Below are 72089 nucleotides of genomic sequence, written 5' to 3'. Positions count from 1 at the left end.
CGTCAGGAAGTGGGCGGTCCTGCAGGTCCTCTCGAACTCCGTGCACCTGAGCTAATATCTCGGTGCAATTATGGAGCGGCGCGTCCAGGTCCAGGTTGGGCAACAGCGAGGCAGGGTTTAAGGTTGTTGGGGGCAGGAAAGTTATTCTAAGGGGATTTAATAGTAGTCCTTGGTAGTGGGTAAGCCGGGCGTTGCTTATCCATCGGTTAGGCGGCTGTTTGAGTACACCTTTGATGGCATGTGAGGTAACAACCCATAATTCTTGTCCCAAGACAAGTTTATCAGCATCTTGTACCATTAGGGCCGTGGCTGCGATCACTCAGAGGCAGGGGGGCCACCTGGCAGCCACTGGGTCTAACTTTTTTGACAGGTAGGCGACTGGCCTCCGCCAGGGGCCTAAGTTCTGAGTTAACACCGCCTTGGCGACGCCCTTACTCTCGTCCACGTATAAGTGGAAGGGCTTAGTGACGTCAGGCAGTCCCAGTGCAGGCGCAGAGAGTAGGGCGGTTTTAATCTGTTGGAAAGCCGATCGGCTTCTTCTGTCCAATTAAATGGCTGCTGTCCCCGTGTTGCCTGATATAGGGGCTTAGCCAGCTCTGCAAACCCAGGTGTCCATAGTCTACAAAATCCTGCCGACCCCAGGAATTCCCTTACTTGTCGGGTGGATTGTGGCCTGGGGATCTGCAGAACTGTCTGCTTCCGGGCGTCTGTTAACCAGCGCTGCCCTCCTTTTAGCAGGTATCCCAAATATGTTACTTCTGGTTTACAGATTTGAGCTTTCTTTGCCGAGGCTCGATAGCCTAGACTCCCTAGAGCTTGTAAGAGACTCTTGGTCCCTTGGATGCAAGCTTCTCGGGTCTCGGCAGCAATCAGGAGGTCATCAACATACTGTAGTAAGGTTATGTTAGGGTGTTTGCGTCGGTACTCACCCAGGTCTTCATGGAGGGCCTCATCGAACAGGGTAGGAGAGTTTTTGAATCCCTGCGGCAGTCTGGTCCATGTCAGTTGGCCGCTTATGCCCCTTTCAGGGTCAGTCCACTCGAAGGCAAAAAGCTTTTGACTCTGAGGGGCTAAAGGCAGACTGAAGAAGGCATCCTTCAAATCTAAAACAGTGTACCATTGGTGTTTAGGGTTTAGAGTACTCAGGAGGGTATATGGGTTAGGCACAGTTGGATGTATGTCCATAACCCTCTTATAGACTTCTCTTAAGTCTTGTACAGGTCTGTACTCCCCGCTGTTAGGTTTCTGTATCGGCAACAGGGGAGTGTTCCAGGGTGAGTGGCAGGGCCGAAGGACCCCTTGGTCGAGGAGCCGACGGATGTGGGGCGTAATTCCTTCCTTGGCCTCTAGGGGCAGTGGGTATTGACGCACCCGAACGGGGTCTGCCCCAGGCTTGAGTTCCACAAACAAGGCAGGACGGTGCTTTGCTAGTCCTAAACCTCCCGTTTCTGCCAGGCTCCTGGATATTGTTGAAGCCAGGTTGCTATGTCCTGGTCAGGGGCCGCCTGCTCCTGGTGGAGCCGGTACTCATCTTCTAAGGTTATGGTCAGGACGGGCACGGGCTGATTTTGGGAATCGGTCACGATGGGCCCCTCAGGGAGGAAATGGATCTGTGCTCCCATTTTAGTCAGCAGGTCTCTCCCCAGTAGAGGACAGGGGCTCTCAGTGATAACCAAGAAGGAGTGGGTTACATTCTTGGCTCCAAGATTTACTGTTCTTTGTGTTGTCCAGGGGTACTTTTTAATTCCTGTGGCCCCTTGTACCCACGAGGACTTGGAGGATAATTTTCCTTCAGTTTCAACTAGGACTGAGTGCTGTGCTCCCGTATCGACCAAGAACTGAACTGGGGACCCCTCCACTTGCAAAGTTACCCTGGGTTCGGGGAGGGGGACCGAACCCCGTCTTCCCTAGTCCTCATTTTGAGTGACTAGTACGGGTGTAGACCTAGGGGGTCCCCATCCTTGTTGTTTCTTTTTGGGGCAGTCTCTTGCCCAGTGGCCAGCTTTTTTACAGTAGGCACATTGGTCTTTGCTCAGGTTGTTATATCTGGGGGACCGCTTAGATTGGGTGTTCTCTGGCTGTAGATGCTCTTTTTGTACAACCGCTGCCAGGACCTTAGTCATTTTTTCATCTGGAGTATCTCTATTATTATAAACCCGCTGGGCTATCTGAAGAAAGTCCTGAAGCTGTTTTCCCTCTAAGCCCTCTAATTTCTGGAGCTTCTTTCTAATGTCTGGGGTTGCCTGATTTACAAAAGACATTACAACAGCTGCTTGGCTTCCCAGGGCCTCTGGGTCCATAGGGGTATACTGCCTAAAGGCCTCCATTAATCTTTCTAAGTAGCTAGCCAGGCTTTCTGTCTTTCCCTGCAGAAGAGAGTATACTTTAGCCAAATTGGTGGGCTTGCGAGCAGCCGCCCGGAGACCTGCCATTAGAGTCTGGCGATAAAGGTGTAGCCGTCCCCTACCTTCTGCCGTGTTGTAGTCCCACGCTGGTCTGGACAGAGGAAAAGTTGCATTTATAAGGTCGGGGTTGGCAGTCGGTTGACCGTCGTCCCCTGGGACCAGCTTTCTCGCTTCTACCTGTATTCTCTCTCGCTCCTCCGTTGTGAACAAGATTTGGAGGAGCTGCTGACAATCATCCCAAGTGGGCTGGTGGGTGAACATAATACTATCCAGTAAAGCCATTAAATCCTTGGGATTGTCTGAAAACCGAGCACTCTGAGTCTTCCAATTATATAGATCACTGGTGGAGAATGGCCAGTACTGGAGCCTAGGACTTCCCGTGTCATCTGGGGGCCCTATTTCCCGAAGGGGTAACGCCACTGTGGAGTCAGGCGGCTGGGGAGGGGGAACCCGCAAAGTACGCCCTCGCGTCCGCCCCGCCGGCCCCTCGGAGTTGCTTTCACTTTCAGCGGGTATAGGCACGCCGGCCGCTTCCCGTTCGCCTGCTCCCTCCTGCGGTTCCTCCCGGGGGGCGGGGACCCGAGGACTGGAGGGGTATGGAGGGGGTTCTGTGGACAGAAGGTCCTCGCTATCTGGTAGAACAGGATGGGGGGACAGTTGGTTGCTTGGATTTTAGCGGCCGAGCAACCAGTGCCTTACAGGGTTCAGAGGCTAATTGGAAAGGGGACAGCCAAGGGGGCGGGTTCCCGGCTATATCCTGCCATATGAGGATATATGGGATATGATCCGGGTGGTTATCACGCCCAGGCTGGAAAACCTTGGACTTTACTTTAGTGATGACAGGGAGACGGAATGTCCCTTCGGGTGGCCACCCTACGTTAAGGGCGGGCCACTCGGAGCGGCACAGAGTAATTAGCTTTCCCTTCCTGATGTCCATACCAAGATCATGGCCCCTTGCCCTAACATCCTTGAAATTACTTGTAAGGAGAGATAGGGGAGTGCTCTGGGTATTACCCATCTTGAAAAGTAGCGCCCAGAGTGGCGCCTGGAACAGGTCCTGCAAGGGAAAAGTGAGTTGCTGGAACAGGTCCTGCAAGGGAAAAGTGAGTTGCTGGAATATCAACAACAAGTTTACGTCAGTCGCAGGCGCGCACCAGAAATCTGGGTCAGAGTTCAGGCAAGAACCAGATGAGAGCCGGGGGACGTCTCCCACCGGTCTCCGCTGGCTGTCCTATAGCACGTCCGCCAGGACCTATGCCAGCTTTCAGCTTCAGACCTCGGGAGTCACAGATTGATTCAGAGCGGACTTAGAGAGCCGCGAATTCAGACAGGCTAACAGCCTCAGGCGGACTTAGAGAGCCGCGAATTCAGACAGGACACAGACAGACAAACATAGACGAGCCGGCTCACCTATTAGCAGATCGATTCTAGTAGATCCATTGACCGGGGGTCTGGTGGGCTTGGGGGAATCCTGGACGAGCCCCCAGATGTTATGCCCAGACCTTTTATTCCCCGAAGAAGACCACCAGAGACCAGAGTCAAAGCCAAGCGGCAAGGATCTTTAATGCAAGTTCAAACTTGGTCCCTCCATTTTACAACATACAAGAGGGCCCTGAACAATGCGTGCGCTTGCCTTTTATAGCCTAATGTAAACAGGACTTGTAAAGTTGCAGAGGAACGAGGGAATTCTCTAGGTTACAGCATTACAATTGGTTAACATTTTAAGTCTATACATTTAGCAGTTTTTTTATTGGTTCCCGCGCTCTCACAAACGACTGTGCTCTTATCGGGGACTTTCCAGGTGGTGTCTTTCTAAAGTTGAGATATATGGTAGTCTTTGAATTGAGAGATATATGGTGGGGAGACATGTAGTGGGATGAGCCCAGTAAGTTGAGAGATATATGGAGGGATATGTTTATACTGGGCTCAGGAAGTTTGAGAGATACATGGCAAGCACTAGTAATTTAGAACAGAAAAAGAACAAGACAGGGACTTTCACAATCCTTGTCTATACAACATCTGAAATCTATAGATAACATTATCGGTTGGGTCTGGGGTCAACTTGTTAACTAGGCTTAAGGCGCCGCCCGGGCTATCTGCCTTTAGGGTCAACTTTTAGCTAGGCTCAAGGTGCCGCCCGGGCTGTCTGCCTGTGGATTTCATTATTTCATTTGATCTCTTTCACTTTTTGAGCCAGGATGAGCCAGGAAAAGGAATTTCACAAGATAATATCATCGCTTAAGGCAAGGACTGGCCATTTTTACTTCTTTTGTGATGGAATGTCATCAGTTAAGTCGAGGCAGGGCATTTACACTTCTTTTGTGATTCTTCAGTTACTTCAGGCCATCTGGGCCTATATATACGTGCAAGTCACAGGGGATGCGATGGCTTGGCTTGGACTCAGAGGCCTGGCAGGAGGTAGACTGCAAACAACAGACCTAGTGAAGAGAGGAAAAAAAGTTATAATTTTAAATCTATATTTATTTAGTACTATTCCATCTACATTTTTTCGATTCACCAAATAAGCCAGATGCTGACAGAAAAACAGGCAGAGTACTTGTTCTCATTTTCTTTCCTTTCTGATCTCTGTCTTGTCTTTTCTTCAACATGTGTATTAGCCTATTTTCACACTGCTATAAAGAACTGCCCAAGACTGGGTAATTTACAAAGAAAAAAGATTTAATTGACTCACAGTTCTGCAAGGCCAGGGAGGCCTCAGGAAACTTACAGTCATGGTGGAAGGGGAAGCAAATGTGTCTTACATGGCAGCAGGAACAAGAGAGCATGCGAAGGAGGAACTGACAAGCCCTTATAAAACCATCAAATATCCTCATAACTCCCTCACTATTACAATAACAGCACAGGGGAAATTGCTCCTATGATCCAGCCATCTCCCACAAGTTCCTTCCCTTGACACGTGGGGATTATGGGGATTACAATTCAAAATGAGAATTGTAATCTGGTTGGGGACACAGAGAAAAACCATATCAACATGCATTCAAGAAAGAAGATAGTTGGTGGAGGAAATAACAAAGATCATTCTGGAAGTCATGTTTTATTTAAAGATGAAGAAATGTTCCGAGAAACGCGTTGTTAGGTGATTTCATCATTGTGCGAACATCATAGAGTGTACTTACATAAACTGAGATGGGATAGCCTACTACATGCCTAGGCTATATGGTATGGCCTGTTGCTCTTAGGTTACAGATCTGTACGGCACGTTACTGTTCTGAATAGTGTAAGGAAATAGTAACACAATATTAAGTATTTGTGTATCTACACACACGTAGGTATAGAAAAGATATGGTAAAAGATTTTAAAAATGGCACATCTGTATAGGACACTTAGCATAGATGGAGCTTACAGGACTGGAGGTTGTTATGAGTGAATCAGTGAGTGAGTGGTGAGTGAATGTGAAGGCCTAGGATGGACACTACTGTACACTACTGTAGACATTACAAACACTGCATATTTAGGCTACACTAAATTTATAAAAAATAGTTTTCTTCCTTCAATAATAAATTAATCTTACTATAATGTTTTTACTTTAAAACTTTTAATGTTTTTAAACTTTTTAATTCTTTCATGATAGCACTTAAAACAAATATGCGTTGTACAGCTATACAAAAATATTTTCTTCATAGATTTCTGCTAAAGGCTGTATTTTCAAAATTTTTTATTTTTCTGTTTACTTTGAAAACTGTTTTTGTTAAACACTAAGATAAAAATGCATACATTAGCGTAGGCCCACACACATTCGTGGGGTGTTCCACCTCCACGTCTTGTTGTTCTAGAATGTCTTCAGGGTCAATTACATGCATGGAGCTGTCATTTCCTATGATAATAATGCCTTCTTCTGGATACCTTCTGAAGGACTGGCCTGAGGATGTTTTACAGTTAATAATTTCTATCTAAGTAGGAGTACACTCAAAATGATGAAGTATAGTAAATACACAAACCAGTAACATAGTTGTTTATCAGCAAGTATTATGTACCATACATAATTGTATGTATGAAGACTTTTAAATGACAGTCTTAGGTTTGATTAACCAGCATTGCCACAAATATGAGAATAATATGTTGCATGGTAACTATCACAACTACAATGCCACCAGGTGATTGGAATTTTTTAGCTTCATTAAAATCTTATGAGACCATCATTGAATATGTGGTCCGTCATTGACCAAAACATCATGATGTGGCTCATGACTGTAGCTCTAACTGCCTCAGAAGATCCAGGAAAAAGTAGGTTCCTCTGAGGCCAGGAGCCCATTCAGTATCTTAGCCAATGGCATGCCTTATAGGTATGTGTCAATCACACGTCCTGTTTTGCTTTCACATTTCTTTTATCCTCCACCAGTTCCCTTTTATTTGGTTGATATGTTTTTTTCTTTTTTTCCCAGATAGATACAAATAGCGCAGCCTTTTGCCAAAGAAATGATACCTTGTTTCCTTTGCCAGGAGCTGTGTACTTGCAACAGTAATATAAATGTGCGGCCCACATTAGGTAGGTACTCAAGCAACTTGTCATTTGTTTGAAAAGCAGCCCTCTATTTGACTAGAAGAAACAGGAGCCAAATGAGCTGGATTCCCTCCTATACCAGCCAGCAATGCAATTACAAGAACGGGGACTGGGGAAGGACAATGAGATCTGTCACCCATGCACACAGGTGCAGGGGCTATGTCCTTGAAGTGGGTGGTTGTGCTTGGGACTCTGCTTTGGTCTGTTAATTACATATTGTAACATGGGATTTCATAAGTGACTGTAATTCATTGGTAATTTCTTGAGAAATTACAATTTTTGAAAGGAAAGTTTTTTTCTTTGTGTCACCTGATGGATTCTCATGGTTTGTAAAATCTTTAGAATTCATAATCCTTAGGTAATACACTTTGTAGAAACAGGAGGAGTGTGAAGATTTGCAAACCTTATTTTCTTCACTGATGAGTATTAAAATGCTGTGGTTTACTTCAACTGTCGAAAGTGGGACTTTCTTCATATTTAAGCAGTGGTGTTCTCTTTTCATGCTGAAAAGCATGAATTGTCAAAAATGGACATCTTGCCATGAATAAAGATGAAAACTGAGTAGGTGACTCACAAATGTGCTTGACAAGAGAGAAATGGTTTGAATATAGAGTGTATATATACTCTTCTGCTAAAAACTTGGGAGACCAAACAAGTCTGATTGCAATGGGTAACAAGCAAACAGGTACAGGGACATCAGTGTGTTCTCATGATACCCACATCGCCAACCAAACCTCTTCTGTGTGCTCTTGTTTGTGAGACTAAGATTCAGCTCTCTTCAGACTAGGATCACAGCTTGGGTGTGATTTGATCCTGCTTCAAGCTGGCAAAGCCTCAGAAGCCCTCTATCATCAGAATCGTGCTCAGAGGAAATAGCTGGAGACCATTCTTGAAGAACTGTTATCTTTAGTACTGGAGTTCAGTGTCCTGTTTGGGTCTCACTGACGTGCTATTCCAGGGACACTCACTGGCATCTGAAACCTCCTTCTGGGATCTGGGAATGAAACAGAATTCAGGCAGGAAGCCTTAGAAGTGCCTTATGTTCAGAAAGGCCCTGTGTCCTCTTAAGGGAGCATCGTTGGTAAACTTCCTACTTCTCAATTTCCTTATCTTTAAAAGTCGCTGAATGAATTAAATTATGTGATGCGGAATTCATAAAGAACTCAAGAGTACCTGCTATTACTGTATAATATATTGTTTCTATTTACAGCACATACAAAGTACCAGTTTTTCCATTGTTAATGTGGATGTGAATGTTGTCCTAAAATAATTTTGCCTTTTGGTTTGTTTGTTATTCTTCATCTATCCTTGCTTCTATCATTATTAAAAATTGATCTATGAATAAATTTAGAGAGGAAATTGAAGTCATTATAAAGTTGCATATCCAAGCACGGCAATGATTTGCAATTGTCCCAACAGTTAAGAGTATATCAGTACAGCCCTAGCCATACTCACTAAGGGCTTTTACACTGATTACAGAGATTGTGGGTGCTGAGTTTTCCCCATGTGTTGCCATAAATCTGCTTTTCCTTTCACTTAAGAAGGTACTTAGAATCACAAGAGTGTAAGACGGATGTTATCATAGACTAACCTTATAATCCTTTTATTTTATGGAAAAAACCATTATTTGCGAATTTCTGCCATTCTTAACAGCTGGCGATGGGTCATGAGAGCTCGCTGCCAGACGCCAAGAGCCTGGCTAAGACACACGAGAGAAGAGAACTCCTAAGCACGGTGATGGCAGAAGCGTGTGCCAATTTGAGTAATGCTTTTTCTCACATACTTTCTATTTTTCCTCTGTCTGGGAACTAGTGCAAGAAATCTAAAAGAGGAAAACCAGCCTGTTTTCTCTCACTTATTTGAATTTACTAGTGTTTGCAATAGTGTTAATTTCTGGCTTTAACTGAAGTATGTTTTTTTGCAGTTTATTCTCTCATTTTTCATTCATGTATTCATTTATCCTTTTATCAACCAATATTTCCCTTCCTTTTTTGACAGGGTTCCTGCATTACATGCTGCAGATTACCAGGACAATGCCTGTTCCCCCAGGAGTTTGCAATCTTCATGTAATTTATACAAACGTGTCCATCCACGTTAATCTAAACAAATAGTTCTCAATGGTGCTAGTGGTGGGAGTAAAGGGCTGCTCCCGGAAGACATTCTTTGGCAATGTCCGAAGACATTTGTAACGACTGAGGGACTGAGTGCTCCTGGCATGCCAAGTAGTGAAGAAATGCTGCTAGATATTCTGCAATGCACAGGAGAGCTCTGGGATAACATAAAGTATTATCCAGTCCCAAATGAGAAACGCTGTTCTAAACTTTTGCTTGAAACAGGTTTTATCCTTTACTTAGCACAATTCTTTATGTATAATAAAGGGATTTGCTACTTTGTTCATCAACTAACAGAGGTTCCGAACAGATTGTATACCATTTCATAAATATTTGTCAAAAGGATTAATAAATATTAAACTGGATTAAATTTAATAATGCAATATAAAGAATAATGATGTGGGGAGTAGAACTGGGTTTGTATTTTTACTCCATAATTTAATATTCTGTAGTTTTGATCAAGTTACTTAACATTTCAGAATCTTAGTTGTGTACTAATATAGGATATTGGTACTCACTACTGTACTTAGATTTCAATAAAATATAATGTGTGTACATAATAGTTTCTTATAGGATGCATTTCTTGTCTCTTCTGTGGCTAAATAAATTTTGAAAGGGTGAATGCATAACTTTTTAAATTAATAATCCTACATTAGATATCCCACAATGTATTATTTTGGGGTTATGTGTTCAATTTTCTTTTGAATGACATCTTTTGTGAAATCAAGGTTATTCTGGCTACTGTTTTCTTTTGATTGTTGTTGCAGCCTTACAGTAGAAGGATTGAGTTTGTATTTGGGTCTATATGCTGTTACCTGTTCTTTGTGTGCAAAAATGTAAGCACTAAATGCTCCAGATGGTACCACAGATGCAGAAAGGTTAAGAGATGTAATCAATTGTCATACCAGGGAGGATTCAATGTGATTTTGAGTTTATTGTGAGTCCCTACTGACTGAATTAGAATGTCATGTTCTGTGACAGGATCATAATAGATTAGATGCTTGCTCCTCTCTGCTCTTCGGATAAATAAAGGGGAAATGCAGTTGTGAATTGCCTCACTCAGTGGTGAGGACTTCCATGATTGTCTGAGAATGTCCACTCACACTCTCTACCTCACAGTTCAAACTATTTAAGCTCAAACTTTGACACCTCCTCTGCTGTGGAACAAATGAATCATAGTATTATCGGAATATCCCAGAAAATGCTGTGCCTACTGAAGGAATAAAGGGAGGGAGAAGACTCCAATTCTGAAGGGGCAAGCTCGATGTTTGCCTTCAGTTAGAGGAAGAAAGCAGCACCTGAGGTGGTATTGTTTGGTAATAGAGTAATAGAAGGTTGCTTGATAATAGGTTTCTTTCTTACATAAATTGGGAAACCCATAATTTGAGAAGTTATTTTCCACAGGTAAGAAAGAATAGCACGTATTACATAGGTAGGCTAATGCCCATAAATCACCTAAAGCCCTTTGACAATTATTAATTTTTGGCCGGGCGCGGTGGCTCAAGCCTGTAATCCCAGCACTTTGGGAGGCCGAGACGGGCAGATCACGAGGTCAGGAGATCGAGACCATCCTGGCTAACACGGTGAAACCCCGTCTCTACTAAAAAAAATACAAAAAACTAGCCGGGCGAGGTGGCGGCCCCTGTGGTCCCAGCTCCTTCGGAGGCTGAGGCAGGAGAATGGCGTGAACTCGAGAGGCAGAGCTTGCAGTGAGTCGAGATCGCGCCACTCACTCCAGCCTGGGTGACAGAGCGAGACTCCATCTCAAAAAATAAAATAAAATAAATAAAATAAAATAAAATAAAATAAAATAAAATAATTAATTTTTTTTAGCAAGTCTAGGTCATGTAATTTCCTTCTTGACAGCAATACTTTTCACCATGTAATATTGTAAGCCATCATAATATGGTGGCTCAGCCATTCAGTGGTATTAGAAAATGTGAAAAAAAAATAAAGTTTTGAAATAGAAGCTATGATAAGCTATTGCTCTTAAAACTATATGAGAGGTAATTTCATTTTAAAATTGGTTTGATAAAGTATCTCACTTGACATCACACTGTGGCATCTGAAAGTAAAAGTTCTGGACTAGAAAATCTTCAGTCTTCAATACAGCTCTCATGAGTTTCTATGGCAATTACACTCAGCTATGATACTCAAATGTGATGAACTCATGCAAGTTTTAAGCATAACCTAACATTAAGTGACAGTTAGTGAAAAAAATTACTATACTAATGTTTTAACGGATATTTCTCATTGATAATGGGTTAAATCTTCCAAGATGAAGTCAATAAAATATGTAAACTAGCTTGAGAAATTATAATTATCACACTAACAGGTAAGTACAAATGTTTTTTGTCACAATTCCCTTAGAATATCATTGTTAATAAAATTGTAAGAAGTTTTAGAGTGAGAAGCATGAGGACTTAGAATTGTCTTCCTTGGTTTTCTTGAGTTTATGGAATATATTTTCATCTTTTAGTCGTAGTTATGTTTTTAAATAACTCTGTTCTGCTCCATGAGAGACATTTCAGTTCTAAATGTATGCAACCAAATTATCTCTTAACCCTCATTTGCAAACTGCAGTTCAATCAGCATACTCCAGATGGCACACAATGATGATAAAATTATGCATATGTTACATTGAGGGACTGAATATGCAAACAGAAGGAGCTGGTTAACTAAGGCTTTTAAATTGCCTTCAGGACTTTACCATTCTCCGACATAATGAAAAAAACCACAGATAATGTTTTGCTTAGTTTTAGGATTTGACACTTTTTAATATAGCAAAATGAAATGCAATTGTAATCCATAATAGTCCACATGAAATTTTGCCAATGTCAATATAAAAGCAAATGTTTTCCTACAGAAGTCTGTACATAGTGATGCATTTTTACCTTAGTTTATTACCAATGATTTTCAGATTATACTTTCCTCTTGAGAAAATAAGTCAGGGGAAAACCAATCTCAATTAATATATTTCACAAATTAATAGGCATTTTTCTTTTTCTAACTACATGATTGGGGAGCCAGGTCATCCTCTTTTGTTTGCATAATCTTAGAAAAACATAATATTTGGGGGAATATATAGGGAAGAAAAGCAAACAAAAGTCATTTATCTCTAATTACCAAAGGATTATCAACTGTTCTATTATTGAATAATGTTTTCACAGATCTATGGCTCTTTAGTGTGAAAGCTACTAATCAGATCCTTACAGTCACATACAAAAATAGTTTAAAAAATCATGTATTTTTTCAATGTACTGTTACACTATTGTCTTCAGTAAATCTACTCAATTCCAAGGACAATTGTTTGTTTCAGTAAAAAGCATGTCCATATAGTTTAGATAACTGTTAGTATAGTTTTCAAAGATTAAAGAAAATCGATGGTAGCTTAGCAGTAAAGTCTTCTATATGACAACATTGGATTATACGTGTATATATGTGTATATATATATATATATATATATATATATATATATAAAATTTTCTACCTATCAACATCCAACCAAAAATTATTATTTTGAAATGTTTAGTCTTACTGCCTAAGGTGGGTTTGTGTAAATTGGTGATACTTTTTTTTTTAATAGACTTTCTTAGTTGGGAAGTCCTTTATTCATATGGGAAACTGGGTGTTTTTTTTTTTTTTGGTTTTTTTTTTTTTTTTTTTTTTTTGTATTTTTTAGTAGAGACGGGGTTTCACCATGTTAGCCAGGATGGTCTCGATCTCCTGACCTCGTGATCCGCCCGTCTCGGCCTCCCAAAGTGCTGGGATTACAGGCTTGAGCCACCGCGCCCGGCCTGTTTTTTGTTTTTTTGGTTTTTTTTTTTTCTGTAGTTTCATGCATTGATTTTGATGAACATTTCATGCTAAAGGAGTTTCTAAAGTAGAACAATTCAGAATCCATGAATAGTAATTGAGCCCTTTAGTTCTGCTCTAAACTTAAAACCATTATTCTCCATTTAAAGCAGACAAATCATGTTGCTCTACAGAACACTGCTCTGTCATTTTAGTGTTTTGTGGTGGTTGCTTCCAGTGAGCTGGGCTGGAATATTAAACTCTCTTTGCTTCCTATGCTCTCTCTTGCTGTGCTGGGCACATTTAGGGTTCTGTTTGAAATGGGCAAAAAGCAATTCTGTTGTTCATAAAGAATAACTTGTAAGCTGGTGTGGGTTCCTGTACATTATTTTGTGAAGAGAATGTGCTATTTGTCAGGCTTTGAATCTCTGGCAACCGGCTTGCTGAAACTCAGTTTAAATGTACTGTCGTGCATAAACAATCAAATGTAAAACATAATAAAAGTCTCTTCTTCTGACTGTATTTCTCACAACAAACACATTGGCTCAATACACTATTCTATGTATGGGGAGTTGTATCTGTCAGAAACTAATTTTAAGTGTCATGTAAAAACAAAAAGATAATAGAATAGTGAAATATTGCTTTTAATATTAAAAACGAACTCTAGCATTTGAGAAAAAGTAGCTATTATGGTGCTTGCAGAGTGATGTAGCCAAAAGCCTCTGTGCTGAGAGCTCATTTCATAGCAGGGCAATCATTTTCTAACATGAACTGTCCTGTTACAAAAGTTGTCCGAATACATGTTTGGATTCTCATGATCTGTTTTGTTTGCCTGATGGAGAAAAACTTCGAGTAGCTCTTAAAAAACAAACATACTTCTTTAACCAAAAAAATAAAATTTGTACTGGAAGCACTATGGTAGAATGATTTTTTAGGCCTGTCTTCATTTAAAAAAATGCATTCATCTAAATTTTGTGCACTACATTTGTGTACTCTCACATTTAAGATGCCATATATTAATATTCACTAAATATGATATGTGTTTGATGATCTTTTGATTCTTATTTAAAGATGGCTTATACATGAGTTTTCATTCTGTATCGTTGTCTTTCTTGGATACTATGTAGAAAATGCTAGTTCTGAATACTACAAATATGAAAGCTCTTTTCTCTTTTCTCCTTTCTTTCCTTCTTCCTTCTTCTCTCTCCTCTTTCCCTCTCTTTGCCTCTTTCTCCCTCTCTTTCTTTTTTCTCTTCTCTTTTTCGTTTCCTCCATCCCCTCCTCTCCCCTCCCCTCCCTCCTTTCCTTGCTTCTCTATCTTTCCTCTTTCCTTCCTTCTCTTCCGTTCCTTCCTTCCTTCCTTCCTTTCTTCCTTCCTTCCTTCTTTCCTCCCTTACTTCCTCCCCTTCCCTCCTTTCCTCCCTCTCTGCCTTGCTTCCTTCTTTCCCTCCCTCCCTCCTTCCTCCCTCCTCCCTCCCTTCCTTCCTTCCTTCCCTACTTCTTTCCTCCCATCCTTCCTGACTTTTCTTAGAAATATAAAATGAAATAAAATAATATTTCTGACAACAGATCAAATTCTATTATAAAAACTATATAAACAAACATTTTTAGGTTACCATCAGGAGTCAAAGACTAATCATGTATTTCTCATACAACACGGTGCCAATCCCAAGCCACCTGATTCATCTGGTGCTCAGTAACAACTACGTCATCAACAACATAATAGCAGCATCTTCTAATGCTGGAAGAAAAGCAACATAATGCGTTTGCTGAGAGATTTTGTGAGAGCCTACAAGATGACATCCTAATAAATATTTAAGGGTATGTTTGACCATTAAGGAATTCTATCTCAGTTGGTGAATGCAGACTCTAACTCCCTCTAGCAGTATATGGCTTTGCAGTAGAAATAGAAGGATGGCCAATGTATCTTGTTATTTACATCTAAGGCATAATCAGAAGTATAAAAAGGAGGTACAAACTACACTGGGGACTTATTCAGTCATTCTATATAAGTGAGGAGGATAATGGGCAAAAGTTTAAAAGAAATGTTTATGCAAGAGATTCTTTGGATAAAGTGGCCAGATAAAATACAGGGTACTCAGTTAAATTTAAATTTTAGCTAAACAACAAACAACTTCTATTATGTCACAAGTATTGTGTGGGACATATTTATACTAAAAATTCAGTGTTTATCTGAAATTCAAATTTACTTGGATGTCATATAGTTTCCATTGTTAAATCTGGCAGTCCTGGTGTGAAGAAAGCATTGGAAGGGTAATGGAAGCAGGAGCGGATAAACTCCAGACTGATCCTGGGCCTCCCCTGCATAACTTTTCTTCTTTTTTCCATCCTGTGAAATTAAAGAAGTGGAAGTGGGGGTCATACGTGATTGTATCTAGGAAGGACAGACTGAGGGTTCTTGTATCTAGAAGCATCAATATGTAGGACTTAGAAAAGGAGAGAGGGTCAACAAGATGCAGCATTAGCACCTCACTTATTAAATCATCAAGGCCGTTGATACAAAATGCAGGTTTCATCCTCAAAGAATTGTCCTATATCAATCAAATGTGCACCTAAATTAGGAGGTAGTATGGATTGAATTTTGAATAAAAATGGAAGAATCTAGAAGAAACAGGACCTCTAACTCAATCACCATTTTGGCGATACTTCGTATTTTCTTCTGCTGCTTACTTACAGGCATATTTTAGAGAGGGCAAAGGAGGACACTTCCATTTTGACCTGTTGTCATTTCTCTTGAAGACTACATCACAGAAAAAGTTATATTACTAGTCTTTGTGGTAAGTTACAAGGTACTCAAATCAAGCAATTTTATACTAAAACATAACTATTTTTGAGTGTCAGACATACATCCAGGTGCCTTATACATCTTCTAAACTAGGCACCTCCATTTTCCATGTACAAAAACAATACAAAACAAGAAAGATTAAAATTAAGTTCAAGGTTACAAATCCAGAAAGTGAAGAAGCTGAGATTAGAATTCAGTATAATAAGACAACCGTTATTGTTGTTTAGCTGCCTAAGAAAAAAATCAAAATTACTCCATGACAGCTTGAACTGCAGTGTTTGAAGTGTTGTTCTGGCCACTTTTCGTTACTCATTGAAGTAACCCAAACATGAGTTCTAAACCTTAAGTATAAGGTCTAGAATTTAAATGAAAACAAGAACCTGAGATAAGTTCCGGAAAGACATTCTGGTTTAGATGCTAAGTTTGAACATTATTAGCTATCATAATTCATATTCTACTTATCAGTTACTCTATTTAAACAATGCAGGTGTCAATGCTTACTACCCCGCTGTGATACTGTAGGAAGAACAATGACAACAAAAGGCATACCCAAAATAATGCAGAGCTTTTTTAGTGTGTACCAACTGTGGGGCGCTATATGAAGATAAAATGACAATAATAGCTCTCTGATAGACATAAGTATAGATGTTTCCATCCATTCACCCACTCTGCAGATAATTACCAGGAAAAAAGTGGCTTTTATCCTAAGTGAGAGGGCATATATATTCAAAACAGGCAGATGCGATTTTTTTAAAAAAGAAAATTACCAAATTCATACATTTTTTAGCAACAGAGAAGTTAGATGAAGTTACTTTAAAAATTAGTTAAAATGCAAACCTTGGCCCGCCTTACAATCAATTTTTCAAAGAGGTAAGAACGGGACTTTAGAATTGAAAGATTGTAATTTGAATGAATATTAATGCTCAAGTGTGTGGAGCACAGGGGTAACTGACCTCAGACCTCACACAGTGTACAAAGTAGCTGCTTAGCTGGGAAAACCAATTTTTCACCTTTTTTTTTTTTTGTCAGAAATAGGAGACACTCCACTATAGGCTGGATTTTGTTCCTTGTAGAGGTCAAATCAGTGGCTGCTTGAAAAATTCATGATCCAGAAAAGGTAATTTTTAATGAATATTTATGAGCGGTGTCCTTTCTTATCAGAGCTGTGCAAGTTTTCTGAAGCTTGCCACTAAGACTGGCTTCTGATTTTTAGCAAAAAACTTCTGAATCAAAACGAGGAAAATGGACTTGATATACTCTCGTCTGACTCATTTTGGCTTCTCCTGTTATGCACCATCATTGCATATAAAACAACATTGTTCGATGCTGTTCATATCACCACGGCTGCAGCATTCTTTCCATTACTTTTAGGATCCAAACGCCAACATAAAAGAACATTTAAAGGACATTATACTCTTTCTATATATTTTAACCCTAAACATACTTTGCCCATAAGGCTGCTCATGACTCAGACCAAGTGACAATGGAAATATAGAGTTTTCCTCCACGAGCAGTGGCTCTCTTAGTCCATATGTAAAAACAATAAACTCAGAAGACTAAAAAGTTTATAGCTAAATCATGATGTTTTAGATTTCCTGCACTGTCTCTTAACATCAGTATAAACCAGAAGATGATAGGGTTCTAGCAAAACATCTGTTGACATTTTCCAGTAAATACATACAAAATCCCTGAGAAAACTATTAGATATTAATTTGTACGTCTAAAATAATGTGCTATATTCATACTTTTTCAGAATATTACATACAATCAAATGTCTTTGTAAGTTATTCTAAATCTAAGGGATTGTAAAAATAAAACTGCATCACGAAAATAATTCACCCTGCCTACAAACTGGTAAACATTTTAACTTTCAGCCTCTGCCATTTGATAATATGAAATGTCTTCATGACACAAAATTACTACTTTACTACTTACAGATTTTCCCCTCAAGGTAGTGTATAATAGATACACATTATCATAGTGTTAGTCTTCATGTGGTTTCATAAAATGGTTCTCTGATGAATTAGGATGACAACCTTTATATCATTATAAACATTAGAGGAAGGCATAGTGAAATGGAATATTGTACCTTATGGAATCAAAATCTTTGTTCATAAGGATTCTGTCTTTAGCTTTTGTGAAGATCAAGGTGTTTGTTGTATATGTCTAATACCAAATTTAAATCATGTTTATTATTTTCATTGTCTATTGCTTTCTAGTATTCTGAAGGATTGGAAGTTGAAACTTACAAAATATTAAAAATATACCTACATCAAGGGACTTTGGTAAACCAAGTGCTGTTTGCCTAATTCTCTCTTGATTCCAGACCTTTTCATCAGTTGTAACGCTTCACCTGGAATGCTGTTTCCTGTGTCACCACAAACCTAGTCACACCCCGTAAATAGCCTCTTTTACTGCTACTCATTTTCCAGGTCTTTGATGAAGACCTTAGTAGTGGAATCGAACATTCATATGAGGCCAAGCATGGATGCTCCTTATGGCGGTCTTATTTTGCAGTCCCAAGCCTTAGCAGCTACCTGTAGTAGCCCCAATTATATTGTGCTTGGCTGTAGTATTACACTGTGATTACATGGTAACATGACACTCTTCCATACTGAAAACTGTTCCACAAGGACCAGAACTGAGGCTTGCTGAGCACTGTACTCTCAGATCATGACACATGCTCTCATTCATTTGGTCCATCTTTATTTACAGAAGGCCTACCAACAGCCAGGCTGTGTTTGAGGCTATGGTGACAGGAATATGTGCCAGACAGATCACATACAAGATGGATTAACAAAAAAAGGAAAAGCCTGAGCTCAGATTCTGCAATAAAAGAACTCTGTAATACAGAACGACTAGGTGAGAATGTGATGCCAAATTTACATTTCCTTGTCCAGAATATGTCTTAAATGTTTTGCTGATTGTTATCTTTCTCCTACCCCAAATAATTTGAATATCTACTGAATGTAAAATTATTTTCAAACTTATGATTCTATATTGAATAAATCCTTCAAAATGCTTGGAGTTTTGAGATGTAAACTTAAAAATCATTAATGAAACAAAGTTCCTGATATTTTGTTTATTTCTTCTTTCTTTTTGTTTGTTTTAAAATAGATTATTAGTGGAATCAAACATTTATATGAGGCCGAGCGTGGTGGTTCACGCCTATAATCCCAGCACTTTTGGGGGCTGAGGTGGGCGGATCACAAGGTCCAGTAGATCGAAACCATCCTGGCTAACACGGTGAAACCCTGTCTCCATTAAAAAATACAAAAAATTAGCCAGGTGTGGTGGCAGATGCCTGTAGTCCCAGCTACTCGGGAGGCTGAGGCAGGAGAATGGCGGGAACCCGGGAGGCGGGGCTTGCAGTGAGCCTGAGATTGCGCCACTCACTCCAGCCTGGGCGACAGAGTGAGACTCCATCTCAATAATAATAATAATAATAATAATAATAATAATGTACTAATGCAATTATGTACCAATGACATTCTAAAATTTCTAAATAATGCAAAGGTAGTGATCCTTATCTTACCTCCATGTAATTTACTAACCTATTACAAAAGAAGGACAGATCTTAAAGGGTAATTAAACTCCTGCAAATTGAAATAAGTATTTGCCCCTATTGCAGCTGTTGTCCTACATATGGTATCTTGACTAAAAAAGATTAACAAGGACTCCAGTACTTGATGTGTGTCCATTGGTCAGATAAATGTATTTTTTTCTATCACTGTCTGTAAGGAGGACCAGAAGTAGTCCACACTGCACACGTGGCAGAGAACAGGATGCCTCTGCAGTCTTGACCCAGGTAGGTGTTTACTCTCTCTCATCCTATCATAGTCTAGTTTGGGCCATCAGGATATTCCGCAGAACATCACATTGCCCTGTCATTGATTATATAATGTAATCAGACAAGATGGGCAAGAATTTCCAAATGCAATGAAGGCATTTTCAATCATATGCACTCAATAAGATGGGGAAAAACTTACCGAGATTCAGAAGCCAATTTCATTAGTGCTCTGTGACATGCTGGGGCATTTCCTATAAAACAAAGGACATGTAGCTCATCTCACACTTCCTACAACTATGAAGGAAGTACAAAACTTTGTAAGCCTCTTTGGATTTGGGATTGAAAAATTCTACACTTACAAAAGCTTCTCTAATCCATTTACTGAGTAACACGGAAAACCGCCAGGTTTGAAAGGGCTCCAGAGAAGAGCTGTGTAGTAGGTCTGAGCCATGCTGCAAATAGTACTTTTGCTTGGGCCATATCACCCAGAAGGCCCTAGAGTATCAGACATATCTGTGACAGGCAATGTTGCCGAGTAGAGCTGATGGCAAGCCCTAACAGGCGAATAACAACTTGGAGCCATAGGAGTCTGAAGCAAGGCCATGTGATCCGCAAAAGAAAATTGTACACCACTTGAAAATAGCTTCTTGCATGTTACTTAGGTCTGGCACAGACAAAGTGCCTAACCATGGGACACTGAGTAATCATGCAACTAAACGTACACATTATGAGGTGAATTCTGTCACACATAACACTGGGTGGCACTCCCTTATAAGAAGGAAAGAATATACTTAGTGTGATGGTTAATTGTATGTGTCAACTTGACTGGGCTAAGGGATGCTCTTCTAACTGGTAAAACATTATTTTAGTGTGTGTCTTTAAGTGCATTTCCAGAAGATATTAGCATTAAAATTGTTACCCACAGTAAGGAAAACACCCTCACCAAGGTAGGGGGGCATAATCCTATCCACTGAGGGTAGGAATAGAACAAAAAGACAGAGGAAGGGCGTATTAGTCTGTTCTCATGCTGCTAATAAGGACATACTCAAGACTGGGTAATTTATAAAGGAAAGAGGTTTAATGAACTCACAGTTCCACATGGCTGGGAGGTCTCACAATCATGGTGGAAGGCAAAGGAGAAGCAAAGACATGTATTACATTGTGGCAGGTAAGACAGCTGTGCAGAGGAACTCCCATCAGCTCTCATGGGACTTACTCACCACCATGAGAACAGCTTGGGGGAAACCTACCCCATGATTCATTACCTCCACCTGGCTCCACCCTTGACATGCAGGGATTATTATAATTCAAGGTGAGATTTCAGTGGGGACACAGCCAAACTATAGCAAAGGGTGCATTTGCTCTCTGTGCTTGAGCTGGCACATCTATTCTCTTCTGCCCTCAGACATTGGTTCTCCTGGTTCTTGTGTATTTGAACACAGACCAGAACTTTTGACTGAATGACACCACCGGCTTTCCTGGTTCTCCAGCTTGCAGATAGATGGTAGACTGTGAAACTTCTCAGTTTCTGTAATTGCATGAGCCAAATCCTATAATAAATCTATATCTATCTATCTATCTATCTATCTATCTATCTATCTATCTATCTATCTATCTATCTGTCTATCTCTTATTGGTTATATTTCCCTGAAGAACCCTCGGACTTAGCACCAGCAGGATCAGAGTTCATTCGTAAGCAGGTGTCACTATCACTGCTACACTTTTGTTCTTTCTTAGCTTGCACCTACATACCCATGGGGGATTCCCTGTGATCAACTGATGGAAGAGGAGAAAAGCTGAGCTTGGGTCACACATATGTGACCTCAGTGTGTATATGCAAGGTCTACTTTTGCTCTCGAACCCAAATCAGGAATGATTTTAAAGCACGACTGTGAAAGTAGATTCTCTCAATGAGCAGAGCTTCATGAAGTATACCTGATAATCCACTCTGAGTAGAAAGAGTTGTTTGAGGTAAGGCTACATACTAAATCATATTTTTGGTGAATAGCCTGGCTTATTGGTCAGGTGCACAGAAGAAAATAGATAAGGAATCTCGCGTCTGAGTAAGAGGCATGTAGGTGGACCTATGGCAATGTGTTAACATTTGCATGTGATATTAACTCTCATCCGAGGTTATCTACCATGGAAGAGCCACTAAATAACCAGCTAGACAAGAGTGATTCAGCCCATGGTTGTCAACCAGCCTCTGACATTGGCCAACCTAATTCTGGCACAATGGGTCCACCAATAGGGTAGCCATGGTGACAGGGCTGCAAGCTATGTATAGACCCAACAGCATAAGCTCCATACACCAAGGGTAATCTGGCATTGCTGAATATCCAATCTTAGCAAAAGAAACCACATTGCGCCACCAACAGTACTATCCCCTGAGATCAGTCATTTTGCAGCAAATTGATTACATTGAGCCCATTGCTCCCTGGAAAAGGTAGTGATTTTTTTTTGGCCTAGAATCAACACACACTCCATTTGTTATTTATGCCTATTATTAATGGCTAATTTTGTTGTTATTTATGCCTATATTTAATGGCTAATTTTGTTGGCATATGACCTGTGTAGCCACATGAACAAGGGACCCCACATTTTTATTTTTATGGGAACAACAAATTATGTAGCCAGTCCTACCACGGCCTGGGTCAGTCCTTTTATCTGTAGATATACAAAGTGTTTAATACATTAATATGAATCCTACACAACATCAGGACAGACCAAATCACCCACTGCACAGCAAAGGAAGCAGCATCCACTGGTTTTATCACACACCTCACCATCCAGAAGCTGCTAGCGTAATAGAACAACAGAGGGCCTGTGGTTAGCATCGTTGAGGTGCCAGCTTAGAAGGAGCACCAATTTTCAGGACAGACCTGTATTTTAAAAAGGAGATAGAGGTAAAAATGCCCCTACTTACCGTTACTCCCATTGACTGACTTGGAGAAGTTGCGTCTTCTATCTCTGCAATGTTAGACTTGTAAGCTTAGGGATCATAATGCTCAGAAGTGGAATCTTCTGCTAGGGGACATAAAAAGAGCCCCATTTCAGTTTTAAGCTTTGTTTGCCACGAGATCATTAAAGACTCCTTTCAGGAAGAGGCCAACAAGCAAGAAACGGAATCACCACGTTGGTTCAGATAATTCACCGTGACCTCAGGAGGCGTGAGAACTGTTATTATACGACAGGGAAAGGCAAGGATAGGTATGGCTCCCAGGTGATCAGTTTGGGTGTCTCTTGCTATTCCTGACCCAATTTTGACAGTAGAAGGGCAGTGCTGAAGCTATGGCTGGAGAAAGAGATGGTGGCCAGGGACTCAGAGCCCTCAGCAAGGAAGGTCTGGGCTATCCCCAAGTAAACCATTTAGGCCTACAGAGGTGCTAGTGGAGGGTAAGGGAAATCCTGGATAGTTAATAGAGGAAAGGAATTATAAATAAATATCAGCTGTTACCCTGATAGCAGCTGCAGCAATAAAACGATGCTTTTTTTCACTAATCACCTTCATATAAGTTTTACCGAGAAAAGATACGGTCCAGAATCCTAGAGGCGATGTCTCCAGATATGGTGAACATCTAAAACCAAGCCGGGGGGTGCAGCAGCACTAGAGGTGGATTATAGGGGATGCTATGGTCCACTGCTCAGATTCTTTCATGCGGAACCAAGGTATTCATTTCTCAACTACTCTTGAGGGTTGCCACCTGACAGCTCACAGCCATTCCTCAGTAGCCAGTTTCAATGATTATTAAATATGAGGGCTTAAAGCCTAATTTGCTTTAATTAGAAAAAGCTCTAATAGGTCATCCTAGTTCCAGGACTTGTCAAATTTCGGGCGTTTGCTTTAATTACAAAACAAATTCTATTTCGTCCTCTATCTAATTCTGTTTCTCTAATTTCCTCACAGGCATTGTTGGTGAGAACACTCTCGAATAAGCGTCCTGCAGACCGTTCTTTGTATCAAAGTCTTTCTTGGAGGACAACCTGACCTAAGACATTATCAGTGATTGCACCCACAGAGTATCTGTATTAAGCCCATCTAGAGCTTTGCTTAGTTCAAAGTCAAGCATTGGACTTGATACTAACACACAATTACTGCTATGAAAGTTATTGTAATCTAACCGGGAATATGAAATAACACAGATATATGGACTAGATGAACATACAATGATTCAAGATATCAATGTCAGCAAAGGAAGAGGCATCACTGTGTATAGAGAACGAGCTTCAGCAAAATGAAAAACACAGGAAAACAATGAAGAGGGTGATCAGAGACAGATGGCAGTCATTAAATGCTAGGGATTGAGTAAATCCCACAGAAGTAAGAATCTGCTTGGTTTATTTGTGTACTTCAAGTGTGTAGAACACTGCCTGGCATGTAATGGGCACCCTATAAATATTTGTTAAATGGGCCAGGCACGGTGGCTCACGCCTGTAATCCCTGCACTTTGGGAGGCCGAGGCGGGCGGACCACGAAGTCAGGAGATCAAGACCATTCTGGCTGACACAGTGAAACCTCGTCTCTACTAAAAATACAATTAGCTGGGCATGGTGGCGGGCGCCTGTAGTCCCAGCTACTCGGGAGGCTGAGACAGAAGAATGGCGTGAACCTGGGAGGTGGAGCTTGCAGTGAGCCAAGATGGAGCCCACTGCACTCCAGCCTGGGTGACAGAGCAAGACTCTGTCTCAAAAAAACTAAACAAAACAAAACAAAACCAAAAAGCTGTTAAATGTGTCCATCTTAGGATAAACTAAAGTATTCAGAAGCAGGCCAGGCGCAGTGGATCACACCTGTAATCCCAGCACTTTGGGAGGCTGAAGAGAGCAGATCACAAGGTCAGGAGTTCGAGACCAGCCTGGCCAATATGGTGAAACCCCATCTCTACTAAAAACACAAAAATTAGCCGGGCGTGGTTGGCAGGTACCTGTAGTCCCAGCTACTCAGGAGGCTGAGGCAGGAGAATCACTTGAACCCGGGAGGTGAAGGTTGCGGTGAGCTGAAATTGCGCCACTGCACTCCAGCCTGGGCACAGAGCAAGACTCCATCTGAAAAAACAAAGCAAAACAAAAAAAGAATTAAGAAGCAAATAACACAGTGAACAAATGCGTGTCACATTTAGGGAGAAACAACTTAGGCATACATTCAATCACATCATAACACTTTACTTTGCACTGACTATGTGACTGGCAATTGCTCAGTGCCAGAAAAACCAACATTGAGAGGACATGACTCCTGGCCCACAAAGGATCATGGCGAGTGAGGACTTCCTGCTAATGTCCTCTAGAGAGGCCAGTTTTCTTCACAAACATGTCCTGACTTAATGGCTTCCGCTTGATAAGGATTGTTTTGCTTCAGTGTCTGATCCCTAGTTTTGTACTTTCCAAAGCAATTTTCTGTGAACTCACTTAAAGCTGATGTTGCACAGACAGGGGCTGACACATATTTATACAATGTACGAAGATCAATGTATGAATCAGGCTTATCCCATATTAACTTATAAGAACCTTTCCAATTCCAAGAATATTTGCCTCCACCAGTCTGTGGAAGCCCTCCTCAGTATCAGGATGCTTTGGAACTGCTAAATGGATACATTTGGAATCGGAATAAAATGGAGGTGAGTATTAGAGAGGAATATCTCACTCACAGAGAGTAAAGTCTAGGGAAACATCCACAACTGTAACAGAAAATGCCTTTTAAATGATTTAAATGCTCATTCTCCCCTAGTGTAACATGTTTCTCCTATTTTATGAATGAGATAAACACAAACATCTTGCGATCCCACTTACCTGTTTTTCTAAGGTTTATGTTGACCACCAATTTCCTCAATTAGAATCACGCTCCAGCCGTGCAGTCTTTTGGCTGTTCACTGATCTGATTTTTACGAAGAACTCTTTATCACCCTGGTAAGGCTTGGATTTCTCTATATCTTCTCAGCTACACTTTTAGCAGCCTTCCTTTCAGTTATTTTTCCAAATGTGTTTTTGTTATAAATATTCTAGAACTTGTAAAAATATTATCATTATTGACTTGGAGAATAAGAGCGTGCTGTGAGGGCAAAAGGTTAGGCATCATTTAATATGTGATTTGAAAATCTAAGAATTGATATTTACATATCAACATTATGAAGAAACACTATCTCATGTAGGGCAGAGATCATGTGAGCATTCCGCATAGCGCAGGCTTGATAAATATCAAATGACTACATTCAAATTAAAATAGCATTTGCTCACATCCCGAGTCTATATAGATAGGTGTGTTTTGTTCTTGCAGATGAGGGGTTGACTCATGATTCTGAACTTTGACATCTCTCTGGCTGTTTGAAAATAAATTGTGCATGCCAAATAAGCCCTTATGTAAGTATGATTTTTGGCAGTTTCCTGTCACAGACTGGCCATGGAAGATACACACACACACACATACACACACATATATATATACACACACATATATATATTATATATATACACACATATATATACACACATATGTTGTTCATCTAGAAACTGTGGTATTATGAGTGTACTAAAAACTAGTCACTACTAAACCAACGAAGCCCCTAGAGACTTTTGCAGCTGGGGAAAGGGAAGCAATGGTATAAACAGAAAGCCCAATTCATTTTTCATTAGAAGGAAATCACCACACTGTATATGGAAATTATGGTTCCTTTATTAAGTAGTGGAAGTGGAAAAATGTTTAGATTCTATAGATAATTCAGGTATTGCCTAAGGAGATAAAGTAGAAAATGGTTAATTACCTACTTTGACTTCTGGGCAGGACATGAATAGAAAATTTTGCTTTTGGCTTAATGGAAAGATAATATTTTGCAGAAAATATTTTCAAGGAACAATAGATATATAATCAGGAAAACAACCACATTTAATATTTTCAGATGCTGTTCAAACAAACAAACAACTCAGAATGCTTCCCAGTCTACAGGAATTAATCTTGTAATCATTATGGGTTTTGATATGCAGAGTATTTGATATTCATTTTAAGTTTAGTTTTCAATTAACTCTATTAATCATTTTTTCTCTGATGAAAATTTAGCTGTGTCTAGTTACTGAAATAATGTATACCTTTATGTAATAGAATAAAGAATAAGAAAGGAGGTTATATTTCCCAGGAGTAAACAGGCTAAGAATAACTTGCTCACCCATATAATCCTTACATCATGATGAGGACTTTGAGTTTACTCACTGCTGTCCTGAAAGTGTTAATTCAGTTACCAACAGGCAAGTAGTATATAGTGAAGTTGACTTACCAAGGTCTAACAGCCCTGTCTTCAATATGACATCTATCAAGGGGGAAAAAAAAATTTCTGAGGGTTTCTTAAAGCTGCACTCTTCCAAGGTGGTAACTAGTCTGACATTAAAAAAAAAAAATTAGGGGCAAATAGCCTCAATAGAATGAGCTTTACAGGTCTTTGAGACCATTATCATTTCTTTGCTGTAACAAAACAAAACTAAAAAACTATTGAATCTGATTTTAAATGTTGAAATAAAAATAATCGATCCAAATGTCATCTTAATTATAAATAGGACACATTTGTATGTACATTCATAATATGTAAAATCCTGAAAACTTTTCAACATTTTCATAGCTTCTCAGCTCCTAAACATACTATCGTTGTTGTAAAATTGAAATTATCAGGATTCCTGAGAATATCAATACAGTGATATTGTGAAAATAGATAGTCCTATGAAAGTCAGGGAGACAGTATTCTGCATTTTGTATTAGAAAAAACAGCATATTTAAAATAGTTGGTGACCCTGAAAGGAAATATTTTTCTGAAAAATGTTTTTTAAAGTAATTGTTAGACAGTTCTGATATTTTAAATTTCCCAAAGACAATCATCTCTACTACTTAAATATTATGAAACTAACCCAGTGAACATGCCTCAAATATTTTATATTTCATTTGTAGAAAATGTAAATTACAAGTATATAGTGTATATATGTTTGTGCACATATACAAACCCACAATTTTATGTGATATGATAATAAAACTCTTTGCCACTTCAGGCAGATTTTCTACCCTTCCAAGTATTTCTTTCCATTCCCTTTTTAAAATTACACTTCATTTCCTTTTTTCACTATTTTGTCATTAAATCCAATAAAATTATAATTATTAACTAAGCCATTTGTGAAATGTTAATATTTAAGAAAAACATGGAAAATGTAAAGCAAATATTAAAACTGATGCTCTCTCTCTCTCTTTTTTCTCTCTCTTTGAGGCAGGAAGGGCTGTGAAAAATTGAGAGAGAGAGTGAAACATCAATTCCCCAAAGAGTTACTTTCTCAAAGTGTTGAAAGTCAATTCAACAAGTATTTACTGAGTTTCTACCCCTGCCCTTGGGGACACTGGTGATATAAAATCAAGAATCTTCCTCTACACTTGATTCATTGTGATTTAAAACCAGGAGCCTGGGGAGCCTACTCAAGGTTGCAGTTGCTCTTCATATATAAATATTTTTCTACAGTTTGAGCTTCTACGTATACCAATGCTTGAGTCTTAGAACTCTGTTTTTTTCCCCCCATAGATCACTGTACAAAAAAGTTTGAAAATGATAGTGATTGAAAGGTTATCTACGTTAAAATTAGTCAATTCTTTTTAATAGAGGAAGAAGAATTTTAACTTTGAGAAAAGGTAGAAACTTGTATTTTCAATATATGAATATTTGGTTATGTTTTTTCTCTTTTGTTTGTATCTTATTAACACAGTATACTTTTGCTAACTGAATGGTGCTTTTTGTTTTTATTTCTTTTATTTTGCTGTATCAATATAGCAATAATAAAGAGAATATTTAATTTGCTTAATCACTTCATAAACATCTAGAAAGCACTTACAGTTTTCCAGGCATTGAACTGAGTGCAAAATTTGGATTTCTCCTTTGATGTAAACCTGAACCTTAGCTAAATTTCTTTTGAACCAAAAGGATTCATCCACGTGGGAAGAAAAACATCTGATAAACAAAATTGGATTTTCATCATCATTTCTTGTCAAAGGAGTCCGGAAAAAGAGGAAGATTCAGAAATGTTCTCTGTTTTGTTCAAGTGAAATCAGCAAGAGAGAGTCACTAAAAAGAAATAAAGAGGATTAGGACTAATCGTGTTTGAATAAAGGCACAGATTAGAAATTGACTACGCTTATTATTAAAAACAAAAATAAAAATAAAGTACGAAAGGGAAGTGTGTTCTTTATTCAGCTTCATTAGGGACAATTGAGAAATAGCACATTTTCTGAAATGGGCTTAAAAGGAAAAGCTTCTGTTTAAGCTCCAGTTTAAAAGGAGAGCTGGAGTTGAGAGCGGAGTGTGCCTAAGAAACCTAAATCACCAAAAGTAGAAGAGGTGAAACTGGAATACAGGGATCCCACCCACACTACCAAGTGCAGATTCCATAGTTTTAACAGCAGTGAGAAATTTGTAACAGGGAAAAATAATCACTTCTAACTCTGTAAAATAGTGTGTGATATTTATGTTTACTTACATACCTCAATGGCTTTATCACAATCTCAGGGAACTTTATTCAATTCAAAGAAGGATCCCACAGATTCAGGTAGCCTGGGAAAGAAGAGCTAGGAGGACATGTGAATTATTGAAAAGTGGCTAAATGGTGTGTTTTGAAGTAGATAAATTGAGGTTTTATGACTACTGAGGCATTGCCTTATTTCAATTCACATTATTGGAAATTTTCTTAAACTCTTCAAACAGACCTTTTATTTAGAAGCCTTTATATTCATGTGTGAGTAGTATTAAAGAATACTTTGGGGTTCATAGAGGTGCAACTACAACAAGGAGTACTAGTGTTTTGGATTTAAAAATCTGGGGAAGTAAAATGATAAGTAGTAATAGCAACAATGGAAACTATTAATGTATTCAAGTACAAATATTACTTTTAAATAAACAGAATTAATGACTGGAAGGAAACAAGCTTTTGGAAAAAAATTAAGTAGACCTAAATATATGAGTTTTGATAAAAATAAGCCAGTTTATTATCAACCAATGTCTCTAATATAACAGAAAATAAAATCCTGGTTCAAACATAGTTTTGATTCACAAAAGTATACTGTGGTTTACGTACATTTAGAAGAAAAACAATTGATTTTGGGATTACCTGCAAGAAAGGATTGTGATGGTGGCAACAGGGAGCCAAGGACCTCAAGCCATTTCCTGTAACTGATATGTAAGCTAAATTGGGTATGAATATGGGACAGTGCTTTGGGACTTTCCTGCGGGACAGTGTGAACTAGAACGCTCAGAGAGGCATTAAATGCAAACATAGATGGAATAAAAAACACACAAAGGAAGGAGGCGGTTTGATTTGTCCAGTCATGCGTGTTTGAGGATTGCTGATGTACTACAGGGCTGTTAGTTTTCTTTCCGCCTATTGGTCATTGCAAGTAAATGAGTTTTAGCAGGCTCAAAGTGTTGGCCTCCTAACTTATCAATATTGGTACAATAAATGGATATTCAATTTCTGAGCTCAATTCCTTGGTAGTACTTGCAAATCGAACTAGGATCGCAATAATGTGTTGCTGTAATCAAACTGCTCTCCTTTTCTACCAATAGATAAACGTGAAAACTCCCAGGGTAGAGAGGAAATTACCAGGAAAATGGACATGCTGTTTCTAACACTTGCCAGTTTTTATAAAAAACTCATACTTCCTCCTTGGTCTTCCTTGATATCTGCCCCAAGCCCTTTGTGTGAACGTGTCTGAAGGAAGGACAGATACACCCACATACAGGAATGCCTTGCAATCCGTTTGTAATGGGAGGCAGTGATTTACTTCCATCTGGTCACAACAACAAATTTCTGCTGTTTTTCAGAGTCGATAATGAGTAATTTCATGCATTTCAAGTCCTGGTGAGGGAACAGGAACAGTTACTTTGTTACCATTTCAGAGATACCTGGGCTAAAGCTCCCGACATATAGATACTGGGATGTGGCACGATGCACGTCACCCAAGTAGAAATTCCTGGTGCATATCACCTTCCCATTCTTAGGAAGGGAATATCTGATTGGTACTGTTCAGTCAGTTTCAGCACAAGCTTGCAAAAGCGTAAGAAATCCTGCTCACTTGTTCTTGAGCCACCTACAACAATCTTACAGAATCATGAAGGAAACCCTGGGGCAGAAAGTGGGGCAGTTTGAATCTCCCACTGTTCTAAGCCTAGAAACAGATAACCAACTCCCCTTCTGATGATTTTCCTCTATCTTCCACTAAACCCGAAAAGAGCTCCCACTTGCTCTGCTGGTGGGAGTTTTACTGGGCTAATAAACATGAGGTGCACCATTCGATTTATCTAGGCCCCATTATGTTGGAAGGCAGCTAAAGTTGAAAGTGAGCCCTGTAAACTAAACAGCATTGGAGTCCCTGCAATCTGGAAGGGGAAACATTCAAAGGGCACTGTGAAGTTCAATTTACAGAAATAGACTGAAAATTGCTGCCAAGTGGCCCAGCAGACAATGCTTATGTGCAGCCCTCACAGATAAGGTTGCTCAATGTGAGAAAAAATGTTGTATAGCACCAGGCAGTGATGGCTTTTGTGCCATCATCTCTGAATACAGAGAATAGTGACCCAGGCATTAACACCTGTCTTGATTAACCTGGTGCCAATCTATGAGTTTTAAACATTTTCTCTCTCCTGATCATTTCTACATGTATCGGAAAATATCATCCTTGCTCAGCCTGGCATAATCTACCCTACTGTCAATTTAGAATTGATTCCTGTTTATAAATATCCTGGCTAGACATCCTGGAATAAAATTCCTTAGACTCTTTGCTCATACGCTATGTCAGTATTCTGCTAGAATCCTTGTCAAGCTCTTGGCTTTTGAAATAAGTTATTTTCATCTACGATACTGTGAAAGGTTACATGCCACATTACACCAACACCTTCTGGCCATGCAACTTATCTCTTTACCCCTAATAAAAATGTCTTAGTCTTACATCCCAAGGAATGGTTTCAGAGCTCTTTACGATGACCTTCAGTCAAATAAGTCAACCCTTATTTGAGATTTCACAATTAATGCTTTCCCGAGATGTCTTGTTTTGGAAATGACTTTTGCCATTCTGATAGAATTTAGCTTTGCTATTCAAGCTGATTTGCCCTCCTCCAGTTTTCTCAGCTACCAGATACTTGAACTTGTATTCACATTTTTCTGCTAAGCTTCTGCTGGCGGGCCTCTCTAGATACCATTCAGTAGGCTGACTGAAATATAACCTCACTCCAGGTCAAATGCCTTTAAGCTGAAAACCATTTCCAAGAAGGATGGAAATCTTAGATATTTCAACTTTGTCTATGTGACAGTGTTGAGATAAGAACAATGATGGTCTTGTGGTGTTGTTTTATTTTCCTTTTCTTTTTAGCTGTTCCGTAGCAGCTGGAGAGGATGAAGAGTTCAAATATATAGTAATTCTCACTGCTATAAATGCATGAAGCATAGAATGGAAAATAAGAATGGAACAAATCGAGTAGTCATTGTAATAATAGGTAAAATGTAATGATAACAGGTTGAAGGTTCAAGGCATACTTAATGTTTTATTTTAATAAAAAGAATGTAATTTGACTTCAAATTGAATCAATTTTGCAAATATAAACTCTCATTGATTTAGTAACTTTATGTATGCTATAGTTTTTAAAAATTACAGCAATGGGTAATAACAAATCAGATTAATTTATTCCCAGTGAATTTTCAGAAGACTTCCTACTACATGGTTTTCCCTTACCATATTGTCTCAAAATTTCAACAGTATAGTCTCTGTTCTGTTTAATCAGATGTAGTGATCAAAAAGTCTACCTAAAATTATACATATATATGTACACACACACACACATTTTATAGAGGAAAAGAGAAAGGAGAGGCCATCACTTTTCCCTTTCTGTCCTATTTGATCTATTTGGCTACAAAGCATAGAGACAGTTTCTTGCAAAATTATGCTGACATTTATACTATATACAGACAGGTTTTCAAAACATAAGACTCAGGCATTTTTACTACATAGAGATAATTTATTGGGCTGTAAGAGTCACTCAGGAAATTTTGCTAAGGGTAAAGAGAGAAGACGAATGGCCAGAGGGCAGGGCTGGAGTAGGATGACACATGCCCTCTTCCTGCACAGTTGAGGAAAATAACTTGGTTCAAAATCTGGGAGTCTGACAAAGCCTCTAATAGAATCCTTAGAAACTGAGTGATTGGCAACCACCAGAGGCTAGTCAGGCAATGGCTGGGCTGGTTGCCTTTGCTGCACAGATGTCGTCTTGGTGAGGGTGAGAAACAGGAAGTCTTGTCATTTATTTTAGCTTTCTCTGTCTTTACAATAGCCCTTTCTGCACTGTCAACACCCTGTTTTGCTTATTCTCTGTATTGACTTCTCAAACGATCAGTTTTTACAAACTTGAAGCGGCGGTAGCTTATTTCAACTTTAAAGTCACGGATATTTTTGGTTCACAAGAAGGAAAAAGTGGCATACACAAATCTGAGACCTAAAACATCTAGCTTAAATGGTTTAGTCATGAATTGAAACCCACAGTATTATTATATGTAGTTGAAAATCTAAGTTTAAGATACAACTATTTCATATATTAGAAGGAGTCAGGTATGACCCTCGTTTTTAAGAAATAAAAGTGTCTTAAGACATTGTATTGAATGAGTTACAATGGGGAGCCAAGTATTCTTTAAATTACTTTAAATTGGGGTCTTTTTACTTTTGATTTCATTCATACACTGCTTGCTATCTAATTTTATTAAGTAATTATTAAATAATTTGTATTTATTCTAGGTATCTTCTGGATATGACATTTATTCCCAGAGAAGAAAAGAACTAAATTTCTTTTCACTTTAAAATATTAAACATTTCACTTTATCTTTAGACTAAAGCATGCTGCCTGCCCTCAGGTTCTCTTATTCAGTAGGAAAAACAGTCTTCTCAATTCTCTTCCAAGATTTTGACTGCCTTTTCGTGCTTCATTATTTTGGAGTTTCTCTCACTCCACCAATTAAACTTCCCCTTATTCCTTCTGGTCAGCACAATAACCAGTCATAAAAACAGAGTGAATTAATGCATTTAAACATAGTTACAACATATTTTTGTGTGTGGTCTAATTCAGTTATAGGCTAAGATAGAGGGGCTAAAAATGTGGCACCTCAGACAAGTTAAAACTGTACTTTCTTCTCATCCGTCTGGTAAGTCCCAAGATTTCTTCTATTACATTATTGTGCTTCCTCTAGAGTGTTATACTTCATCAAGACTGAGGCTGGGTCACCACTGTGCTAGCAATTTAACTTCCTAGAGAAGAAAATAAAAATAAAAAGGGAAAGGAATTTCCTTTTACGAAAATGATATATGTGCAATCTCATATTCCAATGGAGAGAGCTCGGTCACTTGGCCACACCTAGCCACCAGGCAAGTTGGGAACTGTAGCCTTCTAGCTGGCTGGCTTGTGCCCCTGCTACAACCTGAAGGTGGCTTCTAACTCTAAAATGGAGAGGAGACTAGAAAGGGTCACAGCCTTAAATTTTTAGCTTGGCCATGTCTGCACTACACCTTGATGCCTTCTTTCCTTCCAATCTTTTATATCCCTTCTCCTCTGGTTGAGGCTATTTATGCATTCATTGCACCTCTTTCGGAGGACATGGAGGTCGTGCGGCACCAGAGTGTAGTTGGATATTAAATGATTTTACTTTAAACACTAAATTGAAGGTTATTTAATTTACAAAAATGTGCTTTACCCTAAATGCTTAGAGAATATAGCTATGGCCTTAGGGAAGTATGCAGTGTGTGCTTAATTAACCTCCTAATTCACCAAATGGTTACCCTATACCTACTACTTGAATAGAGCTGAGTAGTTTAGACACGCAAAGAATTGGAACACAAAGAAACTTTCCTCAAGTAATTTACTAACAACTTATTGAAACCTTAGTAAACAGGACAATGATTCCAAAGCTGACACAGGACAGAAGAAATGTGGAGACCTTTTTTGGATGTTGTTATTGTGGCCAATGAATGCACACATTTAGTGAGAACCTCTTTCACCCTACATGTTTTTAAAAGATCTCTTTCCTGAATTAGTGTTTATATTCCATGTGGTTTATGAAATATCTCATTATAAATATATAATTATATGAGGAAATGAATATTAATATAAAGCTACCTTCTATTCTGAGCTGTTCATCTAAATCATAAAACCCTTGTCGTTTGACTTCATTGACCATGAAAATGATGTAATTATAACATTTGTAATGTCATATATTCATTTCTTCTCTTCTTTAATGAACAGAAAGAGTGACTCTCAAAGTTTAATCCTCCTAATCATGTCAAGTTTATTGAAAATAAGTATTTAGATCCTTATTCGCTAGGTCTTATATAAAGGCTAGAAACTGTCATTTTTCACAAGTACCTGTATTGATTATGTGGCTACTCTTCCTCTGATTTCAAAAACATTTGGATTAAAGAACACGTTGAGAAGTTTATGTGAATAGATACCATGATTGATAAGCTTTCTTTGGATAGTATAACGTTTGGACATACATCTCTTTCTTGTGAAATTGTTTCTGCCACTGTGATTGCCTCTTTCAAGAGAAGACAATTATTCTCATTTGCCATATTAAGGAAAAAATCAGTGTATTTAAAATGCTTACCTCTGAATGAAAATAGAATCCCACACAAGAGACATGATTGTAGTGATTTCTTTACTTATTTACCTATTTTTAATCAGAAAATTTTCAATAATGAGACAAATGTTTATTGCTTAATGATATAGGTATAGCATTAATTATATTCTCTTTCCTGATTATGCATTTACCACATTGCTTTTGGATTACAGCTTATGCCTGAGGTTAAGAAAAACAGAAAGCAAGGAAGCAAGAAGTTAAAAAGAAAGAAAGAAGGGAAAGAAGTAGAGAAGATAGAGATAATGCAAGAAAGAATGACCGTGAAAAGCAATAGCATTTAATCTGGAAAACTCATGTGAAGGCAGACTCCATAGTTGAGCTAGTTTTGTAGAAATGATACATAAAACACCACTGATACTCAGCTTCCCCACCTACCCCATGACACTCTCACTGTGATCCCTGGAAAACACCAGTGTCCATTTTTCAAATTGATTATTGACTCAACTTGGAAAGCATCCGATTTTATTGAAGGTGCAATTGAAGTACTATTTCATGTTTTCTTAAGAAGTATCATTTTCCAAATGTAGAAGATCATCTTCAGAAACAGTCACTGTTCTTGCCTTTCAAAACCTGTCTCTGCATTTTGCCAAAGCCCAATCGTTCTAATTTTAACCTTTAATTTCTTCGAGTAGGTAATCATCTTACAACCACAAGCAGCAGGCTGATCTCTTGCCAACTCTTCCCATCTTTAACACCCACCATCATTGATGTTTATTGATTTGAGGCTTCTGCCTCACAGTACTTAATTAATTTCAAACACAGCAGAATATTTGGGGATTTTATATTCAGGATCCCATTGATTTCTTGTCTTGCCAGTTTTAATCAGATTTGGGAAAAGGGAAGATTATGTCAAGGCTGTCTACTCATCTACTGCTTAAAAATGATATAAGCTCAATCATTAGAAAACACTTCATTTGAATAATGTATCTAAGCCTTGAAGTGATCCATTATACACACTAGGCATTAACATAATAATATTTAGTTTAAACATCTGAACGAATGTGTTCTTTAATTAACAGATGTAGTATGTATCTCACATGACCATTTAAAAACAGAGTATTCATTTAAATATGCAATGAAATCTTTATTTCATATTTCAATATCATTCATATAGAACTACTTTTCTGTCAAACTCCCACATCAAAATGTCTAATACTAGACTGAAATCTGTGGAGCCTCGCAGGTTTGTGTGCTCAGTTTTAATGATAAACCAAATAGTCAAATACATCATTTCAAACTGTTCTCAAAAGGCAGTCTTTTGAAAGAATATACGTGCAATTGCTGTTTTGTGGTACAACAGTGACAACCAGTGGCTGCTGGATTTCACTTTAGGCTCACCATTTATTGCAGACTTTATGAAGATGAACCCGTATCTAGCTTTAATAACCAACAGTCAGAAACAACTTGCTTCTTGTTTATTTTCATCTCATTTTTCTACTAAAAAAGGTTAATATCTACCACCTGTCTATTTGAGACATCTTTGTTTTGTTGACTAAATACACGGAATGTAGATTAAAATGGTTTTACTATGAAGTCACTGCCAATGCAGGTGACAAGGATTCTTGATGGGTTCACCCTCTGTAATACATGAATCAGATAACCTATTACTGTTTCTCTTACCTTCAGAGGAAAGAAAACAAATCTGCTAGGTATATGTAAAAATAAATAAGTGAATAAATAAAACAGGTCAAGGCACTCCATGGCCAGACAGTTGGGGACTGTATAATTATTTACGACGTGAACATCCCAGGTTGGTCTTGTTTTCCTTCTTAAAAGGTTCATTATTCCATTCAAATGGAAGCCTTAATGGCGTGAGGATTTGCTAGATATAATAAGATGAATAATGTAAAGTTCAACTCTGGATTATAGACTTGTGGAGACTCCAAACAGTTAAAGGTAATGATTTGATTCTTGCATTTATTTCAAATTTCTTCAGAACAGGTCTATTTATAATTTACTGAAAGTCTCTCTGAGACACAGCAATCTGGAAATACCTTTTTTTATTCTCTCTCTGTCTCTAACATCTATGACACTCCTACTCTGTCTCAAACTGTCTTTCTTTTTTCTGTCTTTTTTTTTCTCCTGAGTGCTGCTCTAGACCTTCATTTCCTCCTCCCTGGCACTGCTCTAAGAGTGCTTATGGCAAATTTGCTTCTGTAATCATAACTTGAACCCATCTGGGGATGAGATTGGCTACAAGCTTAGTATTTCCACTTAACATATTCATGATTAGCATGCACAGAAGGAGTAGAATTAGGATGAATGTTTTTGGAACAGTACAGATAAATCCTCATAAATGTAGTACAACAGCTCTGGAAATGCACACTGTGGAAATGTAATGAAGCTGAACTCTGGAGAGTTTGGTATTCTCAGTACCATGCCTCTCCTAATGAACTCATTTAGATTAGAAAATGGATTTAATATTTTATTGGAATTAACCTGAGCCAGTAAAGAGGATTACACTTTCTTTCCATAAATATAGTGATATTACAGGGTGAGGTAGCATGTTACATGAATATTAAGCACTTTATGAACACTGTCATGAAGCCAAAAGGAGTAAGGTGATTATATTTTAATATAGTGGTACTGTTCTTATAATAATTAAATTTCAATAGCAGGAAAGGGATATTTTTCAATGATTTAAATAAAAGTTTTTGGTGCATTTTCAGACTTAAAATGCCATGTGATTAAAATTAAACTCAAGATAGAATATTTAAGTAACCAGCTCCAGCAGAAGTTATATTTTACCAAGTGGAAAATAAAAAACAAATAAACTTGGTGAAAAAAGAAAACTAAGACTCTGAGTTTGACTAAAGACAAGGATGATCTCCTCGCTAATATGAAGAAAACTGTGTATTTACTCACCTCTGACTATTCCAGTGGATAAGACTGTCAAACAATAGAATTTTGCTGCATCATTGGCTAGGTTCTTTTTCCTTTTTGTCATCTTTTTTTCAGTGCAAACTCATTCGTGTTCCTTTTGTATGATGAGTGGATGCTTTTCTCATTTTTCATAAGAAATTCATATAAGGTTAAAATGTGACCTATAAAGGAAGAAACTCATGAGTCATCATGTCATCTGATGACTCAAAGGACATGAATTATAGGCAAAGGAACTAATATCACACTTTTGTAATCTTAAAAACAATAAACTGTAGGATGAATCTGATCCATCCTTAAACAAAGGGCAAGCTCTGGCCCTGGAGTGCCATTTCTCCCCATTGTGTAGAGTCAGCTACTGTGCATATGTGCACCCGAGCATTCACTGATTTTACAGTGAGCGCTGCGTGCTGGAAACTGAGGTTAGGTCTTGGGGCTGTGCAGAGATCTGATTAAAGCTGAACATGCACTGTCAAGTTGTTCAAGCATGTACACAGAGTTGGTTTAAGGAAAGCCTTTCACTTCTCCTCCATCCCACCTATGCTGGGGAAACTTTTTTCCCCCTTTATATGGGTGAAGGCATGTAAGGGGCTCCTTCATCACTGTGTGTTTTTTAGATTTCTCTCCATTCCATATATGCAAAGAGTTCCCTGATGGACGCTCTTTTAAGTTTCTGTCACACTGGGGCTTTGAGCTAATGCTGTTAAACTGGAGCTAAAGGAAATCAGCTGCTTGCTGAGTATGGAAGCGGGGTCGGGGTGGGGGCATTAAAAAAAAAAAACGCAGGCCCTAAATAGGAGATGCCAGTATCAGTGCTGAGCAGCTGGTGAAATTGGCAAGAAGGCTATTCGCCTTAGCACAGGAAGATCTTCTAGAAGGAACTGCTGGAGTACTGATGAAGAAAAGCAAGCTGGGGAGCCCTCATGGAAACAAGAAGAAAAGAAAACAGGACAGAAATAGGGAAACAAGGCAGGTGAGGGGAAATTGCTAGAAGCTTGGAAGCTGCTGGCTTCACAAAGATACCTGATGAGGCCTTTTGCTCCACTTCATCTTCATTTCTGTGCTTTTTCTTACTAATTGTGATCTTCTGGTTGCCTTTTTCATTTTCGTGCCTCTTATTTTATTATCAAAAAGGTTAAGATATAGAGTACAAGATTTTTACCATATTTAGCCAAAATATGCATTTCTCATGCCCAGGACCTGAACAGGGTTAGGGTAAATCGGAGTGGGATGGGAAATTATTAATGTTGCTGAAATAATCAAAATGAGACACCCAGAAAATCTTCAACTTTTTATGTTTTCTACAAGGATCTGGCAGTGAGCTGTATGAGGCTTTCAATCAGGCAACTTAGACTGAAAAAGGAATTTGTAAATTTCTTTATCAACTTCTTTAATATATCAATGGTTAGTCTGGCTGACTTAATTCAGAAAGCTCATTTGAGGTTTAGAGACTATATTTTTTGTTTCTACAGCTTTTCATTTTGGAGGAAGAAAAGAAGATATGGGAAAAAGAAATGGTGTGGTGGCAATTTTCATAACACTGGGGATGGTCAATGAGAAGCAGAGAAAGGAAACGAAGAGAGTGTCCTTATTCTCTAGAAGCTAGAATAGTGTCTCTGTTTTCTCCTCTTTGGGCTAAAGTCCTAATTGGAGAGATCTGAATTATATAAGTATGTGGCCTCTATTCCCTGCCACTTTTTAGATTCTAGGATGAGATGATTTGCAGACTCTCTTCTTTCAGCCTATGAATCAGCTCCCACAAAGTAAACTTAGCAGCTCACAGTAAACAGAACACACAGCAGATGATTGTGGGGTAAGCAGCCATGAGGTAACCAAAGTGTTGACCAAGAACTAGAGGAAAGAGAGGCAGCAATGCATAAAGACCCTGCCCCCCCTCTTTTAATGCCATGTTGCTTTGCATCACTTTAAGGAGTGGGTTCTCTCTCTTGCCCTTCTGTCTTTCACCATGAGATGATCCAGCTAGAAGGCCCTCACCGGATGCCAGACCCTCAGTCTTAAACTTCCCAGCTTCCAGAACTGACAGAAGTAAATCTCTGCTATTTATAAATTACCTAGTCTCAGGTCTTCTGTTATGGAAGCATAAAGCAGTCTAAGACAAAAGATCTATTGAAACCATGATTTTGGATTTCTGGCCTATAGAACTGTAAGATAATAAATTTCTGTTGTTTTAAGGCACCAAGTTTGTGGCAATTTATTAAGGCAGTCACAGAAAACTAATACATACCCAGAGACCATTCTGGAGATGTTGGCTAGTGGGGAGTTGAGACAAAATTGGAAGACAAAAATATGAACAAGTGGATATTTTTAAAAAATTCAATGTCTAAGCATTAAGTGAAGAATTAGTAAATGACCATCTCGTAAGTGTTCACAGAGGTTAGACATTTAACATTTCCCTTGCTAATCAAACAAAGAACAGTTCAAGAAAGAAGAGCACTAGGCTTATTACCTGGGTGATGAAATAATCTTCACAGCAAACCCCATGACACAAGTTTAGCTGTGTAATAAACCTACACATGTGCCCCTGAACTTAAAATAAAAGTTAGATCAAAAACAAAAAAAAAGAAAGAAGGAAAGAAGGAACAGCTCAGCCTCATAGTAAATTAAAAAAAAAAAAAAATCATTTCCTTTGCCTATTCCTTGTGTAATAGGGTGAACCTTTTGAATAAATATATGAATTGAATGGTGAAATATGTTTTGAGATAGCAAGTGCAGAGGAGAAATTTACATAAAGTAAAAGCTCTGTGTCTGTTCCATTTCTCAGGTTTTATAAGTCATATTGTTTAAAAGTGAGAAAGAACAATGGTAAAATAACTTTGATGACTAATTCTCTAATTTATACAGTATTCCTTTGAACTTGGTTGAAGTATTGGATTCAGAATAAGAATATGTAGATAGGTGAATAATACTTTACAGTTTACAATGTGCACTATTACTATCTCAATTATTTTTCACAGTAAAATTTTGATGTAAATATTATTTCCTAATTTTACAGCTGAGAAAATAGAGGCTCAGAAAAGTTAAATGATATTCCCAAAGTCAGTTCAGAGGTGGAGTCAGGGGCCGGGCGTGGTGGTTCACGCCTGTAATCCCAGCACTTTGGGAGGTCGAGGAGGGCAGATCATGAGGTCAAGACATGGAGTCCATTCTGGCTAACACAGTGAAACCCCATCTCTACTAAAAAGACAAAAATTAGCCGGGAGTAGTGGCGAGTGCCTGTAGTCCCAGATACTCGGGAGGCTGAGGCAGGAGAATTGCTTGAACCCGGGAGGCGGAGGTTGCAGGGAGCCGAGATCCCACCACTGCACTCCAGCCTGGGCCACAGAGCGAGACTCCATCTGAAAAACAAACGAACAAAAAAACAAAGAGGTGGAGTCAGAACAAAAATCCAGAACCCATTTTCCTAGCTTGCTGCTTGTTAGGTTTTGTTTTTGTGAAAATCTTACTTAGTTACTCTCAAGATAGTCTCATTTGCTTGGAGACTGGGTTCTCATTAAAATTAATGGCTTCAGAGTGGTAAATTATTTTAGTTCAATTTTTATGAGGTAAACAGAAGTCCTTTTTATAGGCGTATTATTGTTTGTACTTAAAAACGCATTGCATGGAAACTATGAGAGCCAGGGGTGTACTTTTGTATCCAAGTAATGTTGAGAATAAATGCTGACCATCTTATTAGATTCTGGTTTATCCTGCAGTTGAATCATCAGGCTAAATGTACCCTTTCTTTTTTGTCCAAGTTGGTTCTAGTTAATTGGTGGAAACAGTCTTCTCTGTAAAGACTTTTGCCATCTAAAGGAGTTTACTAGTGACAGCTCTTGACTGATTATCGTGTGGGGGTGATCGCCTCTTTGGATGGAGGTGGGAGTGTGCTGGCCTGGAGTCAATGAGACACCGAGCTTTTGAAACTCTGTCTCATGCTCCCTCTGTGGAGCTCAGCCACACCTTTCTCTAGCACTTCACTAACACCTTGATACATGAACCTCCAACTTGATATCTCAAGGTATACCTTAGATGGGGACTACTTTGAAATCAGCCATTTATTTTAGTTTTTGAAATATTTTTATCATTTAAACCTTTTTTTAAGGAGGGGATGAGATTAGCAATTTCAAAAGTACACAGAACAATACAGAGAGAACATCCATGTTTCCACCATCTGTCACCCGGTCTCCACAAGTATCAACTCCTGACTAATCTTGTTCGACCTTAAGTGATTGCAGCATTCAGTCAATTCTTCAGTTTCCTATTTGTGTGCCTCCATACCTTCATTTCCAAGACAGAAGTGTTTGGCAATTTACTAGCCCCTGGGCAGCCCTCAGACAGTCATTGGCAGACGTAGGGTATAGCTCCTTTGCATTGAATCGATTTACTAGCCCCTGGGCAGCCCTCAAACAGTCATTGGCAGATGTAGTCATTGGCTCCTTTGCCAATATTGAATCAGGAAGTCTCAAAGATTTGTGTATACTCTTGACTTCCACTGCAGGATTTTGCTAATGCTACCTTCTGCAGGACTTTGCATAAAATCTTACTTCTTTTCACCTACTCTTGTTCTGTTCTCTGTAGCAGTGCATATACTCATGTAACAAAATGTGCCCATGAATTCTTAACTCGAGGTCTCCTTCTGGGGAACCTGAGCTAACACACTCACCTACGAAGACCATACAATGTTAGAGTTAAATAACCTTGAAAAAACATTTAATCTGGACTTCAATATATATCTCTATTAAAAATTCCTGAAAAAAATTAAAAAGCATTACCATGATCACATCTACCTAAGACAAAATTTCTTAATATACAAAATAGCAATCAGGATTCTAATTTATAATTTATCATAAATATATATATATATATATATATATATATTTTTTTTTTTTTTTTTTTTTTTTTTTTTTTTTGAGACGGAGTCTTGCTCTGCCGCCCAGGCTGGAGTGCAGTGGCCGGCTCTCAGCTCACTGCAAGCTCCGCCTCCTGGGTTCACGCCATTCTCCTGTCTCAGCCTCCCGAGTAGCTGGGACTATAGGTGCCTGCCTCGTCGCCCGGCTAGTTTTTTGTATTTTTTAGTGGAGACGGGGTTTCACCGTGTTAGCCAGGATGGTCTCGATCTCCTGACCTCGTGATCCGCCCGTCTCGGCCTCCCAAAGTGCTGGGATTACAGGCTTGAGCCACCGCGCCCGGCCCATAAATATATTTTTAATAGTTTAATTCACTAGGTATCCAAATAAAGTTTTCACAGTGCATTTGTTTTGAAATGTGCTGCCGACCTCTCTTTTGACGGACATTTTCCTTTCATCTTTCTTTGTTTTTCTTTGATGTTTGTGTGTTGGAAAAATATTATACTCTTTCCTTTAGAGTTTCCCACAGTCCAAACTTAGCCTACTGAATCTTCATAGCATCTTTTAGCATATTTGTCTTGTCAATGTATAGCCTATTCATTGGTGGTTGAATTTAGAAGCTTGATCAGATTCAGGTGTGATATTTTTGCTGAATCTCCTTCATTGGTGGTGATATATTCTTTAATTAGTAGGCACATAGTTTTATCTTTCTTTCTGTTATTTGACAGCTATTAGTAATAGATCTATTTTGATTATTTGAATTCTTTATTCATTTATAACATGCAATATTTCCAGAAATACAAAATTCCCATCATCCTCTGTTTCCCACTGGGCAAAATGCACATAGAAAAGATGAATAAATGATTGAATTTTCTCTTTTACTCAACATTTTTTAAACTAACATGTCTGTTATCTAGTATAGTTCAAGCAAATAAGATTTTTTGGTGTGTTTTAATATAATTGCAAAATCATTACTTCAAATATATTTGATATTTTCCCTACATTGCAGCAATTATCCATCTTGTCCCTTCCTTGGCCAATGGAAGCCTCTTCCAATTTACTTACACTCCCTTTGGCATGACTAAGGTGGCATTTGATGTCTCTATTACTAAGAGGTACAAACTTCTAGTCTCATCTTGTGTGTATCAGCTCCATATCTGTAATGGCCATTTTTCCAAGGAGCCTTAATTCCTGTTAGCTTATAGGCAATTTTAGGTCATTAATTTTAACTCTTTTCAGTGAGTGGAGGTAGGGTTACTTTTTAAAAAAGCTTAAATATACTGTGAGTTCAACTGATTCTTCCAATTACAGTTTAAAACCACTTGAATTTTTATTTGATCAACTCTAATTTAAATCTCCTTTCTGCCACATGGCAAATACCGGTTCACAGCAATACCAGCAATGACAGAACGAATATATCACATAATCGCTTCCATAAAAGTCCTAAGAGACAATGCCAATTTTCACCAACAATTTGATTAGTGAAATCAATTTAAGAATTTTTTAAAAACAATTTTTGCAGTTATTTTTTTTTTTCCCTCTGGCACATCTCACATCAGGGATAAACTGCTAAATGATGTATTACAGGTTCTTGAAATAACCACTTTCTGGGTAGCTATGTCACAAACAGATTACAGACTTTGCTTTATTTGTTTTATTTTCTTTTTTATTTGGGAGGGTTGCTTTTTTAAGTATATGAAAACAGGTGTATTCAAAGATGTCTGGCTCCTATCCCTGTGCCATTGATCCTACACCTTCACTCTGCCTGTAGGTAAGTTTTCAAAACAACACACTTTATTTTTTCATTCCATTGTTTGTCAAATATAGGCATATATATTCACATTCCTTCCTTTCTTAAACGGTGACAAATTACATTTATTATTTATCTTGCTTTTTTCCCCCAATAATGAAAAATCTGAATTTCACTTCATAGTAACATATAGAAGCCTCCTCATTTATTCTTACAGCAGCAGAGGGCTCTCTATTTTATGCAGCCTGCCGTTATTTCTTTTTTTTTTTTTTTTTTTTTTTTTTTTTTTTGAGACGGAGTCTCGCTCACTCGCCCAGGCTGGAGTGAGTGGCGCCATCTTGACTCACTGCAAGCTCCGCCTCCCGGGTTCCCGCCATTCTCCTGCCTCAGCCTCCCAAGCAGCTGGGACCACAGGCGCCTGCCACCTCGCCCGGCTAATTTTTTTGCATTTTTAGTAGAGACGGGGTTTCACCATGTTAGCCAGGATGGTCTCGATCTACCTGACCTTGTGATCCGCCCATCTCGGCCTCCCAAAGTGCTGGGATTACAGGCACGAGCCACCGCACCCAGCCGCGTTATTTCTTAAGTAAGTCCCATATTGATAGATATTTGGGTTGTTTCCGCTCTTTCACTTATACAAAAACCATCCTTTGATGTATAGCTTTGTGCCTATAGCTTTTTATATTTTTTCTAATGTATCTTTGGGATACATTCCTAGATATGAGATTTTCAGGGACAAAAGCCAAATGCATCTGTAACTTTACTAGATATTGTTAAATGTTTCCATTGTACCACTTTTAGGCATGCTCACCTGCAATATATTTTTCTATTTCCCTTTGTTCTAGAACAAAGCATACTTTGATACATTTTCAAATATTTTGCTATTGTGTAAGAAATAATGTCACAGTGAAATTTTAATTTGCAATGTATGTATTTGTCAATTTCTAGGCTTTTTTCCTTTTATAAATGACAATCATGCTGTTTGTGTTATTTCCATGCAAAGATTCTTTGAATTCAATGTGTTAAGACAAGTTGTTTCTATTGTATCCTAAAAAAGTTTTATAGAAAATAGACTCTACGTGTCATTCCTAGCATTTTCACCAAATTTTATGATAGTATCTGCATGTAGGTATATAGCTTATATTAATTAGAAAATTTAAATCCATATTTTTTTCTATAATATCATTGTGTTATCTCACCGCTTAGAAAACCTAATATGTAGACTTTTGGGGAAAACCAACTTTTAATGCAGGGATAAATACAATGAGTGAGATAAACGGAAACACTATTTTTAAAAAAAGTTTTAGGTTAGTATAATGATTAAAAGTGACAAAAATAAAACGTGTCTGCACAAGATAACTTCAATATTGCTGTGGGTTAAAAAAGAGACTCTTTAATGAGTATGTCTTTTGGATATTCTTGTTGATAGGATGGCCTCTCTATAGGCAGGATGACTTCATGAATGAATATGCTAACATTTTATGGAGTTTGAGGTTAGAAATGGATGAGAGTGATAAAGTAAGGATACAGAGTAATTGATAAGTGGCATTAGAACTTACCTCTACAACTGGTGACATCACTTCACTCTTGAGAGCAGAGAAAGGTGGGGAGCAGAGAGACAGAATTAGGGGGGTAATTGTGTATACATTTGTAGTTTCTAACATTTTGGTGAGATGGGAGCTCAGTTGTTTACATGACCCAATCCATAAACATTTTGCTATAGCAATAAATGAAGAAGATACTGTTTGTTTTATTTTCTATTTAATATTATTGTTACTTCACACTAGAATTAGAATCACACTGTAGCACAGAATCTTGGCCAAGATAGAAATCTTCAAAGTCATCTATGTTTCCTGAAAAAGGGGACAACTATTCGCCATGGCACTAATATCTGTGATCTTTGTGAATGTGATCTAGAAGAAAAAGCACAATTATTTAAATGTGGCCCATTTTGGTTTCTGATAGATTTAATCGTTTGACACCTTTTCTATTTTGAGGTGTAGTATGCGTCCATGTACCTTTCCAATATAAATTCAGGTCCTACCATCTAGAGTGACTCAAAGTGAAATTGGACTTCTTTTGGAAGACACAACAAACAAACAACAACAACAAAAACAATTATTCAAATATTTGAAAATATTGCTGTGAAACGCCATCATGGGTACGCAGTCTTTTTGTTGTTGTTGTTGTTGTAGTTGTTGTTGTCGTTGAGATGGATTCTTGCTCTGTTGCCCAGGCTGGAGTGCAGTGGCCAGATCTCAGCTCACTGCAAGCTCCGTCCCCCGGATTCCTGCCATTCTCCTGCCTCAGCCTCCTGTGTAGCTGGGACTACAGGCGGCCGCCACCTCACCTGGCTAGCTTTTTGTATTTTTTTTAGTAGAGATGGGGTTTCACCGTGTTAGCCAGGATGGTCTCGATCTCCTGACCTCGTGATCTGCCCGTCTCAGCCTCCCAAAGTGGGGTATGCAGTCTTTTAATCCTTGTATGGTTGGCTAAGAATGTGCTTTGGGTCTGGAACCAGTTCTTTAAAAAAGATAGACAACTTTCATAGCCTGTGCTGGGTGTATTTCTTTATTTGGGAATATTTTTCCTGTTCCAGAAGAGATGTGTATTCTTTTGTTCTCCTTAAGCATGTTCATCACATGGCATCCCCTGTTATGTCTCTCCCTGGTTGGGAGGAAATGAGGTCCTTCACCTGCTGCCCAAGATGGGTGCATGCAGGTCATCTCTGTGTCAACTGTGAGACGAGACCCACTGGTCATAAGAAACTGAACTGATACTCACTGTTGAAACTGGGCTTTCTCTGTCTCTTCCATATGATAGTTAAGCATTATTCCATCCTGTACTCGTTTGAGTCTTTCTTGGAGATCCCAACACCTGCAAACCATGCAGTGGGTTAACATTCCATGACTGCTGCTCCAGTGGTAGGCACTGCTATCCTCTTTACTATTCTCCCCTCACTGGACTCCTCCCTGGGAGATGGTAACAATTGTCACTTGCTTGACAAATATTGAATGAACGCTAATTGCTTCCCCCCTCATTCTGTCTCTGTAGGCCAAATATTGTTCCGGAAAAATTCTGTCTTTATGAAAAAACCTAAGCTTTTAAAGTATGACATCTCAAACTGGATATAATACTTAACGTGTATAATGGCAAATAAATCTACTTTAAGTTTGGATCCATTAATTAATCATTTGCTATTTTTAGCACTGCATCATATTGTTAATTACTTTTATAATTTTAGTCAACAAAAGCGTTTAAAGCTTTTAAAAAATATAAACTAATTTTTGTCAAGGTTCCTCATGCATACAGTTAGAAAATTGATTTTTTTTATTTGTCTACAAGCAAAATATTTATTTTGGTTAAGTTGAGTCGTTTTAGTGAGGGCCCTAATTATTTACCCTGCCATTTTTATTTTTGAACCTTGATACTGTCATTAATTTCTTTGATTTTTTTTTTTTTAGATGTGGGTCAGCTGAAAATTTAATCAGTATTATTTCTTTTTCTTTTCTTTTCTTTTCTTTTTTTTTTTTTTTTTTTTTTTTTTTTTTTTTTTTTTTTTTTTTTTTTTTTGAGTCAGAGTCTCACTCTCTTGTCCAGGCTCCAATGCAGTGGTGCGAACTGGGCTCGCTGCAAGATCTGCCTCCTGGGTTCCCACCATTCTCCTGACTCAGCCTCCCGAGTAGCTGGGACTACAAGCACCCGCCACCACGTTCAGGTTATTTTTTGTATTTTTAGTACAGACGGGGTTTCACCGTGTTCACCAGGATGGTCTGGATCTCCTGACCTCGTGATCCGCCTGCCTCAGCCTCCCAAAGTGCTGGAATAACAGGCGTGAGCCACCACACCTGGCCTATTATTTCTCTTTCTATAGCTAAGACTTTAATAAAAATGTTGACGGGTCTCCAGGTCAATGACAGAGTATTAAACTATGCCATTATGAGCATCTTTCTAGTTACATATCGATCCATGGCTCAATGCTTTTGTGTATTTATTCAACAAATATCTATTGAGTTTTTACTATGCATCAGGAACTAATTTAGGTCCTGAAATAGAACAGTAAGACATTTAAAATGTCTGTCTTCATAGAGTCAACAGACAGAGCTGCTGATGGCCTGTATGATGTCTTTGTGCAAATTACATAAAAGCATACCATTAAGTAAATTTGAGCTTTTTATTTTTTTATTAAAAAAATAAAACGTGCCTCTTTTGGGGGTGCAACAGGCAAGTACTAGGGTGAATAGTTTGCTAAGAAGAGCTGGCCAGACTTCAGCTTCCAAGGAGCTCTGTGGCTGTCAACTTTATTCAATGTACAACCTGTACAACTTTCTATGGTAAATGCTGCACAGTGTGATGTATCTATCTCTTTAAGGACCTGAATAATTTTTACTCAGTTTCTTGGGCTTGCTCATCTTGCTTTTGGAAAATGGCTATGTTATTCAAAGAAGAATGATTCATCTACCTTATGAGGGGGCATACAGAAAACTCAACTCAGGAATTTTCTTCCAAATAATTTAAATATCTTTCCCAGAGAATAATTACTGTTACATTGAACATTATGGAATTGACAGTTGTCTGTCTACCAAAGATTTGTTCTCCTCATGTCAGAGCATCAAACTGCAGCTCTGGAGAGACTGCCTGATAGGGCTTTTGTTTCCGAGAGCCTCCGCCCTTCTTTACCATGGGCCACATGCTCGTTCTTACCAATGGATAGCATCAGAATTGATATATTCCACTTTCATGCCAAGGAGCTTAAGATGTGGTTATATCTTCCCCACTCTCTTTCCTTTAACACAACCAGAAAAGAAAATATCTATTACCGTCTCATAGCAGCTCTCAAAATTTTTGGTCTCAAGATCCCATTACACCCTTAAAGAATACTGAAGATCTCAAGAGCTTTTTTATTTCTGGATTGTAATTCATCAGTACTTATGGTATCCAAAATGACAATTGAGAAATTTTTAAGAAAGTATTTTAACACTTTTATCATAAAACAAATACCCATTATGTAAACATAATGCATATTTATGAGGAATAACTATATTTCATAAAAATAGAAAACTGACATTGCTTTACATTTTGAAAATCGGATTACTGTCTTTCTTAATTCTTCATTCAAGTGACTATGTTATCACAGATACAGTTCTGGAGAATGTGACAGTTAACTCATTGGGGGTGAGAATAAAAAAGACAGATAACATTTCAGTATTATTACAAAAATTACCTCATGAAACCACTAAAAGAGTCTTGAAGATTTTTGGTGGTACTGGATTACTGCTGCCCTGGGGGAAGATCAGGCCACTTATTAGAAAGAGTTGTGGGGGACTGAGGGGTGGAGTCTGTGAATCACCATGTGGGAATTTGGTTCTGCAAGAACACCAATAGTGGACTGTCTCATGGGAAAGATGTGAGCTTCTATTGTGTAACCCACTAATGTTTGGGAGTTTATATATTAGACGACCTAGAATTGCCCTATCTCGAACAGAAATCTACAGAAAAACATACATTTTATATAGAAAATTTAACTTTCCAATGATACTTCTTAAGAATTAATCTTATTTTAAATTTCTAGTGAGCATGCCCAGCAAGATGCATCCGTTGAAAACTGACAAAATCCATAAGAGGCTCAAGAAATAATGGGACTTATACTGTTAGGAAAATGATTTCCACAGAAAAACTAAAGCCATTGAATGCGTTTTAGAAATGAGAAGGCCACGGGGCTATTGCTTTCTAAGTGTATGAAAGCTTAATATAGAAATTACTTCAAAATGCTGTGTATGTACGTGTGTGTGTGTGTGTGTGTGTGTGTGTGTGTGTGTGTGTTTATGCATGATGGATGGTGTTGGTAGAATGACAGAGCAGATATTTAAATTACTATGCATCGAATTTGGATTAATTAGTAGAAATTATGACATGATCATTATTGCTTTGAGATAAGAAACCAAGCTATTATGAGCTTTGAAAAATATTATTCTTCAGAAAGATGAGTAAAGCTGTGCTAATGCAGCCTTCTACAGACTAGTTAATACTTACAGAATGAGCACTGAGAATGCGTGTACATGCATATGTAATAATGATGTTAGCTGTTTAAAAATAACAATGCTGGTTAGCTGGCAATTTTCCTTATAACCCTGCCCAAGGTGAGGTTTAGAGAAGAGGGAATTGGAGCCCTAATTTATTTACCTCTGGATTTTATCAGCTATGATGAAGAACTTATGATTTGAAGTCTTTGCTAGACAATGATGTCTTGAACTCATTTGGCATAAGAACTAGATAAATGCGGCCGGGCGTGGTGGCTCAAGCCTGTAATCCCAGCACTTTGGGAGGCCGAGACGGGCGGATCACGAGGTCAGGAGATCGAGACCATCCTGGCTAACACGGTGAAACCCCGTCTCTACTAAAAATACAAAAATTAGCCAGGCGCGGTGGCGGCGCCTGTGTTCTCGGCTCCTCGGGAGGCTGAGGCAGGAGAATGGCGGGAACCCGGGGGGCGGAGCTTGCAGTGAGCCAAGATGGCGCCGCTCACTCCAGCCTGGGCGACTGAGCGAGACTCCGTCTCAAAAAAAAAAAAAAAATAATAATAAACAAAATAAAATAAAATAACTAGATAAATGCCTGCAAAATTTTGTGTAAACTTGACCACCATCTGTTGTTAAAAAAAGAAGTTCTGTTTCCAATAGCTAGATTAACAGTGTGAAAGATTTCCTTTCCTCTCACTTAATCAGTAACTGTACTTATTGAGTAACATATCAAGGTGCTGCGGTAAAAAAAAAAAAAAAAAAAGAAGAAGAAGAAAACTGTCAAAGATTACAAGTCTTGGATTAAAAAAATAAAAAGAAGAGAAATTTGAATGCAGGGTTTGACAATTCTTAGAAGGCTATATAATTTCATTTTCATCATTCATTATGTGACATGGGAATAAAACTACTGATTGATATCTTTTGAAATATTATGCATCAAGCTTGCTTGTGTCATGAATGCCCATAACTCCCATATGGTTCTCCAAGGGTAAAACCCAGAGCAGCTGCAGCAGCATCAGCTGGGAATGTGCACTTAAGCCCCATTTCAGACCTGGCCAATCAGAAACTTTGGAGGGGGGTCAGCCATCTGTGGTTTGAACTGGTGTATTCTTATTTGGTCAAGTAGTGAGGATGATGAGAACAGGTGAGCTAATTACTTACAGGGGAAGGAACTCACCTCACTACCTTATTGTGAACCCACTTCACAACCCCATTGTTGACATGCAAGTTCTCCAGCCAGTGAGCAAAGTAGAACAGGATTTGGGGTCTCCTAACCTCTACTGAAATAATCTGGAAAGAAAGCGTTATGACGAGAAAAGGTCTTAATTGGTATACTTTTTTTTATCTATTAAACAGCCAAACATCTGTTACCTTTAGGACATATGCAATAAAAAAGTGAGAGCTCTGAATATTAAAGATCTTATGTCAGAAAGATTTTGTCTGTGAAACTTACTTGTGTTCTAAAAATGAATGCTTCGGGCCGGGCACGGTGGCTCAGGCAGGTGGATCACCTGAGGTTAGGAGTTCAAGACCAGCTTGGCCAACATGACAAGACCCCATGTCTACTAAATAATACAAAAAATTAGCTGGGCATGGTGACAGGCACCTGTAATGCCAGCTACTCAGGAGGCTGAGGCAGGAGAATCATTTGAACCTGGGAGGCAGAAGTTGCAGTGAGCCGAGATCACACCACTGCACTCCAGCCTGGGTGACAGAGTGAGACTCAGTCTCAAAATTAACTAACTAGCTAGCTAACTAACTAACTAAATAAGAATGTTTCTTGCTTGAATGAATATTTCTCCCCCTATCTTCCTAGAGTGCTATTTATTATTTGTTATAATTTCAGGCATCAGAAAAGTGACTAAGTTCCTAAGTTCACATCACAACAAAATGAAGATACATGTTTAACTCCATCTCTAGGAGCTCCTATTTGAGATACATATAGAGATGTAGGTCCTACTGCTCACCTTTTCAGGAAACAAATAGAATGACAAATACAGGGTGGTCATGCAATGCTGTCACATTCTGGTTCAAAAGAATAGAGCAGAACACACAAATGGTTTAGATTAATGTTGGAATATAGTTGATTTTTTTTTGACTTTTGGATGTCAATATACTGTTTTCCACAAACACTGCTTTTAGTTAAGTTTCTTCAAAAGCCATGTTTCAGTAGCAAAACAAACACTCATGTAACCAAATACCACAAGTTCCCTAAAAACTTATGAAATAAAAAAATAAAATATGGGTAAAGTCTTTCTTTCTCTTCTTCCCTCTCTCCCTCTTTGCTGGCTCCCTCCATTCCTCACTCCCAGTTTCCCTCCTTCTCTTTCTTCCTTCCCTCCTCTAATAGGTCCTGGTAACTTCATATTTGCTATTTTGTTAATTGCATGCATCAGAGGAGAATATAGGGGATACAATGCTTGACCAATTTTTTGTTTATAGATTTCAGTACAACACTGTAGGAAATAATATGAGTAACACACATTAGTGACAAAGAACCCTTGTAGTTCTGTGTGTCCATATCTGCATCCTAGATACAGAAATGTTTACATCTTAATGTTCATTTGGTTGCATACATTATATCCATTTTGCTTTATTTCAGTGAGCGTAATCTAAAACTAAACAGTTAAAAGACAGCAACTTTAAGAACAAGAAACATTTTGTGGTTTTACATAGTTTATTAGCTCCTTGGGACAGTTAGGGTTCAGGGTCTTGGGAAGAACACTCTCCAGGAATTCTGCGACATCAGCACACATTAGCACACAGTGTAGCCGATAATCGGGCTAGAATCCTCACAATACCATTAGACAATGGGAGACTTGGGAAGGCCTTGTGGAATGTGCAGTCACGTAGAGCTGGGATTGAATCCTGGCTCAGCCATTTTCAGGCTCTACAAGCTTCTACTTGTTACCCAGCTTCTTAAATCTATTATTCCACCTCTGAAAATGAGGTAAAACCTGCCTTGTGAAGTGGTCATGGTGTTCGTATATACATATATATGGTGTGTATTCGCTATGTATGTGTGTATATATATGTACAGACAGAGAGAGAGAGAGAGAGAGAGAATTACATCATGCCCAGATCAGAGTAAGGACTTTAAGCATAGTGTTCTATATTACAGAACTGTTCTCTAGAATTTGGCTTATAGCTTTGAAAAACCATGGAAAAACAGAATTGTTTATTTAAAAAGAGGCTAAGGTTTGTCTTTCCTTGAAGCCACTCCTCTCCCTATATTCTGCACATGCACTATTATCTCTGAGAGTTAAGAAGTATACTTACATACTCCGCTGAACACAAAATTAACTACAGAGAAAAGAAAATGGCTTATTTACCCCAAGCACGTGCAGACGGAAATAGAACATGAAAATGAGAAAAGAGAGTGTATTTGATTTATTGATCCTAGTTCTTTCTTGTTATTCAGTTCCGCCAATACTTCCCCTGTTCCTCTGTCCTTTCAGCACCAAAGACTTGGGATGTATCTCTCGAATTTCTGTGTGCTCACTTTTAAGACCTGTTCATGACCCCTGCCCCTTCTCTCTCCACTGAATTCCACTTTTCTCGGTGGTTCTCAAAGCTTCAGCTAGGATACTTGGTGTGAGGTTTCACATGGAAACAAGTGAGAATAACGGAAAGAATGCGAAGGGACCCAATCATCGAATGCAATATTTGTAGTGAAACAGAGTTGACAGGCACGTAAGCGGAGGGGTCTTAATAGAGCACACAGTACTATTTAAGGAGATGTGGGACACGTCTTTAAATAATATTTAGTTCTGTCCAAACCTGTTCCCTGGTTCATAGAGAAATCTTCAAAGTACTCAAATACTTAATCTAGAGGCAGGAGGAAGGTAGACAAAGGGTCTTCCTTCTACTTCCAATTAGCCAGACTGTAGATAGCTTAGCATGAACAGCTGATAGATGTATATTCAAAATGTCTATACTAAGTAGGCCAGGTGCAATGGCTCGCTCCTGTAATCCCAGCACTTTGGGAGGCTGAGGCGGACAGACTGTCTGAGCTTAGGAGTTTGAGACTGCCCTGAGCAACATGGTGAAACCCCTTCTCTACTAAAATACAAAAAATTAGCCAGGCATGGTGGCCCATGCCTGTAGTCGTATCTACTCAGAAAGGCTGAGGCACCCGAGAACTGCTTGAACCGAGGAGGCAGAGATTGCAGTGAGCCAACATCATGCTACTGCACTCCAGCCTGGGCAACAGAGAGAAACTCTGTCTCCAAAAAACAAAAATTAAATTAAAAAGCAGAATGTATACACTAAATAGTTTCTACAAACTTTTTGTCAGTGGAAATTCCTATGAACTGGAACTAGATTGACCGGGTCTGGGTACGGTGGCTCACGCCTGTAATCCCAGCACTTTGGGAGGCCAAGGCAGGCGGATCACGAGGTTAGGAGATTGAGATCGGGGTGAAACCCCGTTTCTACTGAAAATACAAAAAAAAAAAAAAAAAAAAGAAGAATTAGCCTGGCGTGGTGGTGGCGGGCGCTTGTAGTCCCAGCTACTAGGGAGGCTGAGGCAGGAGAATAACTTGAACCCGGGAGGCGGAGCTTGCAGTGAGCCGAGATCGCGTCACCCACTTCAGCCTGGGCCACAGACCGAGACTCTGGCTCAAAAAACAAAAAGAAAAAAGGAACTAGATTGACCAAAAGTCAAAAGTTCCGGTATATGCTATTGTGTATAGCATATGTATGATATGTATGTTCTGGTATATGCTATTTTGGGTGTGCATGTTTTTATATACACTCTAGTAATAAGTTGGAGGATATTTTGGTCATGGGCTCGGTGACAGATGCCATTTTCAAAGAGAAGCTTCTCCTCAGTTTCTTTTGATCTGTTGGCATACAGGTTTGGTGCAGTCTTGTTTGCTAATGGCACTTTGATTTGGGCCTAGTAAATTTTTAAGATTGTTTCTACTATGGAAAACTTTCCAAGTAATCAGTAGTAAAAGGGATAATTGAGGATGGTTGGCATATGGCTTAAGGGACGGTTGAGGTTAATATGATGATTTGTAAACACTGTGGTTTTTCTCTTAAAGTACACATATAATTTAATATAAATAATAATCATGTTTTTTGTTGTGTACTCAGTGAAACTTCGTTTGGTTAAAAGATTGCCCAGTTCAGACACCCAAACAAGATCTGTAATTACGAGCCCAAGTCCAACAATTATTCTGAGCTTCTTTCCCAATTTTGGCAGCTCCAGGGAAAAGGAAGAAATTCAACTTTAACGACTCAAGAGGAATCCAGTACTTTTTCAATCACTGGCATTTCCTGGGGATGAATCTGAGCCTAGCTTGAAGGACCAAAAGGTTCTACACTATTCATTATTCCACTGTTCTGCTTCTGCAAATCAGATGTGCTGTTTCAGTTTTGACTGTGAAGTTTTTCCAGTGTCTGAGCTTATTACCATACATCGGTTTAAGCAGACTCTCATTTTCTTATATTCTGCTCCTTTTCCTTTCTTTCGGTTCTTCTGCATGATTTCCCTATCCACACTGTCTGCCTGCTTTGTGTTTCCTTGCTCATCTTAGAGCGAGCTGGCCTGCTTGCAGCATATCTGTTCTCCTTGGGAGGCATTCAAATGGCTTGTTGTTTGCAGCCCACTGCATTCTAGGGCTGTGAATGGAAATAAGAGGAGCGCTTGTGGACATTTTCCATTGTCCTTAAATATCTAGGGAGCTACACTGTGATGAATTAACTGCAGATTGTAAGAAACATAAAGACGAACAGATATGGTCTCCTTTTCTAATCCACGTTACACAGTTTTGTTTTGTTTTTTGTTTTTTTTTTTTTGATGGATTTTTTTTCTGTGATTCATCTAGTTCTCTTTTTGCTCAGTTTTGTGAAGCAGAGACTGAAACACATTTTATTTTCCTGCTGCGAAGCAGCTTGCCAATATCATTTGCCTTCTCTCACACCAAAATACTAGAATTACACATATATAATCATTTAGTTAAGACTTATTCAATTCTGCCCCTCTCTTATTTATTCTATTTCTAAAGGAAGGTCATAAAAGCGACTATAAATCTTAGTTCTTGTTTCTTTCTGTTTTTTTTTCTCTCTCTCTCAGGTATGTAATAGTGTATTAATTTCCATAGTACCTTGAATACTCCAAGTGCTATCAACAACATCACTTTCAATCTTAGAGACTGGTCAAATGGGACACACCTCTTATAGGACCTCATCTCGCTCCTTTTAATCCTATGAGTTAACTGATTGACGTAAGTGAGCATTTCTTAACGGCACTTCCAAGATGCGATTTCCAGCCTATCTGCCTTTGCTTGCCTAGTGCACACTGTAAAAAAATATAAAAGCCCCCTTTCTTTTCCCACTCTGGTTCACACAGTTTTTCAGATGACCGTAATCAAAATTCTGCAGCTTCCTCTCAGATGTTATGTTCTTTACATGACATCTAGAGGCCAAAATTGATGGGAACCGTAATTAATCTTTCCACGTGGCTATGCAGACCCTTGGTATATCTGGGATAAAAACCACACTGTCTGCATACTTAAACTTGCAGAACAATCTAGCACAAATCTATATTCTGTGCAGTGCACAGTTTGATCCCATTATCCCACGGCTATAAAAGATATGGGAAAAGAAAGCAGCCTTATGAGGAAGGAAAAGATTTAAGAGAACAGAACTCCTTTTGTCTGAGTTTGCATTTTATGTACCATAATGCCTGCTGTTAATTTTCACACGAATTGTGAAATAATCTAATTAGTGTTCTTGATATTTACCCACGACAATCAAAATCCTGCTGGTAATCAATAATGTAAATGTAAAGTGGCTGATTAAATTTCCTTTTCTATTCTGTCAAAAATTTTAAGGACAAAATTCATTTTACTATCCCTTATATGTTGTTGGAACCCTCTTCTAACTCCTACTTTAATCTGCAAATTCACAGAAGGCACAGAAAAGAATTTAACTCATGTGAAGGATAATTGATAATAATTGATACCGTCACCACTTGGCTATGAAGCAGTTCTCTGCATTTCTTCAATAGACCTGATAAAGTAAATTATCAGAACCACAGAATCAGTACAACTGTAATTAAGAAAATATTCCAAGCTCTCCTTCTAGATATTTGAATATCAGAAGATTTAAATCCCACCATTTTATAAATGAATCATGAGACTACCATAAATATATGTTAAATCCTTATATATTGTGATGATAACTTTATGCTTTTTATACATATGTTTTATACACACATAAACATACGCACATGTACACATATGAGCATGTGTATATACATTATATTATATCTCTCTAAATATATATATAATGTATATATAGTTGATTAAGTCTTCCATAGATATTTAAAAATATTTATTGTTAAGCATATCAGGTCTAGTGTCATTCTAACCAATTCAAACTAGGAATAAATAGTTAATTGTGTGTGTTTGTGTGTGTGTGTGCATACATACTGCATAAACATGTTATGTGTGGTGGTAATTTAAATAAACGGTAGCTTACTATAAACCTTGGTTAATTTGTCTATGTTGCCATTTGTACTTACAGCTTGCTGCATCTTACTGCTTCTGTACTGTTCATGTCCACCATATTTTACAAACCCGTTCCCTGATGATAGACAACTAGAATGCCATCATTTTTATTACCATTACAAATGCCGAAACGAGTATCTTTATAAATGTCCCACACTGATATGTACATGTATTTTCTGGAATATATATTAAGACTGGAATGTCTATGTCATAGGAAACATGCATACGTAATTTTGCTAAATACTGCCAGATGGCTTTCCAGAATGGCTGCTGCAGTATATGCTGCCAGCAGGGCATGAAAGTTGCTGTCTACCCACATCCTTGCCAATAACTGGAATTATCCCATTTTCTGATTTTCACCATTCTGATGAATTATGAAGTTCTATCTCATTGTTGTTATAATTTCAAATTATTTGACTAATATTAAGTTTAAACAACTCTTCACATGCTTGTCAGACATATGAATTTCTTTTCTATGAATTGCCTTTTAAAGTCTTTTGTTCATTTTTCTATCAAGCTTTTTGTCGTTGTCTTTGTGATTTGCAATTATTTGGATATTCTCTTTCTTAATCCTTTATCATCAACTTTAGATATTGCAAATAAACTCTTCCAATTAACCCAGTGTCTGTTAAGTGATCTCTAATTTTGATGTGGTGAAATCCACCACATTGTCTGTTTATGATTTGTATATTTTAGATATTTTAAATATTCTTTCGTATATCTGGATCACAAATATACTCTTCAATAGTTTCTTTTATTAGCTTTATATTTTGCTTCTCTATAACTGAATTTTTAATCTAAAGGAAACTTTAATCTGTTGTGTAAAGTGAAAGAAAAGGGACTCAGACTTTATACAGTCAGGCAAATTTGCGTAAAATATCATTAAAACAATTTATCTTTTCTTCATGGTTTTGAGATGTCATTGTGTATCAAGTACACATACATATATATTTATATATCATCTTTTCCATGTTATTAATATATTTATCTGTTCGTCACCAGTACTATCCCCAAGACTTGTGTGATGCTGGTTAGCTGTGTACTCTATGTGGCTAGGTGACTCACAGGTAAGTGCTTTCATGCATGAACACAGAGTATTTTCCCATATATTTAAATCTCCTTTTGTGGCTTATAATAGAATTTTAAAAACTTCTCCAGAATTTTTGTTTGTGTATGTGTTTGACAGTATTTGATTCCAAAATGCTTACTCATTTTGTTGATAATGAAAATGGTATCTTACTTTCAACTTCTAGTTTGTTGTTTGTGGTAAGAGATCTATCAGTTGATCATGATTTCAAGTTTATTGCGTATCTAGAAAACTTGCTCAACTATCTAAATAGTTCTATACTTTGCTGTTTCTGTCGAGGTTTCTTATGGTTTGTCACATCATCTGAGGCTAGATTCATGGGCTTGAGGAGATATAGTGGACATTCATCAGATGCCCCTTCAGACTCACGGTTCATCATTCACCGTCTTTAATGTGTGGGCTGTGAGCTAACTTGTATAAATAACACTCCTAGAATTGTGCAGTGCACAACCTGTATAACTGTACATGGGTGTCCTCGACTTATGGATACTTAAACTTGAAAGAGACAATAGCTCTCTGAGGTTATTACAAGGCTTATTATTATAAATTTTAAAATATAAATGTTTATCCTATATTTGTATTTGTTTTTAGTCACTTCAGCTGCAAATAACTTCACAGGCAGTTCATCTGTTTTTCAGCTGAGACATTAAATATATGTAAACATGAGTCATTTGGAGGGTAAGAGATAAGGTCTAAAAGGGGGCATGGATTTGTGACAGCTTAACTTCAGATATGGCATATATAATTCAAACTGTCCATATAAGCTTTATAAAATTAATCAGAAAAGAAGAGAAGGCAGAAACAAAAGTAAACTAAGCTTGCAGCATATTCAGTATTAATTATTAGGTCAGCTTGCTCCCTGACCTGCTTTCTCATAATCATTTGGTCTCTATTGTCCTAAAATGATGTAGACCCCGGATTACAGTTCCCTTAACTGCTCTGTACATAACAACCTGAACATTATGAAACATCAAGTTCTTCCTTTGGGATATTCCTTTAGGTCCACTGTACTGATGAAACTACTGACTCAGCTGGTCTGAAGGACCCCATGAGGTGCTGATTCACCAAATAATGTATTTTTCACATACTGAAGATTTCATTCTCCTTCCCTAGCCAACAAATGACCCCAACTTTCCAGCCCTTCACTTTTCATAATTCACCCCAGAACTCCTTGAGGAGATGGATTTGAGGGTTTTCTTCCATCCCCTCACTCCACACCCTGCAATAATTAAAGTCTTTCTCTGCTGTATTCCTGCTGTTTTGGTGTAATTGGTATGTTACTGCACAGCAGGTACACAGATATGTTGGTCCTATAACATGATGATTTAATGTGTGATGAAAAGTGAAATGCTGAGAATTTAAAATACATATATTTTTGGATATAACAGAGTAAATAAGGCAGTGAGACTAGATATTAAAAGAAAATATTGAGAATTTCAGTGAGTAGGTCAGTAGCCAGGGAGTAGATTATAATAGATATTCAAATAAAACAAATGTAATGGTGAATATAGACTCACTGAAGAGGATGTTTTTGTTCCTTTTCTATTGATTTCTTTTGTTATGTTTTAATTTCTTCAAGTTTGGGGATTGTATATATATATATGTATATAAATACACACACACATTTATACACAATATGTATATAATGTATATATAACTCTAAGCTTAGACTTGGATAGTACCAATGGAATTGCAGAATATTAAATGAATTTCAGAGAATTCTTTCAAAGGTAGCATAGAAAAAAAACTTGGTTATTGATTGGGTGTTAGGGTGTGTTGTGGTCTGAATATTTCTTTCACTACCAAATTTGTATGTTGAAACCTAGCTGCCAAGGTGATGGTATTAAAAGGTAGGGGTCTTTAGAAAGTGATTCAATTATAGGAGCTTTGCCCTCATGAATAAATGAAATTAGTACTGTTATAAAAGAGGCCTAAGCGAGCTTTTCTGCTCCTACTATAATTGGAGGACCAGCTAGAAAGCATCATATTTGAAGAAGAAAGCAAACCCTTAATTAAGAATATACTTGAACTTCCCACCTTCTAAAACTAAAACTATGAGCAGTAAATTTAGGATACTTCTAAATTGCCCAGTCTAAGGTATTTTGTTACAGTAGCCCAAATATCCTAATACAGAAATTGTTACTGAGAGTGGGCTTGTTGCTATAATAAATTCCTAAAAATGTGCAAGCAGCTTTGGAACTGAGTAACGGTTAGAGGCTGAAAGATTTGAAGGTGCCTGCTAGAAAAAGCCTGCATTTCAATAAATGAAGCATTAAGGGTGATTCTGTTGAAAGATCAGAAAAGAGGAGTTACAGGGAGACCTAATCTTCTTAGAGGGAGGGAAATTTGCCTCAGAATGAGTCAGATGTTCTTGAGTCCCATTTGTATCCAATTTAGATGATACTTAGATGAGATTTTAGTCTTAAGACTTTTGAGTTGATGCTAGAACAAGTTAAGAGTTTTGGGGCTATTAGGATGAAATGAATGTATTTTGCATGGGACAAGAACATGAATTTCAGAAAACTAGGGGAAAAATGTTGCTGTCTGAATATTTGTGTGCCCCAAAATTCATATATTGAAACTTATCCCCTAAGGTAATTATATTCAGAAAGTGATTGGATTATGAGTGATGAACCCTTATGAATGGGATTAGCGCCTTTATAAAGGAGGCCAGAGGGGGCTTGTTTGCTTTCCACCACATGAAGACACAGCCAGAAGGTGCTATCTTTGAAATAGAGAGTGAATTCTAAGCAGACAATAAATCTGCTGGTGACTTGGTCTTGAACTTCCTACCTTCAGAACTATGAGCAATCAATGTATGCTTTTATAAATGACTCTGTCTAATGTCCTTTTGAAGAACAACCTAAAAAGCCTAAGACAGGGAGAGAGGATAGCAGAATCAAAGTTGATATTCAAATGTCCTGTTCAATAGCTGGATCTCTAGAATATAAGTTCCATGGAGACAGTGACTTTCTTCCATTTTGTTCACTGATGTATTACAAGTGCCGACAACAATAACTAGCAAACCATATGTGATCCATTAATATGTATTGATAAACAACACTGAAAGAACAATAGGTTGGGGGTCATAAGGGGTACTTGGGCTCTTTTATCTTGACTTTGAAATGCTGTAAGCATCAGGTCAAAATATGTGGTAGGCATATAAACTTGCAATCTATAAAATAAGCCTCAGCTAAAGACATTTGTGTTGTATAATTAATACTCAAAATATTTTAGATCATTAACAATGGCTCACAATTAAGTATTAGAAAGTAAATATTACATTCATCTGTTTAATCAAAGCAGACAACACGAAGTCTATTACATTAAGGATACTTGGTACGAGGTCCAATTACCAATGGTGGATTACTTGGTAATTTGTAAACTCTATATGGTTTATCACAGAATTGCTACCATGCTATAGTAGTTTTAAATGTTCTTTTTTAAAAATAAAAACGAGTTTTATTCCATAACCTTTTTTTTTTTTTTACCAGTTCCTGTGGAGATTCAGTTAATGCCTTAAAATGTATGTTTTAAAGTTTTGATCAGTCATACATATTCATGAAATCAAATATCTAAAATTGCAGAAGCTGTGACATTACTCTTACCTGTGAGAGTACATGTTTTGTCGATGTATTAGTTTTGATTAGAAAGTCCAAAAATTGACTGAAGGCTTTACTGAATCTTGGAATATAAATCTACATTTTCTTTGTTATAAAAGATTAAAATGAAGTAGAATTTTATGTACTAATTTGGAGTTTTCTAAGAATTCCATATGCACTTTATATTCTTTAAAAATAGTGTAGAATATTATAATACTTCTATTCAATTGTCCTAGATTTAAAACTATAAAGGTAGACATTTTTGGCAAAAAAATCTTTTGGATAACCTTAATATTCACTAAAAGGGTGTGTATTTGTGTGTGTGTGTGTGTGTGTGCATGTTTGTATGGCATATGTGTATGTGTGTGCAGTTTGTGTATGTGTGTGTATGTATGTGTGTGTGTGAGAAAGATTTATTTTAATAGTAATATTATCCAATTGTGTTGATTATTTAAATATGATAGTGAGCATTGAACTTTGTTTTGGACAAAGAAAAGAAAAGAATTATGGAATAATATTGTCTACTGTTTTCATAGCTCTCTTATTTAAGTAATGCAGGTTTATTTTTAATACAAAATGCACATTACAATTTTATTTGTAGTTGTTGATATTATCCTCTAATAGATATCCATTGCCACTACGCAATTCAATTGCAAGATAAATTAAATTTATCTGGTGAAGTAAAAATGTTTGACATTATATCTCTAGTAATGAGCAAAAGTAAGTTGCACAAAATGCACTAGGATTTTCACATAGGTTAATAAAACTTGAGTACACCAAGTATTCTTTTAAATGTCTTTATTTTACATCACAAATATTTTGTCTTATTTAATTGAATGGCTTATAAAATATAATAAATGTATGTCATTCATCAACACAATTCTTGTAAACCTGTGGTGTCCTTATCAGTGCTTGAAATACTTGCTGATTTATTTTGTGCTTTCTTGCCTCATTTACAGGCGTCTTTGTAGATCGCTCCCAGTTGGAAATATCAAGAGCTTATGTTCGTTTCCGTTCCATGAAATATCAAGTTTGACAGTGATAAGTTGACTACCTTATGGATTCTAAGTACCACTATTTAGAACCTGCTCTCCCATGTAACTGTTTATTTCCCTCACTAACTGAACAATCTGCCTTTTATTTCATTTAATTTTTTTCTCACTAACCTTAACCATATTATTTTAAAGGTAGAATTTTGGAGGGGTTTGGTGCTAATAACAAAAATGTGGCACTTCACTTTTATATTAGAGTAAACTAAAAGTAATAATTACCCTTTCTTTTTTATTATTCAGGAAGTATTATGTATTTTAATAGGTTTGACTTTATTATTATTTGTCCGAGATTTCCATTATGGAAAATGCTACCTACAGCCTCATTACATTCTATCTGGAGAGACAGAACAAGACGAATGAATCATCTATGGAGTATTTTGGAGTATGATCAAGGCTACGAAGAAACACAAATCAGAAAATAGCACTGGAGATACGTGTGTGGGTAGGGGGAGGGTTGGAACTTTCGAAATGTATTAGAAATTTACTACTGTAAGAAATTCTCACAGACATGGGGGGTTAAAATACAAGAAAGAGTATTATTCCCCAGTTCTGGAGGCCAGAGGGCTGAAATCCAGGTGTCAGTGGGAGTATGCTTTCTTCATGGGCTCTAGAGGAGATTCCATTCCTTGCCTTTCATCTTCTGGTATCCATTGGCCTTCCTGTGGTCTCACCAATCCAATCTCGCCTGTTTTGCATAGCTTTTTCTTTTCTGTTGTCTCCTCTTCTGACTTAAACCTTCTTTGCCTTTCTTTCTTGAAGACACTTATCATTGGATTTAGGACCCACCTGTATAATTAAGAATTATCTCATCTGGAGATGCTTAATCACATCTGCAAAGACCTTTCTTTTCAAATAAAGTAAAAGTCACAGATTCCAGAGTTTTGATATGAAAGTGCTTTGGGAGTGAGAGGACACTTTTCAGACTACTGCAATGATAAAACCCAGTTAGATTTATTGATTTTGAAATGGAGGAAAGCAATACTTGCATTGAGAAATAGAAATAAATCAATATTGAGATATACTATTTTACAGAATTCTGCAGAAATAAAGTTTATGTCTTTGTTATTTAATTAATTGGGTGACTAGAAATAATTATGAAAAACTTGCATGTCAATGTATATACTGAGAAATGAGCTTTCAAGTCACCATTACTAATTATTATAGCTTTTTAGGTAAACAGCTAGCCAGGAATAATTAGCACCATAGACTAGCAAACCACACTTCACCGCACCACGACATAAACAACCAGGCTAAATTTACCAGAAACTCTTCAAATAAGGTTGAAGGTAAAGGCATTTTGAGATATTCTATGGCGACTAGACTTCTTTCCTGTTGCAATTGCATGTGAAGCACTTTTAACAGAAGTACAACACAAATGGAACCCACACTCCAGGGAAGAGACAGACCCTAAGTAATTATGTATAATTAAATTACAACATGGATAGTGCTACATTTAAGGTAACCAGAAATGTGGGTTAACCTCAAGAGCTTTTCAAGCAAAGGCAACACAACACAAAAGTCAAGCTGCAACAAAGAGCATAACATTTGTTGGTAGCAGAGATTATGTCTGAAATAGTGTGAATGCAGTAGAAATGACTGAGGAAACAAAGGTGGTATAATAGAATTACGAAAGACTGAATTTCAGGCCAGTGATTTTTGGATCTTTTTCTAAAGATCAGTGGTTTTCATAGCACATTTTCTTACAAATAACAGATTCAGCAGAGGACTGCACCAAGGCTTTAACCCTTCAGGAAAGCCTTCTCAGATAAGCATAAGTGATCAAACTGTGCTTGATATGCAAATGGAGCTTCAAACAAAGTACCATAGGTGCACTCTCACCTTCCTTTACAACCAGAGAGAAATGACAGTGAGCCCCTTTGCTGCTGATCGAAATTCTTGGTCCTGATCCTCTTTCATATAAATTCCGGAAAGCTCCTCATTAGCAAATCAGGTGCCAGAACTGTGCAGCTCCAGATAGTAAAAATATTTGCCATTAAAGTAATGGCAAAAACTGACATTACTTTCAAACCAACCTAATAATTTCTGGCCCAAGATTTTTGACAGTGTCAGAATAGTAACAGGATACAATGAAGTTTTTAAAGAGATTTTAAATATTGCTTTCAAAACTTACAAATTTCTATCAATAAAACAATTTGTGATGGGAAAAATTTTCCATATTTAGATTCTCTATTTCTCACACCCCCTCACTTCCTCCCAAGCTTCTACATGTACAGATATGTCAACAATAACTTTTCAGGTTTGTTGATCAGAGAAGTGAAATGAGAAAAATATAAATTAAATTTACACAATAAAGTGATTGGATGACTCCAAGACAGGTTCATTTAGAGTAGAGGAAGTGAAAGGGTAAGAAAGAGCTATAAAGAATTGCTGAGAGTGACATATCTGTAACTTTAGAAAAGAGGAGCTTTGAGAAATTTTCTTATGCCATATGCAATGTATTTCTATGCCAATATCCCATCCACACTAACACATCATCTCCCAATCACACAGACACATCACATCATCACATCAACAGAAAAATTCAGTAGAGATCTACATTGCTCTTTGGTGATTTTGGAGTCAGGTGTGTTCTTTTCAATATGAAAACAAATTTTAAATTTGTCATTCTTTTTGTCCTTCCTGTCTTTTTTTGTTTCGTTTTTTGAGATGGAGTCTGGCTTTGTCACCAGGCTGGAGTGCGATGACACAATCTCGGCTCACTGCAACCTCCACTTCCCAGGTTCAAGAGATTCTCCTGCCTCAGCCTCCTGAGTAGCTGGGATTACAGGCACATGCCACCATGCCCAGTTAATTTTTGTATTTTTTAGTAGAGATGGAGTTTCACCATGTTGGCCAGGATGGTATTGATCTCCTGATCTCTTGATCCACCCACCTCAGCCTCCGAAAGTGCTGGGATTACAGGTGTGAGCCACTGTGTCCGGCCTGTCCTTCCTGTCTTCTCTCTGTTTCTATTTTCTGTCTTTCTGTTTCTATACATATCTCTGAAAGTATATTGTGTTTTCACTTGGAGAATGTTCTATATTCTGAGATCTTCTTATCTCTACTTTGATTTAACAATTTATTTAACAAAATGATGTACAATAGTGAAAGGAAGTGTTTACATTTTACATTACAATTGCCAAAATAATATGTTAACATGCATGTTTATATACAAAATGTCATATTTTAAGTTGTTTTATGAGGCTTCCAAATTGTTCCAGATGATGTAAAAACATCAATAAAAACTTTAGAAAAAAAGGTTTGATCAGATTTGCCTTTTACAGAGAGAACTAAGATTGTAGTGTGGACAAAGCATAGGAGGAAGCACAGGAGGTGATGGGAAAATATAGATCAGCAAATGAGTTCAGAGTTTAGATTATAGTTCAGGAAAATGATGATGTGGAGCTGAACTCTAATGACATAAAAAGCGTGCAGAGGAAAATGTGTCTTTGTGGGTGAGGTTGCTGATGATATTTAGAAGCATAAACAATGCTCTGTAATCAATTAGATATGAATGATAAGGAGAGGGAAGAGTTAAGAGACTGTTTTCCATGTTACACGCATAGGTAGATAGAATCACCACAATCTGAAAGAGGAAGTAGAGTAGGAAAAAATGTTTTGGAAAGGAGAGAAAGTAATGGCTATTTTGAAAGATTATAGCTGGTCAGTAAAACTACTCAGAAAACACTTCGAGATTAGGCCAAAGCTGTCAATTACAGAAAACACTAATAAATAAATAAATAGATAAGAAAAATTAGGAAACTCTCCCAGAAAAGCCTTTTATCTAATTTTGACACTGAACAGTGTTGAATAGTCTCTATATATTTTTTTGCTTTATTAAAAGTAGATTTTCACTCTTAACTATAAGTCTATATTTTTCAAGTGGATGCTGTTATTTCCTATGAATGTGTATGTGCTGCACATATATGTGTGTATGTGTGTGTATATACTACATACGTATACACATCATATGGACATATATATATATAGTCCCATTTGCGTTATTATAAAGAAGTACCTGAGATTGAGTAATTTATAAAGAAAACAGATTTATTTGCCTTATGGGCCTGTGGGCTTTACACAAAGCCTAGTTCCAGCATCTGCTTCTTGTGGGGGTGTCGAGAAGCTTACAATCATGGTGGAAGGCAAAGAGGAACCAGCGTGTCACACGGTGAGAGAGGGAGCAAGAGAGAGAGGGAGGAGGTTGAAGGTTCCTTTAAACCATCAGAACTTGTATGAACTCGAAGAGGGAGATCTCACTTATTACTGTGAAGGCATCGCCAAGCCTTTCATGAGGGATCTGCCCCCATGACCCAAACATCTCCCACTAGGCCTACCTCCAACACTAGAGGTCACATGTCAACAGGAGATTTGGAGAAGACAAAACATCCAAACCATATCTTTTAGCCCCTAACCCCCCAAATCTCATATCCTTCTCACGTTCAAAATACAATCATCCCTTCACAACAGTCTCCCAAAGTCTTAACCCATTTCAGCACTACACAGAATTTCACAGATCAAAGTTTCCTCTGAGACACAAAGCAAGTTCTTTCCACCTATGAACCTACAAAATAAAAAAACAAGCTATTTACATCAGGATACAATGGTGGTACAGGCTTTGGGTAAACATTCTCTTTCTGAAAGAGAGAAATAAGCCCAAAGAAAAGGACAATAGGCGCCATGCAAATCTGAAACCCAGCAGGGCAATCATTACATCTTAAAGCTCAAAGTAATTTCCTTTGACTCCTTGTCCCACATCCAGAACACATTGGTACAAGGAGTGAGCTCACAATACTTTGGGCAGCTTCAATCTTGTGCATCGCAGGGTAAAGGACCTGTGGCTGTTCCCATGGGTTGGAGTTAAGTGCCTGGGGCTCAGCATGCAGGCTACTGATGGCTGCACCATTCTGGGGTCTGGAGAGTGGCAGCCTCCTTCCCACAGCTTCACTAAGTAGTGTTGTGGTAGAGACTTTGTGTGAGGGCACCAACCCCACATTTCCCCTTGGCACTGTCCTAGTAGACTCTCTGCAAGGGCTCTGCTCCTGTGACAGTCTTCTGCCTAGGGACTCAGGCTTTGAAATTCATCTCTGAAATCTGGGTAAAAGCTGCTAAGCTTCTTTCACCCTTGTGTTCTGTGTACCTGAAGGCTTAACACCATGTGGAAACCCGCATGGATTATAGCTTGCGCCCTCTGAAACAGTGGCCCAAGCTGTACTTGGGGCTCTTTGATCCATGGCTGGAGCTGGAGCAGTGGGCGTGTAGGAAGCAGAGTTCAAAGGCTTTGCAGGGCAGCAGGGCCCCGGGCCTGGCTCTTAAAGCCATTCATTGCTCCTAGGCCCCTGGGCCTGTAATGGGAGGGACTACCTTAAACATTTTGTAAATGCCTTCAAGGCCTTTTCCCCATTTTCTTGGATATTAACACTTGGTTCCCTTTTAGTAATGCAAATCTCTCTAACAAGTAGTTGCTCCAGAGCCCTCTTGGATTTTCCTGAAAGTGTTTTTTCCTTCTCTACTGTGGGGCCAGGCTACAAATTTTTATGCTTTGATTCCCTTTAAATTATAAATTCCAACTTTAAGTAATTCTTTGCTCCCATATCTAATTTAGGCTGTTAGAAGCAACCATGGCATATCTTGAATGCTTTGCAGCTTAAGAATTTCCTCTGCCAGATACCCTAAATCAGCACTCTCAAGTTTCACAAAGCCCTAAGATGTGGACACAATGTATCCAAGTTATTTGCTAAGATGTTACAAGGGCAACCTTTGCTCCAGTTGCCAATACATTTCTCATTTCCATTTGAGACTTCATCAGTCTCGTATTTACTGTTCATGTTTCTATTAGCATTTTGCTCACCACCATTTATCCATTCTCTAAGATGTTCTAAACTTCCTCTTATTTTCTTGTATTCTTTTGAGACCCCAAACTCTTCCAACCTCTGCCTGTTACACACTTCCAATGCTTCCACATTTTCAAGTATCGTTATGGCAATACTGAAAGAGATCAAATGAAAAAAAACTAAAAGGCAGAAATGAAGTCCACAGGCAGACAGCCCGGGCGGCGCCCTGAGCCTAGTTAAAGATCGACCCCGGACCTAACCGATTAGGTTATCTATAGACTCCAGACATTGTAAGGACAAACGTTGTGAAAGTCTCTGTCCTGCTCTAATTACCGGTGTCCGCCACATATCTTAGTCCTGGGCCCAGCACAAACACAATCCTCTATTTTGTCCCAACTTCCTGAGCCCAACACAAACACATCCCCCCCTCACACATCTCAGAAACACCACCTAGAGAGCCCCTGATAAGGTCACAACCTGTTTGTAGTTTTACTAAATGCGTGGGAACAAATAGAAAACTGTTAATTGTATTAACCAATTACCAGTTGTAATGCTGCAACCAAAAGAATTCCTTTGTACCTCTGTAACCTTACATATCCTGTATGCATCGGGCTATAAAAAGCGGGCACATGCATCATTCGGGGCCCTCTTGTATGTTGTAGAACGGAGGGACCAAGTTCGAACTTGCATTAAAGATCCTTGCCGCTTGGCTTTGACTCTGGACTCTGGTGGTCTTCTTCAGGGAACAAACGGTCTGGGCATAACAATACCATACTTCTTGATACCAGTTTTCTGTATTAGTTTGCATGTCTATAAAGGAGTACCTAAGACTAGGTAATTTACTAATAAAAGAGGTTTATTTGGCTCATGGTTCTGCAGGCTGTCAACAAAGCAGAGTGCCAGAATCTGCTTCTTGTGTGGGCATCAGAAAGCTTACACTGATGGCAGAAGGTAAAGGGGAGAGGGTGTGTCACATGGTAAGAGAGGGAGCAAGACAGAGAAGGAGGAGGTATCAGGCTGTTATAAACAACTACATCTCATGTGAATTCGTAGTGTGAGAACTTACTCATTACTGTGACATAGCACCAAACCATTTATGAAGGATCCATCCCAATGCCCCAAACACCTCCCACTAGTCCCTTCTACAACATTGGAGGTCACATTTCAATATGAGATTAGAAGTGGACAAAATATCCAAACCATATCCATCTATCTACCTATCTATCTAATGTTTATGTATGTGAGAGTCCATCTCATTGTGTTGATGAAATAAGATTTGCTGCAGTATTAAAAAAAAATTCCCTACTCTTCCATGTTTTCAGTATTATTGTTAAACACCTTAATCATCTTTTACTATACACTCATCTTCTAAATGCACAAGCCAATTTGAACTTTATAGATTTTTAGTTTTCTTTTCTCTAAGTAGAGCACATAACTAAATATAAACTGTACGAGTTTTCTATGTTGTGATCACAAATGACCACAAATTTAGTGGCTTCAAATACTTCAAATGGAGGAAGTATTCTTACTTTGTAGAACAAAAAACTTAGGCCGGGCGCGGTGGCTCAAGCCTGTAATCCCAGCACTTTGGGAGGCCGAGACGGGCGGATCACGAGGTCAGGAGATCGAGACCATCCTGGCTAATACGGTGAAACCCTGTCTCTACTTAAAAATACGAAAAACTAGCCAGGTGACGAGGCGGGCACCTGTAGTCCCAGCTACTTGGGAGGCTGAGACAGGAGAATGGCAGTGAACCCGGGAGGCGGAGCTTGCAGTGAGCTGAGATCCAGCCACTGCACTCCAGCCTGGGTGGCAGAGCAAGACTCCGTCTCAAAAACAAAAAAAAAAAACAAACAAACAAAAAAAACAAAACTTAGCACCACTATTGTCTACAATAATGTGGACAGGAGAGAATGTAACTAAAGAATTTGTTGTGATAGTTAAGATACTTATAAACAAAGTTTTTATGGTGTAGCCTAGTTTATTCTTACTGCTTTTAGTAAAATGTGAGAAGAGACAGATAAATTGAGTAAAGGACTTTAAAAAAAGATACAACTTTATGGTTTTAAAAATTCTCAGAATTTCCAAATGGCAAAGACGATAAAATTAAGAAATGCCTTCTGAACTAATTTCAAACTTAGGGCACTGCCAGAAAGTCTGGTCTAGAGATGAAGCCAAATTTCTGACTCATATATTCCCTCAGGCAATGTGGACTGTAAGGAGCTAAAAGCTAATTGTGAAAAGATTTGTGGTTATAGCTTTTGTCTAATGGGATAACTCCTGTGATATACACAGGAAGTTCATAAAGTTTTGAGAAAATTACATTGGAAGAAACACTGTCAGCTTGGACTGATAAGGGAAGATATAGTACAAAATGAAATGAAAAAAA

General features: G+C 38.1%; 1 long non-coding RNA gene across 1 annotated transcript; it reads left to right on the top strand.

Moving 5' to 3' along the window:
• The first annotated feature begins 38861 nt into the window (after positions 1–38861).
• Positions 38862–63943, top strand: LOC115900477. The gene is made up of 3 exons (XR_004060156.1): positions 38862–38961; positions 59128–59192; positions 63774–63943. It is a non-coding gene; the product is annotated as an uncharacterized LOC115900477 (long non-coding RNA).
• Positions 63944–72089: the final 8146 nt, after the last annotated feature.

This window comes from Rhinopithecus roxellana, chromosome 1 (genome assembly GCF_007565055.1).
Source record: "Rhinopithecus roxellana isolate Shanxi Qingling chromosome 1, ASM756505v1, whole genome shotgun sequence".
Classification (NCBI taxonomy): domain Eukaryota; kingdom Metazoa; phylum Chordata; class Mammalia; order Primates; family Cercopithecidae; genus Rhinopithecus; species Rhinopithecus roxellana.
This window is presented reverse-complemented; position numbering and strand designations above follow the sequence as displayed.